This window comes from Silene latifolia, chromosome Y (genome assembly GCF_048544455.1).
Source record: "Silene latifolia isolate original U9 population chromosome Y, ASM4854445v1, whole genome shotgun sequence".
Taxonomy (NCBI): domain Eukaryota; kingdom Viridiplantae; phylum Streptophyta; class Magnoliopsida; order Caryophyllales; family Caryophyllaceae; genus Silene; species Silene latifolia.
Genome location: NC_133538.1, coordinates 260746201 through 260818289, shown reverse-complemented (window position 1 = coordinate 260818289; position 72089 = coordinate 260746201). Strand labels below are relative to the sequence as shown.

At 37.0% G+C, this 72089-nt stretch overlaps 1 protein-coding gene, 2 long non-coding RNA genes and 1 other non-coding gene across 5 annotated transcripts; 3 read left to right on the top strand and 1 right to left on the bottom strand.

Moving 5' to 3' along the window:
* Positions 1 to 30380: 30380 nt before the first annotated feature.
* LOC141633198 (uncharacterized) lies at positions 30381 to 35379 on the bottom strand. Its single transcript, XR_012538001.1, has 3 exons — positions 35292 to 35379; positions 34697 to 34913; positions 30381 to 30570 (listed from the first exon to the last, which is right to left on the bottom strand). It is a non-coding gene; the product is annotated as an uncharacterized LOC141633198 (long non-coding RNA).
* LOC141627397 (uncharacterized) lies at positions 30896 to 33019 on the top strand. 2 transcript variants are annotated; one of them, XR_012536969.1, is made up of 4 exons: positions 30896 to 30930; positions 31596 to 32142; positions 32222 to 32447; positions 32528 to 33019. It is a non-coding gene; the product is annotated as an uncharacterized LOC141627397 (long non-coding RNA). The 2 variants fall into 2 exon arrangements; XR_012536968.1 differs by lacking the exon at positions 30896 to 30930 and having other exon boundaries at positions 31509 to 32142.
* Positions 33092 to 34117, top strand: LOC141634266 (uncharacterized). Its single transcript, XM_074446492.1, has 2 exons — positions 33092 to 33457; positions 33539 to 34117. The coding sequence occupies exons 1-2, from the start codon at positions 33092 to 33094 to the stop codon at positions 34115 to 34117; spliced, it is 945 nt and encodes a 314-aa protein (XP_074302593.1).
* Positions 35380 to 46826: 11447 nt separating the features above from the next.
* LOC141635944 (small nucleolar RNA R71) lies at positions 46827 to 46930 on the top strand. The gene has a single exon (XR_012540597.1). It is a non-coding gene; the product is annotated as a small nucleolar RNA R71 (small nucleolar RNA).
* Positions 46931 to 72089: the final 25159 nt, after the last annotated feature.

Below are 72089 nucleotides of genomic sequence, written 5' to 3'. Positions count from 1 at the left end.
AACTACCATTATTTTGCATTAAAATAAGCAACATTTACTATCTTGTAAGGTGAACGTTAATCAACATATCAACCTTTATGAAACCAAAGATAAAATGTGCCGCTAAGGACTCTTTATAGCAACAACTTCACTTGTACAATATGTTTGACATAAACACATCAATATTGAATATAAACCTTCGCTACAAAATTCACGTCATCTCGAATTCCGGTACCAAGTAAGAGAAGTGGAGAGTACATTACTTGCTCTAAAGAAGCCTAAACTTCTAAGCCTAACTCGTCTATCTTCAGGCTTTCGGTCTCCCTATTGTGATGCCTCTCTTTCCTCATTACTTGATATTTGTAGCCATCTATCCAACAACACATCTTTGTAGCCACCTATCCAACAACACAACATGAAGGCGTCACAAATCATCAAACCAAGATAACTCGAAATAACTAATAAAGATAATTTTTTTTTTATCACGCAATCATTTAGCAAATCATATAATCTCAATTATTCATAAGCAAATAAAATAAAAAAAATTAGGCTGTAAAATGATTAACTCACATTCTTTTCCTCTCGTTGGTTATCGTGTGTTCTTTTATTACGGACAACTTGGTGCTTCCTCTTTTTCTTTTCCTCTCTCGCGCTATTGGGAAAAATAGTGAGGCGAAGAATATTTACTCAAAACTTAACCTAAAACTTGAGTATTTCACTTATTAGATCACGCGATTGACCTCACCAATGTTGTAGCCCTCATTTTCCCAAGACAACGTTTGAGTCATTTACAACAAAAAGAACTTCAAAAGCTATTCAGTTTCAGGTTCTCACCCAAAAAACTACTAACATGTAAAATTTGAACAGGGAAACTTATTCTTTGACATAAATATCTAGTTTTCACAATGCTTAACTCACAATATCTTGCACCTAACATTTTAATTTTTCAAATGACGATGTGACTTTCACTTTGGTTTTTCCATGTTCGTTTTCCATGTACTTTATGATTTACTTGGTTATTATTGCTTTCTTTATTATTAGTGAATAATCTACCGACAAGTTGTACCAGGGCTTAGACTGTTGTGAAGGAAAAACCAAAAATAAAATCTAATGTTCTTCCTAAAAAAATAGTCTTTTCAGCAAGCAAGAGGCCTATTTACCGGCTTTCTTTAATAAAAGAAAAGAAAAAAAAAGTTCCATTGTTCCTAAAATTGGATAACAAAATACTTGATTTGGGTTTTTATGTTCCCATAGTTTTGTAATGAAATGTGAGTTTTTGAGTTCCCTTGGTATGCTTGGGTGTATTTCAGCAGACAGATAATGCGAGAAACAATATTCTATTTTTGTCACCAACCTGAAATCGCAAAGGCTCCATTGACAGCTCTAACCCCGGATAAAAAGAATATAACAAAAAATGACATGTTATACAACAGAAGTAACTTTTAAAAACAAAATAAGAATGTTTAGCGCATGTTTCATGCTAAAGTATGCGATGCAACGTAAACTAACCTCCACAATTAATATACGTTTCCTGTTTAGGGCACTTCCTTGTATCCCCATACCTAAGTGGTTGTCGCAAATTGGAGCTCTGTCTCCATATAACATGAAATGAGTAGCCATTATTCATGCAATGTTACTTGAAACAAATGACACATTAACAGTATGCTTCACAATGTTCACTCACATTAAAATCGGCTTCTCATATATCTCTCCCTCTCCCCCCTCTTTTTCACTTTTGTTCACATAGTTACCCAATTCCTTTTCCTCCCTCCCTCCCATTCCATCTCCATTTCCTTCACTTCTGTTCACTTATTCATCGTTTTATCTATCTCCTTCCTCTCCTTATGTCCTTATTTGTTCACATATTATCCCTTCCCTCACTCTCACTCTCTCTCTCTCTCATCTTTCTCTCTCCCGTCCTTTTGTTCACATATTGACTCATTTCCTTTTCCTTCTCCTCCCTCTCCATATACTTCACTCACTTGTTCCTTATTCATCATTTTCCTCCCTCTCACCTTTCAACTGGTTCCATCTCTTTCTCTCTCTTTCACCACATATTCACCGATTTCCTTTTCCCCCCTCTCCAGATCCTTCACTCACTTGTTTCGTATTTCATCATTTACCTTCCTCTCACCTTTCCACTGGTTCTATCTATTTCTCTCTCTTTTGCCACATATTCACTTATTTCCTTTTACTCCATACCTATCCGTCTCCCTCCTCTTGTTCACTTATTACACCCATTTCCTTTTCCTTCCCCCTCTTCATCTCCTTCACTTATTTATCGTTTTATCTCTCTCTATTCAATTCTTTTGCTCTTCTATTCAAGTCTAACCGGTCTTCTATTCAAATCTGACTATAAAAGCATATATTATACTTCATATCTCTTATGTTGAGTAACCCCTATCCATATCTACTGTAAATTAGACCATTTAACAGGGCTTAGAGCATGAAGCATAAATTGGGTATAAAGTAAAATAGTAAAACAAACAGGACGTTTAAACACACCAAAAAGTGAAATAATTGACGGCCTCTTAGTCTTCGTGTTTTTCTTCTTTAGTTCAGCTGCATAGGCATGAGCAAATGAATTGTCAAACATCAGGAATAAAATCCAATAGACAGGTAAGAGGTTTAAGACAACAATAACTTCGCCAAGAAGTCTAGAACTTGATAATGATTCACAATTTCAAAGTGCTTAAAGTTCTTTCAGATTCCCGAAACAATATGAAGGCTTTACTAACTTTTTTTAACTTGATAATGATTCACAATTTCCGAAACAATAACCAACAACCCGACAATAAATAAACATACAAAACAAGCACAAGAAGTTACTTACTCGATATGCAGCTACTTGCAAGGTGACATGGTCTCCCCACTCTCTGCAAATGAGTTTGTGTGATGTAAATAATCAGGGATAGAATCACACTTTCCAGCATAACTAATTATATCATAATCATAAAGGGTAAAACGTAACATAAATTTTCTTTTAAAGCAGTGACGACCTTAAAGTTAGAGTATCAAGCGTTAGTTCGAGATTAAGGTCTCTAGTTGACTTGAGGCACTAGTGAAAAAGGAGGGGAAGATCCTAAAATAGAATTGTGAACTAACCTTTCTGCAGTTGTTTTACTGCTTCCATTCTGCAGGGGTTTCCTTAAGGATGCTGCTTGTGCCTTTTTTACTGTGCTGAGTTTTTTTATCCTCCACCTTGTTTCCATTTTCATAAGATATTCCGACAGTCCTTACTGCGTGTAAATTGACCAAATATGATTAGTTTTACTTCCAATAGTTTGAATCAATAATAGTACTCACCTTACCCAAATATACCAGAAAGATAGAATTACTGTAAATAATTTGTTGTTTGTGTCTACTATTTACATAACCCGCGCTTTTCATATATGAGTTGACTGTCTTTAATTTCAGAGGAAATGATAAAGCCACAATGCTAGATGTATATTCCTTTTTGCTGACATCAAGTGCAATACTTTAGGACTATGGACATATTCTTTTCAACTTATTGTTGCATATATTGAGAATGTGCGTATTTTTCAGATAACCGAAACTAAGAAACACCTTAATTCATGTTCATAAAAAGTAAGTCCAGGAAAGGTAATGTGTAGAGAACAGATCCTTAGTGATGAAGGAAAAATATATTGTGACCTTTTACTGCGGCCTGATAAAAGTTTATGTTAACTGAGGAAAGTTTCGTAATTTAGGCGCTCTAAATTGCCAAATCATCCTAAATAGAATTATCAATTTTATTCATGTTCTTATTCTATATTACAAAGAATAAAATTGAGAAATTTGAACATAAATAATCTAACATGAGGTTCATCTTAACAATCATAAAAAATCAGTTCATAATCGTCCTAATCTTAAACCACAAGTAAAATTTCAAAGAAAAAGTAAATATGCATTAATCAACTCTAATTTCAGTAAGTTAGCTTAATTTCTGCGATTGAAAAACACTCCATTTCGTAATCGCTAAAAACTAATACCACCAATATTTCAAAGCAAAGGGAGATGGGCACGAAGAATTCAAATTACAGTAATCAAACTCAATTGCAATAAATATACATTATCTCTACATGACTTCATTATCTCTCTTATGATTCAGACTAAATCTCTACTCTCACATCCTGTGTGTCTACCGAATCTGCATAGATCTGTCTCCCTCCATTTCACATTGTTCTTCCCACTTTCCTTTGTCGTCCTCTTAACCTAACTTATATTTCATCACTGAGCTTATTATCTTTATTAACCCTAACCTAACATTAAACATCCATTTACTTATCACCCAATCCTCCTCGCACTACCATCTCACTCACCGCACCCATCTCCTCTCATGTCACCACCACCGTCACCATTAAAAACAAACCTACCACTGATTGCCTGCCGTTAGTGCCAGCTCGGGTAAAGTACCTTCCCTAACCACCTCTTAGTATTTTAAAAGGCATTAATCGTATCTAGATTATGAGAGCATATGTTCAAAAGTAAATAATAAATAAAGAAAATTCAATAACAGCCTCTTCAAACTATAGTTTCTTTGATATTTTCGGGAAATTCAAGCTGCTTTTCAAAAGTGGAATGAATAAAGCAATCTTGTCCTAACCACCTCTAAGTGGTTTAACAAGCTTTAGCCTCATCCAGAGGAGCAGATCTTCAAACAAAAATAAATAAATAAAGAAAGTTCAATAACAGCTTCAAACTATAGTTTCTTTGATATTTAGCCCAACTTCAAGTTGCTTTTCAAAAGAGGAACGGATTAAGCAATAATGCCTTTGTGTTTAGCTACACTAATAGGATTTTTTCGAGTGATCCAATATATAAATTCTATCAATAACTCCATCACAATGTCTTAATAAATATCCATAATGAAACAACAAACACACTCAAAACCGTATTAATATCTGCTACAAGATAAGGAAACAAATCTAACCTTTTGTTTTAGGATGGTATAGATTTTTTGGTGCTAAATGCTGGCCGGTGGCCTACAAAGAAAGGAACGATCGTCTGTTTCCTGCCCAAGTCTTAACTTATATTATTAATCCTAACAGAAGTTGTACGAAGACGATAGTTTGCATTCAAAAATGAAAGAACGGACTGAACATGAGATAACACGAATAAAGACTGTTCATAAACTTAGAGGATAATTACCCAAACACGGACTCATACCGACCAACCGACCAATGTTTCCCACCAAAATTGATGGACCTTAATTGATGGTGTTAACTTTTTGATCCTCAAACTCGATATCACACGTTTAGACTTAACGTGTCCCAAAACAAATCAACTGAAGTTACCATTGCAAAGAGTATACATTCAGCAATATTATTGACGGTAGCTATCATGAAACATTTGTAGACTGGTGTAACTGAGAAGTCTGAAGGAAACGCCTATCTTTGAGGACCCCGCCCTCAGAATTAAACTTGAATCCATTATCCTCAATGAGCTGATTGAGGCTATCGATGGTTCTCAAGTTAGACTTTAGTTGATAAGTAGAAATCGCGACATGATTCAAAGCATAACCATTGACAAGTGTCCATGTAGCGTAGATCAAGCCACACAACATCCTGCAATAATACCGATGTTATTCCCTGGCCTGTCATTGAAATTCCGAATGCAATGGTTTTTCCCATGTTAATAGCCCCGGTGTACTGGCAAGAGCTCCATATTTGTTTCCATGACTCGACATTTTAGCGTGTTTCCTGATTATGTCCTGTGTTTACATACAGAAAACTGTAAGAAAAACATATTTAAAACTAGAAGGCAGTGAAATTTGTCGCAACAAGAAAATTGAGAGATCAGATATCTCAGCAATGAGGTATCCCTATAGCTTGTTTCTCGGTAGTCCAACAAGATCAATTAAAATAAAATTATGAATATCCTTAACAGAGCGAAAAATTCACCTGAGCTTCTGAACTCATCTGGTCTACAATGAGCTCGGAAATGAACACCTTTGGCAAAGGACCATTTACGCCACTGCCTTTCTCGAATGAAACAACAGGAGGTGAGAACCAGTATGCTTTTAATTTCTTTGCATGAAATCTGAGTTCATCCCTTCTAGTGTACCCAAAATCTTGAAAGATCTCAACCATTGAGTAAATCTCATGACCATCCACCTGCAACACAAAATCATGCGGTACTTAAACTAATTCAAGTGAGGTAAATACTCGATACTTTCTAAATTGTAATTGTCTAATAAAACAAGAAAGATTTATACCCCAAAAGTACGGAAATATACAACACCGAGTATCCGTGGCTTCTAAAAAATGACACCAATAGGTTAGTCAATCATACCATATCAAGATTTCTACTCATCAACTGAAGTCTAACTTGTCAATTTACTCCATCGTTTTTATCTCTACTGCTAATCTATTTACTCCAAGTAAACTAACTCTCCCTACCTCCTTATTTCCTCTAGCTTTTCCTAATTTATTTACTGTAGTACCTTTAATGATCTAACCTAATCCAAACACTGGTTTTTAATTCTTATTTGAGAATACTATGGAGAAATTAGTACTTTTATCACATTTAAGCTTGAATTGTGATTAATTAGTACTAACTTTAGGCCTTTTGGTGATATATGGTATGATTGACTCAGCTTGGCACGCTATAATCGCTTTTTGATGAGTAAAAACCTAATTCATACCAAAACGACACCAAAAGAGGTGTTTTATACACTCCCTTGGGGACTTTTTGTGTAAGGTGAGTAAATAAGGTGAGTAGATATGAAGATTCATCAACGTACACATTAATTAGCATAATTTCTCAACCATGAAATGTTGACAAGAGAAAGAGAGTATTTATATTTACACTTCTATTTTGAACTGAAAGAGTCTAATCATCCACAAATTATTTCGATTTGCACATTTTTCTCGTTAATGCTATAACCGAATTAGGAAAACCAAATTTTCATCAAAAATATAAAGAAAGAAAATAAACCTAGAAAGTGAATTTTATATTTATATCCTTGACTGTTAAAGATGGTAGAATTCAAAACTAACAGCTCTACCAATAGTTTGTCTAACTAATTTATGGATTAAATTAACATTCATTGGTAATGAAAAGACTGAGAGAGTACCTAAATGTTCTTGACTGAAATTCTCCAGCCATATATACGGTCTTCTCCTCATATCCACTTTCGAATCAAATTAGCAGCTAAAACAGCCCATACAAAATAGGCAAGTGCAAAATCATTTGCATCAACATGACCATGTCTGACACTTATACCAGGTCGATTTAATCCAGTTACTGGGTCCAAAAGCATGTGCTCAACCCAGCAAAGGGGTCTGTTTGAACAAACAATGATGTAAATTAGCCTGGAGACAGAATAATAAGCAGCATGAACCACAATCCAATTAACTAAGAAGAAAACAAAAAATAACTACGAGAGAAAGAATCAGATTATAGGTAACAAAAAAAAAAACAGAATCTCATAAACAGATCTAATACAATTTCTAACTAACTCAACAACTAAATTGAGCAGCCATATGATCAATCCATAAAGTTCAGAATTTTTAAATAGCCTGGAAATTTCAACTAACTTACAACCAATGTACTATGGCGAGACTGAGGAAACGATTTCAACTAACTTACAACAAATGTACTATAGCGTGACTGAGCAAACGAATGCAAATTTATATAGGAAAATAGAATAAAACAAGTATAAAATAAACAAAGATTGAAATACTGATCGAGACAAAGGAGGCATGAGAGATTTAATGAACCAATCTGCCTACTCAGTTGTACATTAATTACTCACATATGACCCATTTAATCATCTTAAAAATAGTGAAAAATTAAGAATATGCAGATTTCCAAGACAACTAATTGAACTTACATGCCCATCAATGGTTGTTTCTGAAAGGCGAACAAGGAGGAGAAGAATTCTCAAAAAGGGTGCGTTCAAATCAAGCTACCAAATACATCTACAGAAGATAATGATCCGTCACTAACAAATAATAAAACGTATTATAGTTAAAAACTGCATAAACCACCATGATTAAGAACGTGCATGATTACAGATCTTCCCCAAATCAGTGCCCAAACAAACCCTAAGCTTAAATCACACAGATTTATGCAGAGCATAGAATCATCAAATCAACGCAATCAACAAAAACATAAAAAAATAAAAAGCAATCGAATCTTAATTGAATTGTATTATCGAATAATCCAAATCACCACAATAACAAAACTTTAGCAAATATCGAATCATAATGTGATAGTATCGTTATAATCTAAATTACCAAAAAGATGTAACCGACGATGGTACAGATGTTACAGTTAGGGAATTCTGTTATGAATTCTGTTAAATAAAGAGTCAATTAAGGAAAGTTGTTAGACAAATAACAAAATTAGTTACTTGCTTAGCTGTCAAAGTAACAGAATTAGTTACTTCATTGAGCAAATACTATAAATAGGCTGTCTGTATACAATTGTCATTCATTATCAATAATAATACAATTCTCTCTCTAAATTCTTCTACCTCTCTCTCTAATTCTATTCTCTCAATTCTCTCGTCTGACACCATTGTTGGACCTTCATCACCATTAACGCAAGCTTGATACAACTGAACCAAGGTTCTTGTATCAACATATGAATAATCACAGTCAAGAAATAAAATAGAGAGAAAAGATGATTACCGGCACATAAATTAATTTAAGGGCATTCTTTGTAAGGGGCCATGGATGTGAGATTTAGGTCATCGAGGTATGGCATGAAGACTGAAGAGTGTGAGAGAAGAACAAAAGAAATTATAATCACAGAAGTTGCAAAGCGTTGTGCAAAATGCAACCAAAATGCATTTGTATGAAGGCCCACTTGCAAAACCAAGTAGCACAAGGCCTAGAGAAACAAAAGAGCTAAAAGTCCAAGTGCCTTACCAGGACCATTTAAGCTATGATAATGCTACCATCTCAGTTATCCGGGTCAATGTATATTAAATAGGCAACAAAGAAATGTACTTTAATAAATGAATTTAAAGTGATACAAGTCCAAAACCAAAACTGATAAACTGAGTACAATTGTTTCTCCAAAAATACTAATCCAAACAATGTAAACGAATGTTCATGACACAGCGGAAGACTTATAGACATCTCGTGGCGACTCAACCCAGCTATTGTTGGAGCTTGTGTCCTCCACAAATTAGTGTGATAACATTTGTAAATCTCTTACAGGTTCACAAGGGTATACTTCGTATTTTAATCAGTTGATTAACGATTACCTAATAACGGTAGGCTTGCTAGAAAGTTTGACGTTATTATCATACAGATGGCGGTGATCAACTGGTCCCTAAAGGTCACACCTATAGGATGTGTTTGAGAGATGTGGTTATGGAAATGTAATCACATTGATGCCTTATATGACTAAACAGTTAGTCAATGTGTTGATGAGACAATTATTTAATAAAGATTAAATAATATTAGTTGAGACAATTAATCAATTAAGTAAAATTGAATATAATAAGTTATATTTAATTAATGTATATAATGTTAGCTTGGACGAATTAATATGTTAATTCGTACTTAAATGTAATCGGTTATATTTAATCAACAAGATGAATGTGTCATAGTGGTAATAGTGAGGGTACTCAAACCAAGAGGTTATGGGATCGATCCTCACTAGATGACAATTTATATTTAACACATTTTATACATTTTTGGAATAACCGAAAATAAGGAAATTATACTCCTTTATTATTTCGGTATTATGGGCCGAGAATTAAGTAGAAAAATCTACCCTATTCACTAATTTTTACACGGTTAAAGGGTGAAGGAAGGGGAATTTTTCTAACCTAATTCATTTTCCCATTCTTGTCTCTCATCTAAAAAAAACACAAAAACGATAAGCCCTAATCAAATTTACTGAAATTTGGAGATCGATTCTAGCAATAAGTTAATGGCATTTCTCATATCGTCTTGGGTGCAACTAATAGGCAAATATCATTGCGATATTGTTCTTAGGCCGAATTTGCTAGGACCGAAGGTTATTTCTTAATCCTTTATGCTTTTGTTTATGCAATTTAGTTTTATGACTCGTAATCATCACTTTATAATTCGTTATAATCCTTAAAATAAAGGGATGCATACAGATAAATCCCACAAGTGGTATCAGAGCCAAGGCCACAAATTTTATTTTGATGATTTTCATAAAATTGGATGTAAACACATATTAGGGTTTCGAAAAACAAAAAAAAATTTTACACGGCTGAATTTTTTTTGCCGAATAATTTTTTTTTTGCGCCGTGTTTTTGTTCTTGTTTTTGATGCGATATTTCCATTTTGATTTTTTTTCATATTGTTGTTTTAATCAGTTGGAATGATTATATGAAGAATTGGTAAATGCTTTAATTTAATTCGGATTAAATTAAATTGTAAATGGAATCGTCATGTTGATGATATAAAAATTTGTTTTTGCTATATAGTTTTGGCATATACAGTTAATCACGTTTCATTAATTCATATGCTAATCTCGTTCTAATAGCATCTATAAACGATTTTTGTTCATCTTAATGTTTTTGTTTAGGGCATAATGCCGTATTAAAAAACTTGGGGCTGTTTTAATTTTTCAGCCGAGACACAAAAGGGAAAATAGGGTTTCTGTTATTTTGTTGTTTCGTTTTTTCCAGCCAGAATTAAAAAAAAAAAAAAAATTTACTGTTCACGTCTCGGTTACTGTTCACGTCTGGACAGTTTAAAAAAAAAATTTTGTTTTTTTGGTTTTAGCTGTAAAACCGAGAAAAGGCCTTTTATTGGGTTGTTTCGGTTTTTACCGAGATAATTTTTAAAGATTTTTTTTTTGTTTGATTTTGGCCAATTAATTATTGTGAAGCGGTTCATAATTAAAAGATACCTAATTATTTTAAAGCAGTTTAAAATATTGATGGATTAAATTCATATTACAAGTTTAATATGAATTAAGATTTAAATTAATGTGATCAATTGAGGAATTGTCACTTAATTTGATAATTTAAATAGGTGGTTTGGATAAAATTAATCTACATAATTAAAGAATTATGTCTTGTATGTTTAATTTATTTTTAGTTGATGCATTTTATTTTTGTTGAATGAATCATTGAATGAATTTATTTACTTATTTTTTGCAATCGGTTGTAATTTGTAATACTTAGTGTGGCCTTAGTCAAATTATGTTTTCGTAATGAAGGAAACATAATTTTTATGAAATTATGAGATCTTGAATCTCCTTTTTTTCCTTTAGTTTTTGGGTTTTGAAATTAGAATATAATAAATAGGTTTATTATGTAAATTTATTTATTGTAATTTTCAAAGAAGACTAAAGATGGAGATTGGAGCTCACTCCCGCTACATGGATCAAGATGGAACATCGAGACAAGCTTCTCGGGTCCAAGGATGGATTCCAAATTTGTATTTAATGTTCATTTTGATAGGATAGGCCACACTAGGACTTTTTATTGTTTTTACGTTTTTCATTCCTATTTTTTTTATTCACATGATAGTTTATGCATCATTTTCCGCCTAAAACCAAACCACCTACTACTAAAATGCATGAAAATTGACACATATAGGTTGTATGTTAGTTTTCATAGACATACAGATGTTACATGTTTATTAAGCCATCACCTTAGTTTATTCATTCACGCATGCTAGATATTAGTTCACTTAAAATGAATTAAAACGAAGTTGATGGGATCTTCCTCTAAAACGGAAATTGAGATTAGTCTTTATAAGGGCAAACAACAATGAATCCCTTCTTCGTAGGTAGGCATAATATGACCCCTTCTACGTTGGGTAAGTAGTTTGTGTTGACTTAGTTTATCTCAACATTATAGTCCGAAGAGTTTCTCGTGATTATGATGGACTAAAGATAGAATTTACAGAAATTTATCGACCAAGAATTCTAACGGTAGAATTAGCTAAAAGGTTAGCTTATCCATTTACAGATAATTGAGTCTTGGGATCATTTATATAATTCTTGAGGAAGGTCAATTGTGTAAATGTTTTGAGTCTTCACGTTATGACATTAGTTCATTAGACTTAAATTAAAATCGATGCACATGCTTATTATTTATTCTTCTTTTCGCAGTGTAGAACACGTTTATATTATCACAACAAATGGTGGAAATAACGAAATCCCAATGCCTAGTGCCACACTTGGATGCGAGTCCTGGTGAAAGTTTTTATGGACAACATGAATCGGTACACGAATCGAAAAATGATGGGTCCAACTTTGCGGATGGGAGGCGGACACTACGGAATGCCGCCATTGCTTGACGGTGAGCTCAAGTACTTAATCGAGCCAATACCGGTAAACCTAGGCCCCAATGCGGGAGTTAACGAGTCACTTGCTTATAGTGATTTCGTTATGGAAGCGGGTGCGATAAAGAACGTACTCATCTTTGCAATGGAAACCAATTTGCAGAGACGCTTCATTGCCCAAGGTGCGAACAAGATTTTCACCACACTCACTAACGAGTTCTCAAAAGCACCGAGGATCGTTACTTATGAGCATACCTGTCGCTTCTTTGATGCGAAACTCCAAAAGGGCCAACCGGTTAGCCCACACATTCTCAACATGATTGAGAATGTCGAGAAATTGGAGGCACTTGATTGTAAAATCAGTGAGAGCATAGTCATTGACCGTATGCTTCATTCTCTTCACGATGGTTTTGCCCTTTTCAGGGCGAACTACTACATGAATGACTTGAAAAAGAGTCCTTATGAGCTACACTCCCTTCTCGTACAGACCGAGAAGGATATGAAATTGAGTGGGAGCATGAAGCAGGATGTTCTCACGATTTCCAACAAGGGTAAAGGTAAGGGCAAAGCTCCAGGCAACCTAACTGTAGGTAAGCCAAAATTCAAGAAGCCAGGAAACGGTAAGAGTGGGCCCGGTGAGACTAGTGGCTCACAGGGCAAGGCAAAGAGCAAGGGCGGTGACATTGAGTGCCACCATCGTCACAAGACTGGACATTGGAGGAGGAACTGTCCCGTCTACCGTGAGGACAAAAAAGTAGGCCGCGTCGTTCCTGTTGGTATGTCATCTTATATTCATATGATTGAGATTAACCATGCAAGTTTCGGAACTTGGGTACTTGATAATGGTTGTGGTTCTCATCTGTGTAATCATTTGCAGGGCCTAAGAAACATCACACCTCTCGGAAAGGGTGATGTGGATCTGCGAGTCGGGAATGGAGCCAGAGTTGCTGCTGTCTCGAAGGGAACATATGTAATCCAACTCCCTAGTGGTTTTGAGTTATTTTTAAATAACTGTTACTATGTACCCAGTTTGTCTAAGAATATTATTTCAGTTTCCGTACTTGATAAAGACGGATTTTCATTTTTAATAAAGGATAATAGTTGTATTTTCTCTTTCAATGAAATAATTTATGGCAAAGCGGTTTCCATGAATGGAATTCACATCTTAGATCAAACCACGGAAGTATTACACATGAATAATAAGAAATTAAAGGTTGGTGACAAAGATCAAACCTATCTATGGCATTGTCGAATGGGACACATAAATGAGAAACGCGTAAAGAAACTCGTCGATAATGGGACTATTCCCGCATTCGAATTTTCTACATATGTCACGTGTGAATCATGTCTCATTGGCAAAATGACTCGAATTTCCTTCAAAGGTGTTGGAATGCGCGCTAGTGACCTATTAGGACTCATACATAATGATGTTTGTGGACCTATGTCAATTACCGCTAAAGATGGCTATAGATATTTTATCACTTTCACGGACGATTTGAGTAGATACGGATATGTCGACTTAATGAAGCATAAAATAGAGTCCTTTGAGAAATTCAAGGAATACTAGAACAGGGTTGAGAACCAACTGGGTAGAAAGGTTAAAGCACTCCGTTCAGATCGGGGTGGTGAATATCTTTTAAATGAGTTTGATCAACACCTTAAAGACTGTGGAATCGTTTTGCAGTTAACTCCACCTGGAACACCTCAATTAAATGGTGTGTCCGAACGGAGAAATCGAACCTTACTTGATATGGTTCGATCCATGATGAGTTACACGGTAGTGCTTGTTTCATTATGGGGTTTTGCTCTTTTGTCAGCTGCTCTTATACTTAACCGAAGTCCGACTAAAGCTGTCGACAAGATTCCATATAAAATATGGTAGGGAACGGTACCTAACTTGTCCTTTATTCGGGTTTGGGGCAGCGAGGCTTATGTCAAGTGGAGACACGAGGATAAGCTTGGCCCACGATCGGTCAAGACATGCTTTATAGGTTATCCAAAAGGAACATTTGGTCATTACTTCTATTCGCCTACCGAACATCGAGTTTTTGTTGCGGCTAGTGCGACGTTCTTAGAGAAAGAATTTCTCGAGAACAAGACGAGTAATAGAACTTTCGAGTTGTCGGAGATTCCAGAACCAACAACCGAGGAACAGATGGAGGAAGTTGTTCCTCCAACTGATGATACGGTTAACATTCCTGAGGAACCTAGGAGGTCGGGTAGAGTCTCTCATCCTCCGGACAGATACATTGGTATGGTCGAGGAGAATGACGTTTTAATCCTAGAGAGTAATGAACCCGATACCTATAAAGGTGCAATGGCCTGTTCCGACTCAAAGCTATGGCTCGAAGCCATGCAATCCGAGATGGACTCTATGTATGAGAATGACGTATGGGATCTAGTTGATTTATCTAATAAGGTAAAACCTCTACAGTGCAAATGGCTTTACAAAATAAAGCATTCTGTAGACGTGCAACCAGATACCTATAAGGCACGACTAGTGGCAAAAGGTTTCACTCAAGTGCACGGATTGCATTATGATGAGATTTTTGCACCTGTAGTCATGCTACGTTCCATTCGGATAATCTTAGCGATTGCCGCTTTTCATGATTATGAAATTTGGCAAATGGATGTGAAAACCGCCTTCTTAAACGGTTATTTGGAGGAAGAGTTGTACATGGTGCAACCCGAAGGTTTCATAGATCCTGAACATCCTAAGAAAGTATGCAAGCTTAAGCGTTCCATTTATGGACTTAAGCAAGCTTCTCGGAGTTGGAATCATTGTTTCGACCAGGTGATAAAAGAGTATGGTTTCACACGATCGGTCGAGGAACCATGCTTATATATCAAGTCGAGTGGGAGCAAGATTGTATTCTTGATATTGTATGTCGATGACATACTCGTGATTGGTAATGACATTCATCTCCTATCTTCGGTTAAAGAATGGTTGAAGAACCATTTCCAGATGAAAGATCTGGGTGAGGCACAACGCATATTGGGAATCCGTATCTACCGAGATAGATCACGACGGACGTTATCACTTAGTCAGGAGTCTTATTTGGATAAGATTCTTGAGAAGTTCAGCATCACCAACTCCAAGAAGGGGAACCTTCTAATGACGTCTGGGATGCGATTGAGCAAGTCTCGATCACCCAGGGGCGCTGAAGGGATTGAGCGCATGAGTCGTGTTCCTTATGCATCTGCAATAGGATCAATCATGTATGCCATGATATCCACACGTCCAGACGTGGCATATGCATTGAGTATGACGAGTCAGTACCAAAAGAATCCAGGTGAAACACACTAGATAGCTGTTAAAAATATCCTCAAGTACCTACGGAGGACTAAGGATATGGTATTGACTTATGGAGGCGATTCTAAGCTATGCGCAATCGGTTACGCAGATGCTAGCTTCCAAACGGATCGATATGATTCAAAATCTCAATCCGGGTTCGTCTTCACTCTTAATGGTGCTGCGGTCAGCTGGAAGAGTTCCAAACAGAGTGTTCTAGCAGATTCTACCACTGAATCAGAGTACTATGCCGCTTGATGGCTAAGGAAGCGATATGGATGCGTCAATTCTTACAAGGACTTACGATAGTTCCTAGTTCGAATGACCCGATCACCATCTATTGTGACAATATAGGTGCCATCTTCCAGGCTAAGGAGCCAAAGTCTAGCAACAAATCTAGACATATACATCGGAAAGCTCACCTGATCCGTGATTACGTGGAGCAAGAAGAGATAGTGCTTGACAAGATTGCGACGGATGATAACATCGCGGACCCTCTCACTAAACCGTTGAATTTTGATAAGCATGAAGGGCACGTTATTTCCATGGTAATTAAACGTGTTCCTGAGTTGTAGTAGTTGATTATGGATTTGATACATTATCTTTTTCATATACTATTTATAACTTCATCGTTTTATTATAATATTTTGTTTTTCATGTGGAATGTACTGACAACATTGAACACCACAAAGTGAACTGAATTACATTATATTTTGTTTGGTCCGTAATCGCCTTAAAGAGCTGATAACTCTGGCTATTATATTGTGCAGTCGATTGATGGTGGGTTCAACGAGCCATAAGTCAAACTCTTGACTGATCGATCACAAATGCGAGATTATAACGATACCTCGTAGGACAAATTTTTGTGACAACGTAATGGAGTCCTAAATGTTTAAAAACAGTCAGTGCCAGGTCATGGATAGGACATCCATTGTGTTCCTAGAGTCGATTCTTTTGACTATCTACTGTCTCTTGAGATTAAGGCAGTTTTTGGGTGACTTTGGTTTTTTTCTCACGGTTTGCCGTAACTGGAGGCTAAGTAGATTTTTTCTGGGTCATTTCATACTGTGCTTACATCTGCAGGATTCGAGTTGAGGAAAATATACAACCTTTATCAGGTATAGTTATTTCTCAGGGCCACTCGAGGAGTTAGTAATCAAATGCATGGCCATGCTCGAATGATGATTCGTTTATCAGTTAAGTTACTCTCTAGTCGGGGAAACCACTCTTGATAATGATCGCTTGTAAAATACGACCTTTGTGAATACGGATTTGCAAATTGTTTTACATTGAGTGGGAGAAATTTTAGGATATGAGAATCGGTTATCGCACATACACTTGTGAGGACAAGGGGGAGTTTGTTGGAGCTTGTGTCCTCCACAAATTAGTGTGATAACATTTGTAAATCTCTTACAGGTTCACAAGGGTATACTTCGTATTTTAATCAGTTGATTAACGATTACCTAATAACGGTTGACTTGCTAGAAAGTTTGACGTTATTATCATACAGATGGCGGTGATCAACTGGTCCCTAAAGGTCACACCTATAGGATGTGTTTGAGAGATGTGGTTTTGGAAATGTAATCACATTGATGCCTTATATGACTAAACAGTTAGTCAATGTGTTGATGAGACAATTATTTAATGAAGGTTAAATAATATTAGTTGAGACGAATTAACTGTCAATTCGTAAAATTGAATATAATAAGTTATATTTAATTAATGTATATAATGTTAGCTTGGACGAATTAATATGTTAATTCGTACTTAAATATAATCGGTTATATTTAATCAACAAGATGAATGTGTCATAGTGGTATTAGTGAGGGTACTCAAACCAAGAGGTTATGGGATCGATCCTCACTAGATGACAATTTATATTTAATACATTTTATATTATACTCCTTTATTATTTCGGTATTATGGGCCGAGAATTAAGTAGAAAAATCTACCCTATTCACTAATTTTTACACGGTTAAAGGGTGAAGGAAGGGAAATTTTTCTAACCTAATTCATTTTCCCATTCTTGCCTCTCATCTAAAAAAAACACAAAAACGATAAACCCTAATTAAATTTACTGAAATTTGGGGATCGATTCTAGCAACAAGTTAAGGGCATTTCTCATATCGTCTTGGGTGCAACTAATAGGCGAATATCATTGCGATATTGTTCTTAGGCCGAATTTGCTAGGACCGAAGGTTATTTCTTAATCCTTTATGCTTTTGTTTATGCAATTTAGTTTTATGACTCGTAATCATCACTTTATAATTCGTTATAATCCTTAAAATAAAGGGATGCATACAGATAAATCCCACAGCCATCCTATGCGCATCAACTTATACCTGCTCAATAACTGCTCAGCATCCCCGAATGGATCACCACAGTTTTCAAAACATCTAAACCGGGGTCAGTTACTGTTTACATAAAACAATACAACAATCCAATCTAATCAACCAATCTCCATCATAACTCCACACACCTGACTACACACTAAAATGTGTAGTCCTGCCAGAATACTCATCGCAACAAGTATTCCACACCGCCAGTGAGGGACCGCAGTCGTTCCCACCTAAGCCCCGCTCTTCTCATCCGAGCGATAAGCCAAGTTCCTAAATGTGCACATCTCCTCTGTGGCGGGTTCCACAGAGGGCGAATCAAGGGCGTGAAGCCACTCCCGCAAGTGACTCTACTCAGCCGAGGACGCACCTCACAAACCACAGACAATTATACTACCAACCACATTATACCACACAATTACCAATTACCAAATCCGATATGATATAAATCAACAACAATGATCAACCACCAACAATACAATGTAAACAATAACCGAGTTGGGAAACCCTACATGGAATAGCAACCACAAGACTGTCACATCAGCTAATCAGAAATGTTCCTCTACGAAACCTCCTCCAATAAACTGAGTGAAGACCCGGTTCATCAAATCCATAAATACTGTAGGTGCATTAGATAACCCAAACGACATCATAACATACTCATAGTGACCATACCTCGATGTAAAAGTTGTCTTCGGTATGTCCTCATCCCGAATTTTCACCTGATGGTAACCCGATCTCAAATCAATCTTAGAAAAGACTGCTGCCCCATTCAACTGATCAAACAAATCATCTATCCTTGGCAAAGGATACTTGTTCTTCACTGTAACCCTGTTCAACTCTCTATAGTCGATGCATAACCTCAAACTCCCATCTTTTTTTTTTCACAAACAGAATTGGTGATCCCCATGGTGATACACTAGGTCTAATGTATCCCTTATCAATCAAATCATCCAGTTGTTTCTTCAACACCTCCAACTCCTTAGGACCCATGCGGTATGGGGCTTTAGAGATTGGTCCCGTCCTGGTTTCAGCTCCATACTGAAATCTATCTCCCTCTTTGGTGGTAAACCTGGTATCTCTTCTGGAAAAACATCAGGAAACTCACCCACCACTGGTATCTGATCAACTGTCAAACTCACCATACTATGGTCTTTCACATGGCATAGGATCAACGGACACCCCTTTCTCAGATAGGACTTCAATGTCACCGCTGCAATCACTTTGACTTTGGATTTGACAACAAACCCACGATAAGACACACTAACTCCCTTAGGACCTCTCAAAGAGACTCTCTTTTGGTGACACTCTATTCTAGCTTTATACTTACCCAACCAATCCATGGCAACTATTATCTCAAAACCATCCATAGGAAACTCTAACAAGTCCACTGGTAGGTCAACCTGCCCAACTATCATAAACACACCCTTATATAACCTCTCACAAGATACAGACTCACTCGACAGTATGAAAACTTGCTCTTTTACAGACTAAAACTCTCTCAAACCCAAAAGCTACAATAACTCGACGAAAAAAAAGATTATGACGCCCCCGAATCAAACAAAACAAAGGTAAAGACACCATTAACAAGAAAAGTGCCCGTGATAACGTGAGCATCACCCTCAGCTGCTTTCTTCTCCATCATGAAAAGTTTGCCACTGGTCTTCTATCCACCTCCCTGGACAGTACTAGCAGAAGTAGACGATTTAGCAGCCAATCCCTGGTTGTTGTTCATCGCTGGTCTCTGATATGAATTACCGCCATTGCGGTTAGCCCCACTGTTGTTATTGTTCTGACCACCCTAGTTGTTCCATGACCAGTAGGCTGTTTACTTAGCATAACTCTGAGATGGACCCTGAGAGAAACTCCCCTGTGATGGTCTCTGAAAACCCCTGCCCACAGCACTGGTGCACTCATGTCTCTTGTGACCCATACCGCCAAAGTTAAAGCAAGATATCCCCCAGCTACTACTACCACCACCTCGGCCACGCCCAAAAGAAGCTCCACCACTGAACCCCGATCCCTAAGAGTAAGCCCTCGCCTGGTGACCCACGCCCCTCTTATAACTAGACTAACCACCACCCTCGCTCTCAGCCTTCCTCTTCTCAGAACCCCTCTCCCGATTCTCCTTAGCCATCTATGCCAACCTCTCAGCTCTCCCGGCCCGCTCATACACTTCCTTAACATCAAGTAAGGACTCCTACAGGTAGCTTCTCTATGATCTTAGGTATCAAACCCTTCTCAAACCTCAATGCTAAGTTCTCTTGACTCAGCCCCATATCCTCTGCGTACTCAGCCACTGTCATATCCGGAGCCATCTTGAAAGCATCAAACTCCTCCCTCAACTTACTACAAACATGCTCAGGTATGAACTCTCGGCGCATAACTCTCTTGAACTCACTCCAAGGTATAGCTGACAACCCCTGTTTCACATATAGGTCTAAGGCACTCTCCCTAACCTTATCCCACCACTCTCCGGCCGTATCTCTCAAGTAGAACGCAGCTTGTTCCACTCTAAAGTCCTCAGGGCAATGAACCACATTCATAATATTCTCCATCTCTCTGTGCCAATTATCAAGCAAGATTGGCGCACATGTACCCATATACTCTTATGGGTTGAAACGAGCGATGTTGATACTCATCTTGGCAAAATCCACCCAAGCCTCTTTACCCTTCACAAACTTCTTTAAAGCATTTGTAAGCGCGTCTTGGTGCTCTAGCATCTTAACTATCTCATCAATACTCATATTCTCAGCCCTAGCATACAACGCATTTCTCTTTGGTGGCATCTTGGAACTATATAAGAGAAAAGGTAAACATAAACACACATCCCGCAACTCAAACACGTATATGACCTGTGCAGAACCTACTCGATCGAGTAACACAACCTACTTGATCGAGTTGAGGCCACTCGATCGAGTTGCCCACTTACTCGATCGAGTGCCTCGACTCCAGAACCTGACCAAAAAGGATAAAAAACCTCACTCGATCGAGCCCACTGCCTACTCGATCGAGTTGACCTTGCTCGATCGAGTCCCCTTACTTACTCGATCGAGTGCCCAAAAACAGCACACTATCCAGAAACGATATACACCCCACTCGATCGAGTGACACCCACTCGATCGAGTCAGTCAACTACTCGATCGAGTGCCCCCTACTCGATCGAGTCAGTCAACTACTCGGTCGAGTGCCCCCCACTCGATCGAGTCATGCTGACTCGTATACTACCCGCATGCTTAACTCAACACTTTCCAACCAACTATGTATATATAAATCGATAAACATACGTGTATACACAACAAACAACACCCTATTTCACATATTTCTAATAAGCCACATTAGAAATCATTTATCATGCAATTCCATCATCCATACTAACACATATACTCATATTACTTATCACCTTCCACCACAACATTCTCCATCCTCCATATGCATTCATCCACCCATTCATACAACACATTTCTATATAGACATGCAACTTACATAGATAAACACATAACGATCCCAAGACGCACCCCATAGTGACCGGTTCAAAGTTGTAGGGCGAGATCATGACTTTAGGACGTCTTCCAAGTCTTTGCATTAGCTCCTAACAACTCCTACCCGGGTTCATTTTATTTTGACTCCCTAAGTTCATTGGGTTCATTAGTTACAGGTTCTAAAACTGTCGCTCTGATACCACTTTGTAACACCCCTATACTCCAAGTGCCTTACCAGGACCACTTAAGGCATGAGAATGCTACCATCTCGGTTACCCGAGGCAATGTATATCAAATAGACAATAAAGAAATGTACTTTAATAAATGAATTTAAAGTGATACAAGTCCAAAACCAAAACTGATAAAGTGAATACAACTGTTTCTCCAAAAATACTAATCCAAACAATGTAAACGAATGTTCATGACACAGCGGAAGACTTCTAGACATCTCGTGGCGACTCAACCCAGCTATTCTATGCGCATCAACTCATACCTGCTTAATAACTGCTCACCATCCCCGAATGGATCACCACAGTTTTCAAAACATTTAAACCAGGGTAAGTTATTGTTTACATAAAAAAATACAACAAAATAATACAACAATCCAATCCAATCAACCAATCTCCATAGTCCTGCCAGAATACTCATCGCAACAAGTATTCCACACCGCCAGTGGGGGATCGCAGCCGTTCCCACCTAAGCCCCGCTCATCTCATCTGAGCGATAACCCAAGTTCCTAAATGTGCACATCCCCTCTATGGCGGGTTCCACAGAGGGCGAATCAAGGGCGTGTAAACAATAACCGAGTAGGGAAATCCGATATGATATAAATCAATAACAATGATCAACCACCAACAATACAATGTAAACAATAACCGAGTAGGGAAACCCTACCTGGAATAGCAACCACAAGACCGTCACAGCAGCTAATCAGAAATGTTCCTATACGAAACCTCCTCATATAACACATATTCATATAATTATCACCTAATCAATACAATACACCCAAAACCCTCAAATCTACCCAATTAGGGTTTAAACAAACTCAACGAAACATTATAAAAATTATACAAGAAGCTTACCCTTGACACGACAATCTCAACGGGGTAAAGAACAAGACAATCCGACGATCCTGGCCCATGGGATTTGCTAATAACGTGATGAGAGAGAACTACGTAACTTCTTTTTCTTTTGAAAGGTTTTAGAAAGGTGAAAAAGTGATCAAGGAAGATGACGAAACCCTTTTATACTAATCACGCGTTATTAACAAAACCCGGCTAAAATAACCCGTAAGACTCACTTACTCGATCGAGTGACCCTTACTTGATTGAGTGCTCAACATACTCGATCGAGTACCTATCAGGTAGCCTACTGTTCCGTATAAAAACATACTTAATCGATAGAGTAAGCCTCACTCGATAGAGTACCCATAGACATAGAAAACCGTAGTATTACAAAAACGACAGTATTGGTGTCGTATTGCACTGTTCAATGAACAATGCATAGCCTTGGGGACTTTTGGTGTTACTAGTTGTTGTATCGTGCGCGTGCGCACTATACCCAAAAATATTGTGACTCGTTTAGTTTGAGAACGCGCGTGATATCCCAAGATATTGTCACTCGTTTAGTTTGATTAGTATCGCTTCATGTATGGAGTGCGATTTCCTCATAGACCGCTATTGTTGATAATTGGTTTTGTTACTTTAGTTGTCGATGTTGTCAATGGTCATTGAAGCTAGTGAGGATGATAACTTTTCTATAGAAGGGCAATATACTGACATGGCTGTCATAGTGCTGAACCACATTATATAAGACTCTTTTGTATTGGTGATGTTATTATACCACACATTTAACATTTTAACGTTATGTTCCACAATTTTGCGGTGACCACATATTTTAGCCTTATGTTAATGGTTATTAGCATACATAAAATGCTGTGACATGGCACAATCATGGAAACACAAGCATAATTGGTAGGCTAGTAAACAATTTTATTTTTCTTACAAGTGAAATGCTAGATGAAGTAAAACATGTGACCTAATATTAGATCAAGAGGCAAATTAGAGGCAATGTACCAATTCCTTAAAGTACCCACCTAATAACAGATCAAAAATCAAACTCTGACTACACACTAACAACGTTAAAATAACAACATAAATTAGATCATGCTCGAATCAAATAACAATCCAGATCAAATTTTAACCACCTCATTTAAGTTCCCAAAAATTGGTGGGAAAAATTAAACTTTAAGATGTCTGGCATTGAGTTCCTAGGTGGTGATAGCTTTTCCTTTCATTTTTTTTCTTGGATAGTTGGGAGAGAAAATACAGTGAAGAGGGATATTTCTATAGATATGAAAGATATCAACCTTTGATTCCTGGATCCTGCTTTTTTTTACAAAGAGTGACCTCAGGCAGTTAGGATGGTGAAGAGGCACATTTGCTATTGAATCACTTGCAGAAAGAACACACATAACACATGATTCTTGTCGAGAAAAATTTAAGATCTCCATAGTATTATCCTGCTACCAGCTATGAGAACACAAAAAATCAGCATATAACTATAGATAGATAAATACACAATGTCTAGGAAAAAAACTATTATTCACATAATAAACAAACAATATATGCACTAATTTCAGACTCTGTTTTTGATAAAAATTTTCTCTCTCTAAAATTTTTTCTCTAAAATTTTTTCCTCTCTCTATAACAAACTTTTTTACTCTGTTTTTTCGATGATTTCTTAGCCATTAATGGCGAGAACTAGAGGATGCATTGCTAAACTTCGGACTACCCTAGCTACTCCAGCTGCTAAGCTTCCTATTGATAGCTCTCATGGCGATGTGGATGGATTTTTGGGGGATAATTCTTCTCATTTGGGTGCGAAATCGGGAACGGTGAACGATTTGAATGTTTCCGCCATTGATGCTCGTCTTTCGGCTGGTAAACCTTCTTCCTCTCGTTTTCCTCTGATTTCTACTCCAATTGGTGATCCTCAATTGTCTCGATCAAATGCCACTGTTTCTGCTGTTAATACTCCTATTTCTTCTATTCCTATTGTGAATTCTGTTCCTAGAAATGTTCAATCTGTTCATACGACTAGTAATACTGTGGTGAATAATGTTTCTCCTTCAATTCCGGTACAATCTTCTCCAATTTCTGCTAAATTGGGGAAAAAATGGTCACATGTGGTTAAACCTCCAGTTAATGCTGGTATGAGTCTGTATTACTATCCTAATAGTGCTGATTATGATGAAATTGAGATTGAACAATCTGATTTTATTAAGGAAATGAAAATTTGGGAATTTACCCTTATGGGACATGTTATTGGTGCCAAGCCTTCTCTAACAGTGGTCCAGGAATTTGTTACTAAGTCTTGGGGCTCTATTGCTCTCCCTATAGTTCAATACTATAAGAAGGGGTGGTTTGCTTTTCGATTTGATTCTCAGGAATCCATGACTAATGTGCTTAGGCAAGGTCCTTGGATGGTAGGAGGTAATTCCCTTATTTTGAAGCCTTGGTCTCCTACTTTCTCCTCTAAAATGGAAACTGTGGCTAAGGTTCCAGTTTAGATTTTGTTTCCTGGACTTGACCCTTATCTTTGGTCTGATGTGGTTCTAAGCAAAATTGCTAGTAAGCTTGGTAAACCACTATTTGCTGATCTTGCTACTACCAAAAAAGACAAACTTTCATTGCTCGAGTCATGGTGGAAATTGATGTCTCTAAGGATTTTGTTGACCATGTTGTGATCAATACTCCTTTTTTAGGGCAAATTTCTCAAAAAATTGTGTATGAATGGGTTCCCTTTTATTGTTCTGGTTGTGGTAAGCTGGGGCATAAAAGTAGTACCTGTAAATGGCTTAAGAAAAACCAGTAAGATTCTAATCCTGGGTCTGAACTAGGTGTAGGACTTGATTCTCAGAAGAAGGAGGTCCAGGGGGAAGGGACTCATGACTCAGAATGCCATGAGCTAGGTCTGAGTCCCTCTCCTACCAGGGTTCCCCATTCTGATGAGCCTGTCCTTCACTCAGTATGTTCTGAATCTTTGGATATGAATCCTTCTGCTGATAATGTTGATTCTGCTAAATTGGACTCATCCCTGAAGGTCCATTTTCAGGAAATCAATATAGTTCCTGTTTCTAATGCTTATCAGGTACTGGAGCCTGGTGAGATAAATGATGACATAGTGCTCCCTTTTTTACCTGCTGAACTAGGTGGTACTTCTGACTTGTCTCAGGATGGGGTTGATACTCAGGTTGAGACTTCAGGCTCAGGATGTTTCACACTAGGCCAAAATATTTCTCCTGCTAAGTCAATACCTCCTGATATCAGGTCTGATGTGCACTCAGGATGTTCTAAAAGTGGTTCCAAAGTTCCTAGTGTGTCCTCCATTCCTCTTTCTCTATGAAGATTTCTTCTTGGAATAGAAGAGGTTTCAACTGTCCTATCAAACATAGTGAGGTCAAGGATTTTCTTGGGAACAATAATCTTGGTATTCTAGCCTTCTTGAAACTAGAGTTAAGCATAATAATGCCTCCAGAATTATTCAGGCTAAATTCAAGGATTGGATTACTGTTTGCAATTATAGTAAACATTATAATGGGAGAATTTGGGTGTTTTTTAACCCAAAGACAACTGCTATTCTGAATAAAGTTGTTGAAGCTCAGTTCATTCATTTCAAAGTTCATCATTTTGAATCTAATTTAGTCCTCTTTATTAGTATGGTCTATGGTAGTAATAATGCAACTGTTAGAGAGAAGCTTTGGGATGGCTTGTATAGCATTTCCACTGATGATCCTTGGATTGTGCTTGGGAATTTTAATGTGGTCAGGGATCCCTCTGAAAAGCTTAGCAATAATCCTCCTATTTTGACTGAAATGACTTCATTTAATCAATGCCTTTCTTCTTGCCATCTTGAGGATATTACTAGTACTGGTTGTGATTTAACTTGGACAAATAAGCAAGAGCCCTCTTCTAGAGTTTGGTCCAAACTGGATAGGGTCTTAGTCAATCCTGGCTGGATCTCTTCTTTACCAAATTCTTTTGCTCATTTTTCTGAATCTGGTCTTTCTGACCATTCACCTGTCATTGTCTATATTTCTGATGATAGGAAGATCAAGAAGAGATTTAGTTTTTTGAATGGTTGGATTAATCACCATGATTATATTAAAACTATTGCTGAGGCTTGGAAGATTGATAAAAAAGGCAGTCCTATCTTTTGTCTTTTTGAAAAACTTAAGTCTGTTAAGCATGCTCTCTCTCTGCTTCACAAATCAGACTTCACTAGCATTTCTGCTAGAGTTAAGGAGGCTAAGAATGGCCTGACTGACTGTCAAGCTAATTTGGCCAAAGATCCTTTCTCTGCTGAACTTATTTATGAGGAGAAAGCTAAAATTCAGGAATATAGCAAACTCAAGACTGCTGAACTTAGCATCTTGGCTCAAAGAGCTAAGATTAAACACATTCAGGAGGATGATAGTAGTTCTAAGTATTTTTTTGCTAGAATCTCTGCAAGAAAGCATCAGCAGCAGCTTGGTGCCATCAAAGATATGTCTGGACAACTCCATTTTGAGCCTGATAACGTCAATAAAGCATTCCAGGATTACTATATGAGTTTATTGGGTCATGAATCACCTGTTCTCCCTCTTAATGATGCTGACTTAGCTGAAGGTGCTTCCATTCCCCTGCTGATAGCATTGCGCTTGATGCTCCCATTTCTTTAAAGGAAGTCAAGGATGCAGTCTTTAGTATAGATAGTAATAGCAGTCCAGGTATGGACGGTTTTTCTGCTGGTTTTTTTAAATCTACTTGGGCCATTGTAGGGTTGGATTTGTGTAAAGCAGTTCATAGCTTCTTCAAAACTAGCTTTATGCCTAAGCAAGCCAACTCAACTATCCTTTCCCTTATTCCTAAAAAGGATATTCCTAGTTCTGTTCTGGATTACAGAACCATTTCTTGCTGTATAGTGTTTTATAAAATCATCAGCAAGATCCTTGCCAACAGACTTCAGAAGGTCCTTCCTTCTCTTGTTGGAAATGAGCAAGCTGCATTTATCAAAAATAGAAACATATTTGAAAACATAATGCTTTCTCAGGCATTAGTCAAAGGTTACAGCAGGAAAAATGTTTCTCCCCGTTGCTTGACTAAAGTTGATATTAGAAAAGCATTTGACTCTTTGCAATGGTCTTTTATCTCTAATACTTTGCTACAAAAAAGGTTTCCTCCAAAGTTTAGAGGATGGATCATGGGATGTATCTCTAGTCCCTGGTTTTCTCTGAAGATTAATGGGGATCTTACTGGTTTCTTTCAAGGTAGGAGTGGCATTAGACAAGGTGATCCCTTGTCTCCCTATCTTTTTATCCTTGGTATGGAAATTCTCTCTCGTTATCTCAGAAGAGTTTGTGACCATCATCAGGTTTCTTATCATCCTAAGTGCAGTAAGATCAAGCTTATCCATCTTATTTTTGCAGATGATTTAATGATTTTCATTAGAGGAGATGTTCCTTCTGTTTCTGCTATTTCTGATTCTCTTCAAAAGTTTGCTCTCCTTTCTGGTTTACATGCTAACACTGAGAAAACTAGCATCTATTTTGGAGGTGTATCTGAACCAGTCAAAGAGCTTATCCTTAGTTCTACTGGTTTTTCTGAGGGAGCTTTTCCCTTCAGGTATTTAGGTCTCCCCTTGCATACTTCCAGACTAACCAGTGACATGTTTGACACTATCATCATCAAAATTCAGCAAGCTATGGCTCACTGGTCAAACTGTTTCCTGTCATATGCTGGTAAATTGAAGCTAATCAACTCTATTGTTTTTGGCCTTGAGAATTTTTGGTGTTCTACTGTTCTTCTTCCTAGAACTGTGATTTCCCATATAAATAAACTTTGTAAGGATTTCTTCTGGGGTATCCCAATGGATTCCAGAAGGATAGTCTTTAAAAGCTGGCACCATATTTCTTCCCCTTGGTCTTCTGGTGGCTTTAACATCAAAGATTTGGCAGCTTGGAATTATTCTCTCTTGATCAAATGGATCTATTCTATTTCTGCTTCTGATCAGGGGTTATGGAGTAGCTGGGTTCAGCATTATATTCTAAAGCATGAGGACATTTGGCATATTTCTTCCAAAGTTCATTACCCATCCAGTTTCAAGAGTATTGTAGCAACTAGAGACAAATTGGTTGAGCTCTCTGGTTCTATTTCTGCTGCTCAACATCTCATTCAAGGTTGGATGTTTGGTTCAAAATTATCATTACGGCAGGTATATGGTTATTTCAGGAATGCTCCTGTTGCTGGTTCTTGGACCAAAGGTCTCTTGCACTCTCAAATTATTCCTGGACATAGAATTGTTTGCTCTATGGTTGTTCAGAACCAACTAGCTACTATTGATAATCTCAAGCTTAGGGGTATGCAATTTGTCAACAGATGCTCCCTTTGTGAACATGAAGAGGAGTCTCAAGATCATCTGTTCTTTAGATGTTCCTTTTCTGCTTCTGTTTGGCATCAGGTTCTAGCCTGGATGGGTCATATGAGGACGGGTCTTTCCCTTCAAGATGAGCTGATTTTTCCTCTCAAAGGAGCTAGGGACTGGCAGATAGCCTAGTTTCATGTGTCTCTTACTACCTCGGTACATCAGATTTGGACTGAGCGAAATATCAGAATCTTTCAAGGTCACTCTCGTACTGTACTTGGGCTTGTCAGGAGAATCAAGTTTTTTGTCATTGTACGATTGCTCATGTGGAAGCATCACCCCCAGTATAGACTCATAGAGGATAGTTTGTGTAATTAACATTGTATAGGTGTTGTTTTTTTCTAGTGGATAGCTTTTGCAAATCCTTATTGTAATTTCTTTCTTAATGATATGAAATGATAATTTTTTGCAAAAAAAAATAATATATGCACTAATTTATTAATATATAAGATATAGTAGTACTGAGTATGTAGATTTAGCAAGAGCTAGTATTTAGTTGGTAAAGTCATTGAGATGTGGTACTCATAGCCTAGGTTTACACCTGGTCAACATTGACATCAAGCAAATATAGGACAATGACATAGAATTGATACACGACCACATGATAGTCACAAACTCACAATTATTCGCCTTGAGAAACAGAAGCCTATAACAATCAGAGGGAGGGGGGAACATGTACAAAAATGTTGTGGATATTAGCCTAAACATTGTACTGCATTAAGAAGTTAGAATATACCTCCTATGCATTCACCTTCATCACATAAAGTATGAAATTTGCATCGACGTAATGTGGAGATCATTTTACATGACAATAAAATATGAGGCAGTAACTAAGTAGTTAACCACAGTTACTAATAAAGTAATCCTGGATTAGTATATATAAGAAAACACCATATCTATGTGATGACAGTAATTTCTTACTACATAAAATGTATGAAATATTTGCTTCTGTAAAAAATAACTAAAGAAGGGTGATGCATTTGTTCAGATTCCTCTGTTTGAAAATCTATCCATGGAAAATCTAAATCCTAAATAGATTTGGATCTAACGTTGCTTTATATATAGTCCTAAAACCAATTTAAAAGAGAGAAATTACAAGATTGTTTGTCAAAAAGACTGTATACAAAGAGCAATAAGCTTTTTCACATTCAATGTCTCGATTCCATTTCTAATTTCTAAGACAGCATAATCTTAGAACTCTGTAAAATTATCTATGTATTGGTTCTTGGACTACCTAAATCCAAAATCTACAGGATGGTGATCTACTCTTATCTACTCTTAGGCCTTGTTTGGATACCAAAATAAGAGGGAAAGGGAGGGAAGGGGGAAGGAGGGAACGGAAAGGAGGGAAGGGGAGGGGAGGGGGAATGGCGTGGGTGTTTGAATACAATTTCCTCCAAATCCTTCCTATTGTGGAGAGATTTTGACTTGCCTTGAAGGAGGGAAAATGGATCCTTTCAAATCCCCTTTTCTTCATTTCCATCCACCCTTACTTGCTATCCAAACAAGGGATTTTAAATCCCCTACTCTCCCTCCCTTCCTTTTTCCTCCAAATCTCTCCATCCAAACATACTTTTAAAGACAGATCAATTGCACGAATATCACCTAAATGGGAAGGCTAAATCACAATCCCTTAGACTAAAGCTCTCTACCAATAGATTTTAGTTGAGTTTCTTACTCCATCTACATTATAAGAATTCACCAACTAATGTCCTTGTTTCTGTGCATATGATATGAAATTCTTGAATTACTCACATGTAAATTAATACTATTAATAATAGAAACTTAGGGTGCGTTTGGTTGCCTTTTTAAAATACAGGAATTTCAAGTTCCTAGGAATTGAGTTTTTACATACTTGTATGGTTGACAAAATTTTCAAATAATGGAGGAAGTGGGTGTTCCACCGGAAAAACAAATTCCCACATTATGTGGGAACTCAATGACCAACCCCTCCCACGGTCATTCACAATTCCTGGATTGACTGACTTGTTTATTTACCATTTTACCCCTAATTCTTTAAAATATTTACATATTTAACAGCCATTGAGGTTTTATAAAATTAGCTTTTGCCGTCTTCTATTTTCATTTGCTATCTACCAAACTCTCATTCCTTGAAACAACTTCTGGAGCAATCTCAATTTTTGGTATGTATTTTCTATCTTTCCTTAGTTTATCATTTATGCATTTTTTTTTCATTTTCAAAATTGATTTCAGTGTGATGTAAGCAATGAACCATGTCCACTTGACTTTTACAGAGAACAAATTGTTCTGGGTGATTCTTTATAAAACTTTGATGATTTTTATATTGTTGATTTGAAAGCTGCTGTTTGAGACATAAATAACGGTTAATCCATTATTACTAGTTTACTCCCCTCCGTCTTAATCATTTGTTTACCTTTAATTAAAATTCTATTCACAAAGCTAGTTAAATACATGATTGATACGGAGGGAGTAACATTGATGGATTTTGTGTTAGTAGTTTTAAGTGTCTACTTAGAAAAATTGGTTGGTTCTTATAATGAATGTTACGATTTTTGTAATGGGTTGGAGAATGATAGTGAGTTTGTGATTATTAGAATTTTTTTGTTACTTGTTACTCTCTTGAGGTGATGTACTGCATAATACAAGTGTTTATTTACTTAGAAAAATTTGGTCATGTAATGCTCAATACAAGATACAAGTATTTAGGATGCTTTCCTTTCAACTATACTTTACATTTGGATTTTACTTCTTGTTTGGTGATTATCATGTTCATCTTAAGAGGTTGTTTGAGTAATTAACTATTTTTTGTATGTGTATTTCACGCAAGTTATCAATGGCGCGCTTACCTTTGAGTAAACGGAAGAAGATTGTTACTACATGTATTGCCATATATAGGCAAATGATTTTGATGGTTATGGAGATCATTGTGGAGCTTCTATGTCTTCTTGCTAGCTTGAACATTACTATTCCGAAACCAATAACTTATGTTTTTGACAACTCTATTGATGAAAGATTCCAAGCTAGACTTCTTAATCTTAGATCTATGATTCAAGGGAGTGATGTAGCATGTTTAGACAACTTAAGGATGGATAGAGCTTGTTTTAATAGGTTGTGTGAGATGCTTAGAGATGTTGGTATGTTAGAAGGAAATAGAAATACAAGTTTGGAAGAAATGGTTGCACTTTTTCTTTTCATACTTTCCCATGATACAAAAAATAGACGAACCCAATTATATTTCAGAAGGAGTGGCGAGACTGTTTCTAGACACTTTAGATCAGTTTTGCGTGCTCTTCTTAAATGTCATCATCTTTTGCTCAAAAAACCTCAACTTTGTCACGGATAATTGCCAAGATGAAAGGTGGAATTGGTTTAAGGTAATTTAACATCTAAAGAATATATTGTCTATTAATATTTATAAAAAAAAATAGATTTATTAACAATAGATGTGTATAGAATTGTTTAGGTGCTTTGGACGGAACACATATTAAGGTTCGTGTCGGAGAAGAGGATAAAGTTAGGTTTAGAACTAGAAAAGGGGAGCTTACCACAAATGTTCTCGGAGTTTGCACTCGAGATATGCAATTTGTTTATTTGTTACCCGGATGGGAAGGTTCAGCTCATGATAATAGAGTTCTTCGTGATGCACTTTCTAGACACCATCCTTTAAGAGTTCCCCAAGGTAAAAACATCTAATAATCATTATTTTTTTATATATACTAACTAAACTCGTATATTAAAAGTCTACTTTGCTAATTTTAGGGTATTATTACTTATGTGATGCTGGCTATATGAACTGTGAGGGTTTTTTAACACCATTTAGAGGTCAAAGATACCATTTGAGTGTTTGGAAGACGGGTGCTCAACCAACATGTGCAGAGGAGTTTTTTAACATGAAGCACGCTCAATCAAGAAACGTTATAGAGAGATGTTTTGGATTGCTTAAAATGAGATGGGGTATTCTAAGGAGCACTACTTGGTATTCTAGGAGAACAGTGAGCAAAATCATTTTTGGCTGTGCACTTTTACATAATTTTATTCGAACGCATATGAGCGTAGATCCCTTGGAGGCTTTTGTTCAAGATGGTGATGAAAGCAACGATGATTGTATTGATACTATGGAGACTAGTAGTGCATGAAATGAATTTAGAAAGGATCTAGCTACTAAAATGTATGATAGTTGGTTGCAAACAAGATGATGTTTGTTGTATTTAAACATGTGCTATTTTGAATATCGGATTGAATGTTTCTAATATATATCATGTTTCTTTCTCACATTGATATAATAATTATTTTTTGTCTTTGAATCATGATTATGATGTATAGATGTCTCAACCCCAGCAAAAAGGTAAGGAAGTTGCATCTTCTACTAGAATTTGCTCAAGATGGACAATTGAAGAGGATCGTGCCCTTGTAAGTGCAATGCAAGATCTTCTTGATCTCGGTGGATGGAAAGATGACAACGGCCAATTCAAAAACGGTGCTTATGCTAAAATTGAAACTTTTATGGAACAAAAATTACCTGGATCTGGGAAGAAAGCCAAACCTCACATTGAATCTAGAGTGAAGACTCTAAGGAAGCATTATGATGCAATTGTGGAAATGTTAAGTCCACAAGCAAGTGGTTTCGGATGGAATGATGAACATAAATTTGTTACATGTGATCTGTTAGTTTGGGAAACTTGGGTAAAGGTAATTTTCACTTATTTATCATGAATTTTTCTTTGAGATATTAATATTTGTCCGATGATTATTTCGTTTTATATATAATAGAGTCATAAAAATGCGGCGGGATTAAGAAACAAGCCATTTCCGCTATTTGACGAGTTAGGAAAAATATATGGAAAAGATAGGGCTATTGGAAGAGAGGGTGATAGTATACAAGATGCATTAGGAGACATGGATGGTGATGAAAGAGGTGAAGAAGAAGAAGAGGAACAAGTTGTTACACCTGACACACAGGGAGTACCTTCTGCTTCCCAAAATAGTCAAGCTGAGCCTTCGCTGTCAAAAGTGACCTCAAGTAGCAAGACCAAGCGGGCTAGAACAGAGACAATCGAAGCATTGAGACAATTTTCCACCACACTAGATAAAATGAGTGATGTGATGGAAGTTGCTGGAGAACACATGGGAAAGTTGGCTAATTGTTTCAAGCATGAGTCTGAGTCTGCTGAGCGAAGAATGCAAGTAACTTCAGAGATAATGAAGATGGAAGGGTTAACGCGTGCTGAAGTTCTTTTTGCGTCCAAACAAATAGCTACAAACCCTCTTGACGTTGATTTTTTCTTGACCTTCCGAAGATTTCAAATATACTTATGTGCAAGGTTTGTTAATCCCCACCAAACAAATTGATTTTATGACACAAGTCCTTATTAGCCGTAGGATTTGGTCGATCATCAATAATTATTGGAATTATCTTTGAAGATTATTAGCCACGTTTTTTTGTTGAACTCGGAGATACTTTCGATTTAATTTGTACTTTTGGTTATCATTTTTTTATGCTTCAAGTCAACACGAATTATTTCTCTAGTTGAATGTCATTTTTTTTTCAACATCAGATTATTGTGGCAAGGACATAAAATGAAATAGCTTCATTATTGTCTCAACATTAAGCTAACCCATGTGATTATAATGGTACAAGTAGGCATACAAGCATGTAATGGTATATTGGTTATTTGGATAATCGGCCAACATAAAACCAAACAAAAAGCAAGGAAAGGTAAGGGTATAATGGTATTTGCAGACAAAAATCGTGGGAATTGAGTTAATACAACCAAACGAGTTACAGGAACTTAATTCATGGGATTTGTGAATTCCTAGATGACAACCAAACACTTTTATGCTAATTCACATGAATTACATGTAGGAAGTTAATTCATGTGATTAGCAACTTCCCACATGAATCTAATTCCCATATGAACCAAACAACACCTTACATTATATGCAATGTGCCTTCTATTTTATCAACATTAGCCCAACATTGGCAAGCAGTTGAGCACAGAAACTTCGGGTGAGAGCGGTTAATCAGTTGCAGCTTTGGAGACGCATTACTGAGACCTCTTCCTCTAAATGTCACTACATTGTCGATATCTCCTAGAGCTGTTCCATTTTCTACTTTTTTCTTGTCCATACTTCGACTGAATTCCACCTAAATTTGTACCACAATTTACACTTTTCAATTAAAATCTTTCTAAATGAAACCCAACCAAAATGTAACAAGAGAAACTCACTCAAAAGTCAAAACACAATCATCAATCATTACTCATACCTATACAAAATCTATCTAATTACTTGAGTAGGTCTCCATTTACACATAAATAATGAAGGCTCAGATCACCAAAAAGAAGAAAAAATTTACGGTTTACTAAAACAGTCAAATAGATGGGGAGTATGAAATTACAGAAAGTAAGTTAGATTTAGTAGAGAAGTTGGATGTGTAAAATACTAAAGCCCAATAGGCCTACACTACTGCAATCACCTTAAAATAACAAGTAACTCATCACGACGTCACCACATGAGTACACACCTACAAACTGAGAAAACATAGTGTTTAGAAAATCAATAGAGATTGAACAATTCCGAGTAGCACTTCCAATTCATTTCCTTATTTCCCCGTTGAGTCAGCACGACGTGGCCTAGCCATTACAAAAGGAATTTTCTACGGTGATAACAAACAAACTGTTTAAGTCACCTTCCTCCCTCTCTCCCTCTTCATCTCCTTCTCCTTCTACTGCTCTGATAATCTATACTGTAAAGTTTATAGGTAATACCAAAAGGCATACTGGCAGGGTAACGATGATAAACTAATTAATCATATAATGGATCAGTGAAAAAGCTTTTTTTTTTCAAGAGTTGTGAGACCACATTACAAGTAAAAAAATATCATCTATAAGAAAAATAGTGATAAGCTTATTTTCATATTCAATTATGACCGTATGGATGAGAATAAAGCATTCAGACAAATTTTCGTAAACCCTTATTTCCAATTCATTTCACATGGTTCTTTCTTACCATCTGTGTTAGATTTTTGTAAAACCTGTGTAATGTATGATTATTTTTCAAATATTGTGTTTATCATTCCTCAAAGCATACATTAACAGTGAATTAAACTTGCAATTAAACATCAAAATGGAATAATAAATGCACACATATCAGGCAAAGTGAAGCTAAAAAGGCTAGGAGGAAACTCACGACCAACAAAGGGCGAAAACACAAAAAAGAAGATCAATGAAAATACTTATTCCACCTTTGATGCAGCTATGAGTAATTAATCATAGGCACAAGCACAGCACCCTTCGCCTTCGTGGCTAAAAGAGGACACTATTCATAATGAACAGTAGGCAAAAAACACTCTTGGTTTCTCTAAAACGTTGGGTTAGGTTTTTTATTTTTATTTTCTTGATACTACAGGATACTACAATTGTCTCCTTTAATTTATTCTTCTATCACTCTCTCCATGTCAGGCCTCCCTGTCCCCTCTCTGCTTCCCCTTCCTCTATTATGTTTCCTCATTACCTCTTCCCTGATTTCCTCCCTATCACCCTTCTGTCGACATTGTCTATAACCCAAAAAGCTACCCCAGTAGGCATCAGCTCAAAAGGCTCCAACTAAAGGCATGATATATAGCAAGTCTGACCAATTGTTTACGTTCTTAGATACGGTAGCATTGCCTTAAAGCAGATGGTCAATGACATAGTTCACGATATTCACACTTATTCCATAGTAGGCCAACCTCTCATAGCATTCATTTTCTGATAAAACAATACTACACTCAAGAAGTTAGGTAAGAAAGAAATATACAACCATGAACGGCAACTGCGATATAGTGAAGCTCATCGATGGTTAATATTATTGTTTTTCACAAAAAAATTGGTTGCTAAACATTCAGCCTCAATAGCAACTTCAAACTTCTACTGCCTACATTTGTTCATCATTATCATATTGACCCCTAGCTCACTCATATACAAAAATTAACTGACAATAACATGTCAGAAGCATACTCAACCTTGAATTACCAAACCCGACCTTGAATGCAAGGATCATTGAAATTATTTGATCCAACCCAAATGACCTGTTTAACCGGTTCCAAGGAAAGTTATTGAGAGGCGGTACTCATAACTTAGGTTTGAAACTCGTCAGCATCAAAACTACCCTTGTAGTATCCTTAACACCAAACAAGAAAAATAATGCACCCAAGAAAGGAAAGCATTCATGTGTATGGTTTACCTTATCATAAGGTTTAGATGCTGCTTGGTCGTATTTATTTGAAAATGCTGCTACAACTCCATATGATGTATCCTCTGACTACAGTTTTCAAGTTTAGAAAGAAGAAACGTTAAACAAAAGTCTAAAAAAAGTATTATATGTCAAAATATGAATCATTTATGAGAGAAACACAATATAAAAAAAGAGTAAAAAAATACCAGGCTGTCCATTTTATCTTCCACTTCAGGAAATACATTCATACGGCCATCGTCTCTAAAACTGTCAACTCACGAGCTGATCTAGTGTAGAGGCTTATATATATTCATCCTTCTTGACACGACCAAATGGGTCGATGGGGTATTCTTGTTTGTTTAACAAGAAAAACGAAAAAAATCGCCTCTAAAACCAAAATCACGTTCATCAAAGCTGCAAATTATGTCATAACCATGGAAAACCCACTAAGCACTATAATCCACTTTAATTGGTGATCATTGATTCTCATCTTAAAGAATAAGGTCCTTTTAGAATAAGCCATTTCATTTGCGACCCTACAAATCCACCTCAAAATAAGAAAGAATCCATCTTCCGGCCCTAACAATTTCATTCTGATGCGTGTATTTTATATAAGGTTTTTACCTCATTTTTACACGCATTTCCTTGTTATTTATGTGGCATCCAGCTACAAATGCCCCCGAATAGTCTACTTTGGTTTGTCTTGTATTAATTGCAAGTACGAACCAGAAAGGAGTGAAATCAAGCCTGAACTTGTCCTAATCGCATGCATTTTGGAGAACGAGGAATCGGAGCTTAGAATCTGTCACTTAGAGATGCGTGAAGTGGCCTCGGAAGGTGTCAAGGAGTTCCCTGTGCTTATATAGCTTGATCGATCCATTTTGCTACTCATAATGGTCGATCGAATGCTTTATCCTCCAGGAATCACTTGATAGAGCTCTGCCTTTACTCGATCGAGATAGCCATCCTCTGAAGTCTTCGATCGAGCATCCTGTTTTACTCGATCGAACAGATTGTCGAGATTTCTCCTCGATCGAGTGGTTTAATTCTACTCGATCGAGAGCCTAGGAGTTTTATGTGGGTTTTGAGTTTATTTCGAGATTTCTCTTTTGTAATTATGAAAAATAAGTATGACGGCAGTCATAATACCTCTCTCTCTCTCTCTCTCTCTCTCTCTCTCTCTCTCTCTCTCTCTCTCTCTCTCTCTCTCTCTCTCTCTCTCTCTCTCTCTCTCTCTCTCTCTTCTTCGACTTCTCCGCCCCTGCTCTCCCTTAGGATTGGAAACTTGGAACTTATTTCTCCTTTACTTTTCCTTGTAATCGGTGCTCCCTATTCTTAATTAATTAATTGTTCTTATCTTATTGCTTTTGTTCTCTCAATCTCTATTATTTATACTCTCCTTTTAGATCATCAATTATGCTTAATTTCTATAGTTTATTTGTTGTTATTGTTCATTCAATAGTCATGCATGGCTAATTCCCTTTCCTAAGACATAGGGGAGCCATGATTTTAAGGGAATTATGAATAGGTGACAGGCTAGTCGTGTACCTACCAAAAATAACAAACTGGCACTAACTAATATAGCTAGGGAAGTCGGGTCGATCTCCACAGGGAGGCAAGATATCTGTTAAGGTCCGTCTATTTGGTCACAAATGGGGGGTTTGAATTTTGATTTATAAACTAAAAAAGGCTTAAAGGTAAGGAAAGAGCAATAAAAGATAGAAAATATAATAGAGATGATCAAACGAGAGAGAACATGTCAGGATTTCGGTTCACCATGGTAGTCCAGCGACTCAAGTGCAAATAGCCTAGATAATCTACTGTGAAACGGATACAGGAAAGATCCTTCCGGTCCAGTTTCTATCCTAGATTTCCACTAACTTAACTTCCGTCCTCGTCAGGGTAGTCTACTATTCATAGCAGGTCTATTTAGCCCAATCTTCCGATCCAGGAGTAAATTTAACCAGATTTAAAGTAACTTAGAAGCGTGCACTCAACTAAGTCGGTATTATAATTAAATTGCCATGGGTACAGATTCTCACAAATAAATCATCTAGCCTATTCGCTACATCGTCACAATCCTACCATGGATTCCCTAATCCCAACATGAAAGGATTTAGCTACTCATATTACTAATGTTGTCAATAATAATAATAGTGAATGAACTAATTGAAGGCATGATAAGAAAACAATAATATTGCATAAACAAGATTAGGGCAGAAATTAATCAAGAGAGAAACAAGGAATTAAAGTAATAAATAACAAGATTAAGATTAAAAGGAGAAGAGAGATTACAATCTCAAGCGATTCCGGCGTAAAGATCAAATCCACAAAGCAATAGATTAAGGGAAGAAAGTTACAGTCGAAAGTTTAAGGCAAAGATTAAGAGAGTTCTTAGAGATGAATCAAGCGTAAGTAGCGTAAAACAGCGTACTTAATAACCTAATTATTCAATGCTTAAATAGGAAAATTAAGTCCATTACGAAATAACATAACACGGGTTAATTAAGCCCGTCTAAAATCCAAAACCTCTCGATCGAGTGATATAAAACCACTCGATCGAGGTCTTCAGTAGCTAATCCACTTGATCTAGTAAAAAGATCACTCGATTGAGGAAACCCACTAAACATCATTTCGATCGAGCACAGCAAACCACTCGATCGAACTCTTCAGCTTCCCAAACCACTCGATCGACCAAATAAACCATTCGATCGAGTGTTCTTCCTCCAAGTCAGCTTCGAAATCATCTTTGACTGCTTCGTTGACCATCCCTTCATGCGCTTCAACGCAATACTCTCGCTCTAACATTCCCGTCTCCTCAAAATGCATGCAAAATAGGACGAATAGAGCACGGTTTCACCATTTTCGGATTCATTTATGAAAAACAGACAAAACAAACCAGAGTAACCAATTCGGGGCATATTGCAATACAAAACAGTACAAAAGTGCATAGAAATACGTGCAAAATAAGACTAAAAAGGCTATATAAAATGCACGTATCAAATCTCCCCAAACCGAACCTTTACTCGTCCTTGAGTAAACTAAATGCAAACTAATGGAACGGAAATGAAAACTCAGAGCTAGCTATAACTTGTCTACTTGAACCAATTTAATGCAACAGAAATCAACAGTCATAGCAGTCAATACGCAAACGAATTATAAGATGTCCATAAATAAAGCTGACCTATCGACCTTGTAAGACCAACAAAATCGGACTCTCACGTGGTCACTCTTCTCTCATGAAGCAAAGGGTGAATTATATATGTATAAGAGAGAAGGAGAAACAATCACTCACCTAAACTGCGACCTACATAACATGCATGCAACAAAAATAAAAGACGATTTAAGTACTATGCACACATTCCAACCAACAATGTCCGTCACAGCCGAGGGCTTACAAATAGTATAGGAATAATGAGGTTCAAGTAAGAAAAATCAAAATAAATTATGGAAATGTGGAGGTAAAAGCGCCAAGCTAGTTCCAAAATAGGACCATATGAAACCATCCGAATCTCAACTGACTGAAAATAAAGGACAAGTGCCCTTCATTTGGCACACAACTCACTAACCATATACACTATCTTCTCAAAAATATAAGAATAAGAACAGAGGAGCGAGACGGTCACAAAATTCCCTTTTTTAATACGGTCTCAATTATCCAAACAACACAAATCAATTTTTTCTAACTTTTCTTTCTTTTTCTTCTTCTTTCTCACGTGAATTCCAACTTTTTTTCATTTTTCATTTTTTTTCTTTCATTCACGTTTTTCTTTTTTTTTTTTTTTCTTTTTCATGTTTCTTTTTTCATTTTCTTCCTTTCTCATTCCTCAACCAGCTCCAATAATACGCACGGGCCAAACTCTCAAATGGATCAACACACCACAAAAGACACACTAAACTAGTTTGACTGGACAGACTTAGTTTGGATGTAGCTAATAGGTCAAAAAGGCTAAATTTTGCTTAAGTGGAGCTAAATGGGTGAAAAAATGTAAGAAAGGGAAATTTGCAAGCACCTCCCTGCATGTGACACCGATGACAAACCCGAATGTATACAATTGACAAGAAATCGAATGTCATAAATGTGCAAAAAGATGAACATGTTATGCAACGAGTACTACTCTCAATTCCTATGTAAATCGGTCATGAATGTCACCAGTTATATGGCTCTAAAACTCAGAATTTATAGAGTAGGTTGCCAATTTATCAGGTCAAGTTTACACGGTCTGCTAAATTTGAACAAAAACTCGTAGATTTTGCGTAAGACACAGCTAGTAACTGTTAATAAAAGTGCAAGGCTTAAGTAAAAATGACAAGTTACAGTGCAATATCATCACGGAAATCAACCGTTCCGACTCAACCTATATGCAAAAATAAACGTGAATATTTTTTTATTTTCTGAAATTTTCCAATTTTTTTTGGATTTTTATGATTTTTTTTTTAAAAATAAATAAAAACAATGCAAGCTGAAAAATAAAAACGTGAATGCAAAACAAATGCAAATGCAGACTCAAAGGATGCATTACCCTCCCCAAAACAAAACGGACAACGCCCTCATTGTCCTCCAGCATACACCAGCAGATATATACGGGGAACGGGAAAATACAGCTAATAAATGAATGAAAAATAATAAATAAAAAAAAGAGACAAAAGAAATAAAAGAACAAGAATGTACATACAAAACACAAACTTCCCCAAACCAGCCGGAAAACTGGGGAAGTGAGTAGACCAGTAGCTACTCGTCAGCCTTGTCCGTCACTCCTCCACCGTGTAGTCCAGGTCTCTCGCCTGCTCTGTTCTCCTCGCCTCCTCAGCCTAAGTACACGCCTCCGCCTCAGCTGTGCCCTTCTCCTCGTCACTGTCTGGCTATGGGTACCCCTCAGCTGGGTACCGGTAAAAAGATGGGTGTGGCTAACCCTCAGGAAATGGACGTCATCGCCTCATGTGATACTCGTATAGAGGGAACAAAGTAAGAGCTATGTCCCGCTCTATACGAGCCTGCCTGCTAAGAAGCTCAAGCAACAAACTGTCACGACGCCCTTGGTCAAGGACCGCGGACGCCTCAAAGGGTGGAGGAGGTACAAAATTATCCGGGTAAATCGGCTGTGTCTGGTCGGGTGCAGGAGTAGGACTAGGAGTAGGGATCGGGGTAGGAATGGCCGTGGAAGTCTGGCCACCCGCAGAAGGTGTGGATCCCTCTTCGGTCTCATATCTCTTCCGCTTCCTAGAAGCGAACATAGTAGGAGGTGGTTGAAGTGGGAGGTGATACATGGGTAGAGGTGGAGGTAACCTGCCCCGAACAGTGGGCAGGGGAACAAGACGGGGTAGAGTGGTGCAAGGAAGGGTCTCAGACAAGGAACCAAAAATCTTCCAAGTCTGGTGGTCGAAAGCAAGCCAAAACATGGACAGCATAGTAGGAATGCCGAGGTACCTATCAGTGTCTAGGTATGGTAAGTCACGAGGGAAGACGGGGAAGAGAGAACGGGCAAGAAAAGTGGCTATGCCACTTCAAACAATGGTGCCCGTGGTCTTCTCCCCCACAGAGTGAAAGTACTGGGCGGTCAGGTAGGCAATGTTAAGGACGAAGGGTCCCTCACTGTTAATGTTCATGTACCCGCCCAGAATAAAAAGCTCAATGTTGTTCACATTGTTTGGTTCTTTACGACCAAAAATAGTACTACCCATCAGATGCAGGAAGTATCGGGCAGGGGGAAGGTGGACCTGAGCGAGCTTTCGCTCCTCGTAAGTAGTCTGTGCCAAGGTCCTCCACAACATGTGGATGACCTTCCTAGGGGCAGCAGTAGGACCCATAAAAGAAATTACTAGCCTAGTACCAAACTCCTCTAAAGTCCAGGAAAAAGTCCGGTTAAATATCCGGAAAGACACGAAAGCACAAGTCCGGTCAGTGTCGTGAGCGCCCGAAGAGAAGGTAAAGGAGCTGAAAAACTCATGGGTCAGCTCCTTGAAGGACAAGGCACTCATGGTGACTAGTCCAGACATCCCCGTACCCCGCAAAATCTCACAAACTGGCTCGTAAATACCAAGCCTATAAGGTGACTGACGGCACTAAAACTTGGTAGACAGAAAATCACAGCTAGCTAAAGCAAAGAATCGAGTGCGATGCATAACATTAACAAAGATTACCCCAGGATAGTCGGGGTGCGAGTCAAGTGAATCATCCACGCGGATGGTGACACGGCCAGCAGAGCGGCCAGCAGAGGGTGTAGCTCGTCCGCGACCCCGCCCTCTATTACCTGAAGAAGAAGCCCGTCCAGTAGCTGGACGAGGTACTAGAGCGTCCCTGTAGGCAGCTGTGACAGCTGGTGACCACGCAGCAGGGGTGGTCACCGTACCTGAGGTGCTAGCTGTGGCTGCTGTAGTAGAGGCAGCAGAAACCGACACAGAAGAAAAACTGGCAACAGTGCTAGCTAAAACAGAGGATGCGACTGACATGGAAGAGGAAGCGAAACTAGCACTAGTGCTAGCAGCAGTAACAACAGTACCAGCAGTAGTAACAAGTAACATGGGGGTAGTAGCAGCGGTACTAACAGGCATGGTGACGGTGGTGGCAGCAGGGACCACCGTCTCAGCAGAGGATGGAACTACAGTCGAACTAGACGAAGGCATAGAACTACTGTCCATCCTAATCAAGTAAGCAATGGGGGAAACAATTAACTAAACCAAATAAACACAAAATCCCTCAATTTCAGTCGAAATTTTCGACTTTATCATAAACCCTAAACCCCTAATTGCTCAAATATAATCTAAATAATCAACAAATTAACAAATGAGTAAAAAGGGAACTTACTTGATCAATAAACCCACAAGATAAGCAAGAAAAATCGACTAAATACGATGCAAAATGGCGAATTTTTGATCGAAAACCGCAAACCCTAATTACCAAATTTAACCACAACAAAGACGAAAATCAAGGGGAAAATAAGGGGTAAATGTCGAATTAATGGCAAGGAACAAATTGTGGGTAATGGATTTGGTGTTTGGGCAATAAAAATGGAGGAATTTTGGGGTGTTTTATTGCAAAGGATCCGGAGATGAACAAATGAATAAGAATTGAAAATAATGAAAAATAAGAAGTTTAAAGGTTACTTCCTGCGTGTGATATGCAGTTTCACTCGATCGAGTGATTTTTAATAACTCGATCGAGAAGTCTAACCTCCATTTCGCTCGATCGAGTAAATTTTTACTCGATCGAGAACTTCCCGTTTTAGCCATTTCGATCGAATAAATGAAAACTACTCGATCGAACCCTTTCCTGTGCATTCCTCTCGATCGAGTATAAAAAGTACTCGATCGAGTTCTTTTCTTCTTGTAATTCATCCAAGTGCGTCATTATCTCCCCAAACCTGCATAAAAAAACTCACAAACATATCCCGAACATACCAAATCACAAAAATAACAGTCTATAGTCTTTCTAACTAAGCTAAAAATAGTCTAAATTCTAACAGTCCTAAAAATGCAATAAAGAAATTCAACGGAAATTTAAAATTAATTTTTACAATTTGTTACACGGGGCATTCCCCGCTCAATTCCCAAAACAATTCAGTAGCCCAACGGAGGGCTTCTGACCGGAGGAGGTCCCTTCAGCATCCTTGTCCGTCCTCTTCGTTCTCCATGAGCTTGAATTTGAACCTTAGGGGGGGAATAGTTAACGTCCACGTATGCACGAACTTTTCTTGTCCCTTTATCTTTTCCTTCAGCTTTGACGTTATGATCCCCTTTTTGATTGACTTTAATCGCAAAACGACCTTTGACAGCTCCTGCATCTATTCCATCTGTACCTGCAGCAAGGAAAACAGATGAACGTTCTTCCTTTTCGCTCTCAGTCTGAGGCGGAGGGGTCACAATTGCAGCACAAAATTCCACATTTTCAGTTGGAGTGTCAATATGGGAGTCAGTAGAGGAAAGGACATTGCAAGGTTGAGCTTGCATGGGAGCCCTACTAGACTTAGATTGATGGAAAATCAATTCCTCATCTCCTACCTCTTTCACTGCGCGAGCAGTGAATAAAAATGGTCTCCCTAAAATAATAGGGGTATGAGTGTCCTCGGGTATGTCAAGCACTATAAAGTCAACGAGAATAAAGAATCTCCCGATTTTGACAGGTATGTCCTCTATTACTCCTAACGGTCGTGATATACTACGGTCGGCCATCTGTACGGTCATTTTTGTGCAATTAAATTTAGTCAAACCAAGTCTCTTAGCAAGAGGCAAAGGTAAGATGCTCACGCTAGCGCCAACATCGCATAGTGCGTTATCAATCAAATGGGTACCTATGTGACATGGAATCGAGAAACTACCCGGGTCTGACTGTTTAGGTGGCAACTTATTTTGAACTAGGGCAGTCCCTACCTAAGTTAAAGCTACCGTCTCATGATCATTGATGTGCCTCTTACGTGATAAAATTTCTTTCATAAACTTTAAATAAGAGGGTACCTGTGTCAGCAACTCGGCGAATGGAACAGTAACCTATAAGCTTTACAGGAGCTCGGCAAATTTACCGAACTGTTGCTTGGCTTTCGTGCTCTGTAATCGCCTGGGGAAGGGCACGGTAATAGGAATCTCGAGCCCTTTGTTTCTCTCTTCCAACGTCTCAGCAGGTTCAAGCTCTTTTTCACTTGATTGAGACTTTTTGCCTCTCGATCGAGTCTTTCCAAGTGAAATTTCACACGATCGAGCAATAGCAGGCTCTCGATCGAGTTTCTCAATAGCAACAGTATTCGATCGAGGCAAATTTCCACTTGATCGAACAGTTTCTTCAAATTTTTCACTCGATCGAGTGATTTGCACCTCTCGATCGATCGCATGATTATCCAGTTCACTCGATCGAGTAGAATTTCCCTTCGATCGAGTGATATCAGCTTCTTTTCAACTCGATCGACCCCCTGAAACTAGTCGATCGAGTATATTCTTCGTGGTAAGCATATTTTCAGCGACAACTGACTGTTCGTCCTCCATAATAGCGTCTTTCGGGTCTGAAATGTCCTCTAAAGTTGACAATTTTGGTCCTTCATAAGAACGACCACTTCTCAAATTAATCAAGTTTACCGTCTCGTGTGGATTCTTCTCAGATTGGGACAACAAATGACCCGGTTTCCTCGTGGACTGATTGGCGGCGAGTTGAGCAACTTGAGTTTCAAGTGACTTGATGGATGCTTCTTTCTGTTGGTCACTTAGTTGCCATTGCTTTGTCAACGACTGAAGCATCGTCTTTAACTCAGCTAGCTCACTTACCCCACTTGAAGATGATGCTCCTTGATTCGGTGGAGGAAAAGAAGGAGGCTTTTGGAAGCCTTGTTGAGCCTTGTGAGGAGGGATATATGGCTACTGCTGTTGTGGTGGAGGAGTAGGATTAAGAACATTTTGACTTGTCCACCTCAAATTAGGATGGACTGCCCCTTGATTGTTGTAATAAGAACCTCCTCCTTGCCTATATTGCTGAAAATCAAGGACTTGTTCTTTCTCAGTTAGACAGTCAATAGCAGTACGACCGTCATCGCTTCCACACCTCTCACAAATGACAGTTTCCTGCCTAGTCAAAAGATGAACCGTATGTTGATCTCCAGCAGATTTCAGCTCCAATCTATCAAACCGAGCATTCATAGCTTCCAGCTGAGCCACGACTGCCTTATCAACCGAATGGACCATTCGAATACCCTCCTGTGGGTTCCCATATTCAGCACAATGGGTCGCCATCTCCTCAATAATGCCCCATCCCTTATCATCATCAATGTTCTTCTGAAATCTTCCGTTGGATGAGGCGTCAAGTATAGCTCTATGGTCATCGTACAACCCATTGTAGAACAGGTTGCACAAAAACCACTAATCAAAACCATGGTGAGGAAGAGAGCTCACCAACTTCGAACCGATACCAAGCTTCATAGAAAGTCTCATCAGGTGCATGCTTGAAACTAGTAATCTTACCCCTCAGCTGATTAGTGCGTCGTGAAGGGAAGTATCTTTTGTAGAAGGCAAGTGCGAGAGTCTCCAAGTTAGTGATACCAGCAGCTGTCCGGTCAAGATCAGCCAGCCACTCACGGGCTGAGTCAGTCAAAGAAAAAGGAAAAAGTACTTGCTTTATCTTGTCTTGTGTTACTCCCTTTGTAGCTGGAATAGTAGAGCAATAGTCGGTAAAGACTTCCATATTCTTTCGCGGATCTTCACCCGCCACACCTCGGTACAGATTTCTTTCCACCAGATTTATGTAAGACGGACAGATATAGAAAGTGTTACCGTCCTCCGTTTGGAGGTTAAAACCCTTAGGAATCAAGGATGCTTTGGGATCCGAGTGACTTGCAATGTTAGGCATCTTTACTGGCTTGTTGACAGAAATGAGATTGTCTTCTTCAAAAGACTGGTCTTCTGCAAATAAAAAAGTGTTGTAGCTCGGGCTCAAAGGTACTCAAGTCTTCCTTTCGACGTTCTTTTTGCAGACGGAGTCTATGTCGAAATAGTCTTTCTGGCTCAGAATCAGCAGGAACTAACTCCGACATGTTTGACCTGGGCATACACAACACTGAAAGAGATAAATGAGAATTGTCTCAAGGAATAGAAATTCCATGAGAAGGATAAAAATAAACGAAAACAAAAACAGATATGGCTATTGTCTCCCTGGCAACGGCGCCAAAATTTGACAGGCTAGTCGTGTACTTACCAAAAATAACCAACTGGCACTAACTAATATAGCTAGGGAAGTCGGGTCGATCTCCATAGGGAAGCAAGATATCTGTTAAGATCCGTCTATTTGGTCACAAATGGGGGGTTTGAATTTTGGTTTATAAACTAATAAAGGCTTAAAGGTAAGGAAAGAGCAATAAAAGATAGAAAATATAATAGAGATGATCAAATGAGAGAGAACATGTCAGGATTTCGGTTCACCATGGTGGTCCAACGACTCAACTGCAAATAACCTACATAATCTACTGTGAGATGGATACAGGAAAGGTCCTTCCGGTTCACTTTCTATCCTAGATTTCCCCTAACTTAACTTTCGTCCTCGTCAGGGTAGTCTACTGTTCATAGCAGGTCTATTTAGTCCAATCTTCCGATCCAGGAGTAAATTTAATCAGATTAAAAGTAACTTAGAAGCGTGCACTCAACTAAGTCGGTATTATAATTAAATTGCCATGGGTACAGATTCTCACAAATAAATCATCTAGCCTATTCGCTACATCGTCACAATCCTACCATGGATTCCCTAATCCCAACATGAAAGGATTTAGCTACTCATATTACTAACGTTGTCAATAATAATAATAGTGAATGAACTAATTGAAGGCATGATAAGAAAACAATAATATTGCATAAACAAGATTAGGGCAGAAATTAATCAAGAGAGAAATAAGGAATTAAAGCAATAAATAACAAGATTAAGGTTAAAAGGAGAAGAGATATTACAATCTCAAGCGATTCCAGCGTAAAGATCAAATCCACTAATCAAAAGATTAAGGGAAGAAAGTTACAGTCGAAAGTTTAAGGGAAAGATTAAGAGAGTTCTTAGAGATGAATCAAGCGTAAGTAGCGTAAAACAGCGTACTTAATAACCTAATTATTCAATGCTTAAATAGGGAAATTAAGTCCATCACGAAATAATATAACACGGGTTAATTAAGCCCGTCTAAAATCCAAAACCTCTCGATCGAGTGATATAAAACAACTCGATCGAGGTATTCACCAGCTAATCCTCTCGATCGAGTAAAAAGGTTACTCGATCGTGGAAACCCAATAAACAGCATTACGATCGAGCACAGCAAACCACTCGATCGAACTCTTCAGCTTCCCAAACCACTCGATCGACCAAATAAACCATTCGATCGAGTGTTCTTCCTCTAAGTCAGCTTCGAAATCATCTTTGACTGCTTCGTTGACCATCCCTTCATGCGCTTCAAGGCAATACTCTCGCTCTAACACTCCCGTCTCCTCAAAATGCATGCAAAATAGGACGAATAGAGCACGGTTTCACCACTTTCAGATTCATTTCTGCAAAATAGACAAAACAAACCAAAGTCGCCAATTCGGGGCATATTGCAATACAAAATAGTACAAAAGTGCATAGAAATACGTGCAAATTAAGAATAAAAAGGCTATATAAAATGCACGTATCAATAGGTGATTAGAACTTGATGCGAGTTAGATCTATGTTGTTAATCGCTGCATATAATTGTTCTTGTCTACTTGAGTCGATGCAATTAGATAATTAACCTCGGTACACCTTGACCTGGATCAGAAGATTGGAAAAGGTAAGACCTGCAGTGAACATTAGGGCATTCTAATGAGGGCGGAAGCTAAGTTGGAACTGTTTTAGGGCGAATAGCGGACCGAAAGGACCTTTTTACTACCTTGTAGATCGAATTTGCATTGACATAAGACCCTAGACTACATTTCTTAAGAATCATGGTGAATCGACCGTCTTAGCTGTTTCCTCTCTCTGCTTGGTTGTTATCAACTTTCTTCTTTGCTTTTGTCTACTCTATTCTCTCTTTTGACCTCTATAGATCATAACTAATCTTCAAAACCCCCAGCAGGCATTTTCCCATCTCCCTGTGGAGATCGACCCTACTTCTGCTAGCTTCTGTTAATAGTTTTAGGTATTTATTTTTGATACTAAACGATGGTATCAAACTTTGGCGCCGTTGCGAGGGAGGTGGCGTAATTTTATTGCTTATTTTAAGTCTGTCTCTCGTCTCAAGGAATTTATTCCTTGAGACTGATCTCATATTTTTCTAGTGATTTATTAGTATTGCAGGAAATCTGTTCTAGAAGAGAACATTGTCGTACCTGCCCTTCTGTAGACTGTAGACTCTACTTGCTGAGATGCCTAACATTGCCAGTCACTCAAAACCTACGGTGGATTCTTTGCCTAAAGGTTTCTTGCTTCCTACTACAGATGCGGGCACCTTTGGGATCCATCCATCTTATATACAGTTAGTTGAGAGAAATCTCTTCAGAAGGATACCTGGCGATGATCCATGTAAGCATATAGAGTTGTTTACAGAATACTGTTCCACCATTCCTTTAGCTGCTGGGGTGACACAGGATAGGGTCAAGGGAGTTCTTTTTCCCTTTTCTTTAACTGATGACGCCCGGGAATGGTTGAAGATGATAAAGGATGACACCTTATTGAAGAAATGGCCATTCACGTAGCTGAATATGGAAATCCCAGAGGAGGTAGGCAAGTAAATGAATCTTTGGTAGCTGAGGTGGAAAGTTCCAGTGAAAGGTTAGACAATTCGGAGATTTTACAAACTTCAGGTGTGCATGAACAAGTTTATGCCATAACTGAGCAAGAGGTAATTTATGGTAGATGCGGTACAAAGGGACACGACCCTATTACTTGTATGGCGGATGTGGAGTGAGTCCGTACTTATCGATAATTCAAGCAAGGAGTACCGTTCTCTAAACTATATGAAAAATTGACCATGACAAGTGCCTCTAGTCCTTCTAAACCAATGCCATAACAAGTTGATTCACCCTCTACAATTGGAGAACTTCCAGAGCTGAAGTCCTTGGTGTTGAATTTAACACTTCAGCTTTAAAGGAAGTCTGACAAAGACGACAACGCTATAAAAGAGCTGCAAGACCAAGTTGAGCGTCTTACCTCCGCACAAAGTCAAGTGAATCACCCACCTCAATGTGACCCGATCAATGCCATAAATCTCCGAAGCGGTCTTACCTATGATGGATCGAAAATGCCGGAAGATGATGCTGTAACTGCTGATGAGATCCCGGAAATTGTTTTAGAGGAGTTAAGTAACGATGTCCCTGCTGAGCATCATCAAGTGCCTCGATCGAATGCCACCTCTTCTCGATCGAGTGATATTCCCTCCAAAGGTACTCGATCGAATACTCCCACTATTCGATCGAGAGAAGCTCAAACTGTCGAATTCGATCGAGGAGGTTATTCTTCTCGATCGAGTAATTTGCCGAACAACAATGTTCGATCGAGTGATTCAGGCCCTCGATCGAAATGTGCTGAATTTGATGAACTCGATCGATAGGTATGCATTCCTAGATCGAGCACTTTTCCTGAAGAAACTATTCGATCGAGTGGAACCAATACTCGATCGAATGCTTGTGCCAGCGGAAGTTCTGTTTCAAAGCCTAATTTCTCTACTGTGTCGTCTTCCTCTGCTGCGGAGATGTCACGTTCTGACAAAGGTAAAGAGAAGGTCGCAGGCCCGCTTATTGCTACCAGGGTTCCTTAGCTGGGACGTCTGAAAGATGCTAAGTTCGAGCGATAGTACAGTAAGTTCGTGGACGTGGTCAAGAACCTTCAGGTAACCGTCCCCTTTACTGAACTTATTACCCAGGTACCTACTTACGCAAAAATCATGAAAGACATTTTGACGCTTAAGAGAGAGCTTATTGAATTTGAGACTGTTGCTTTTCTGGAAGGGTCTAGAAATTTACTTCTCAATAAAGCTCCACCAAAAATGAAAGACCCGGGTAGTTTCTCTATTACCTGTACCATAGGGAACAAAGTGATAGATAAGGCTCTATATGATTTAGAAGCCAGTGTCAGTGTCATGCCTTTTTCCGTCTACAAGAAACTTAATATGGGTCACCTTAAAATGACTAATATCACTTTACAGATGGCTGATAGATCTATTAGACGACCCTTGGGTATCTTAGAGGACGTGCCTCTCAAATTGGGAAAGTTCTTTATACCAGTGGACTTTATTGTTTTAGACATAGCTGAGGATACCCAGACCCCAATTATATTAGGAAGACCATTCTTATGTACAGTTGGGGCCACTATTGATGTCAAACAAGGGCGTTTGACTCTTGCACTGGGGGATGATGCGATCACTTTTAGTTTACCTGGTACGCTTCCTCGGCCAATGATAAAGGATACTTGCTATTCAGTTGATATTGTTGACGAGTCTGTTTATGAATTCTGGTCGGATTTCTTTATAAAGGATCCACTAGAAGCTTTGATGCTTTTAGATGAGTGTGCAGATAACCCAGAGAACAATGAAGCTGTGTTGGATTTGCTTGAAGCTGCATTACATGAGCGTGAACTCACCGACGCTGAGGGAGAGAGAGTGGAACAAATGATAAATACTCTTTGCGCCATAGAGGTAAAGGTACCTGAGCGTAAGCCTCTTCCTTCTCATCTTAAATATATACAGAGCAATATCCAGTCATTGTTAGCGCTAAATTGGATGATGATCAGCTGACCGCTTTGTTAGCTGTTCTTAATAAAAACAGGAGAGCCCTGGGTTATTCATTGGATGACATTAAGGGCATCAGTCCTGATATTTGTATGCACAGAATCGAGCTTGAGGAAGATCACAAGCCTTGCAGACAGGGTCAACGCCGACTGAATTAGAAGATGCAGGATGTTGTGATGGTTGAGGTAATGAAGCTGCTCGATGCAGGTATTATCTATTCGGTTGGTCATTCTAAGTGGGTGAGTCCAGTTCAGGTAGTTCCTAATAAAGGAGGGACTACTGTGGTCAAGAAGGATAAGAACAAATTGATACCTACTAGAGTAGTGACTGGTTGGCGGATGTGCATAGACTACAGACAGCTAAATGCCGCCACGAAGAAAGATCACTTTCCCCTTCTTTTCATTGATCAGATGGTAGAAAGGTTAGCTTCTCATAAGTTTTTCTGTTATCTAGATGGATACTCAGGGTTCTTTCAGATCCCTATTCATCCAGACGATCAGGAAAAGACTACTTTTACTTGTCCTCAGGGTGTTTTTGCTTATCGTAGGATGCCTTTTGGTTTATGTAATGCCCCTTCCACCTTTAAAAGGTGCATGATGGAGATATTTTATGAGTATATAGAGTCTATTATGGAAGTCTGTATGGACGATTTTAGTGTCTATGGAAGTGAATTTGCGAATTGTCTGTCTAACCTTGATAAAGTGTTACAGCGCTGCATTGAGGTTAATCTTGTGCTTAATTTGGAGAAGTGCCACTTTATGGTCAACAAGGGAGTTGTCTTAGGGCACTTAGTTTCTGACAGGGGCATGGAGGTTGATAAAGCAAAGGTGAAGTGATTCAGCAATTGCCTCCTCCTGTTAATGTTAAAGGAGTGAGGAGCTTCCTTGGTCATGCCGGTTTTTATCGTCGGTTCAAAGGATTTTTCAAAAATGCTAAACCACTTACAAAGCTGTTGCTTAAGGATGCCCCCTTTGCATTTACTGATGAGTGTCTTTCTGCTTTTAACAGGTTGAAGGAGGCCTTGATTTCAGCACCGATTATACAGCCTCCGAATTGGGACTTGCCGTTTGAGATTATGTGCGATGCTAGTGATTATGCACTAGGAGCGGTGTTAGGCCAGCAGAAAGACAAAGCCTTAAATGCAATATACTATGCAAGCCGAACTATGGATGAGGCTCAAGTGAAGTACACCACTACTGAGAAGGAGCTGTTAGCTGTGGTTTATGCGCTGGAGAAATTTCGTTCTTATCTGATATGGTTAGAGGTTACTGTTTTTACTGACCATGCAGCATTGAGACACCTTCTTGCTAAGAAGGAAGCTAAACCACGGCTGTTGAGATGGATACTTCTTCTCCAGGTGTTTGATTTACAGATCAAAGATAAGAAGGGTGCAGAGAACGTAGTAGCTGATCATCTGTCGCGATTATCGCAGCAGGAGGGAGAGGATTCTTTACCTATTGATGACTGTTTTCCCGATGATTCCTTATTTGCTGTTTTGTCTTCTAATACTAACCATGACCCATGGTATGCAGATCTGGCTAACTATGTTATTAGTGGCGAGCTGCCACCCGACCTCTCTTATCAGCAGCAGAAGCGTTTTCTCTATAACGTTAAGCAGTACTTCTGGGATGATCCTTATTTATTTAAGGAATGTGCAGAGGGTCCCTATAAACGGTGTATTCCGCAGTGGGAGACCAGAGCAATCTTAGAGGGCTGTCATTCATCCTCTTATGGTGGTCACCACGGTCCGTCGCGCACCGCTAAGGTACTTCAATCTGGTTTTTACTGGCCTACTTTATTTGTCGATGCTAAAGTGTTTGTTTCAGCTTGTGATGCTTGCCAACGCTCTGGGAATATTTCTAAGAGACATGAGATGCCACAAAATGGCATTCTAGAGGTCGAGGTTTTTGATGTCTGGGGCATTGATTTCCAAGGACCCTTCCCGTCTAGCAAAGGTAACAGGTATATTTTGGTAGCCGTAGATTATGTGTCTAAGTGGGTGGAAGCGATTGCTTCACCTAATTGTGATGCCAAGACCGTGATTAAGATGTTCAAAAAGATTATTTTCCCCGATTTGGTGTCCCTAGGGTCGTCATTAGTGATGGGGGAATGCATTTTAAAGAAAAGAAACTTACTTCTATTTTGTCTAAAGTCGGTGTCCAACACCGGCGCGGTTTCGGGTATCATCCCCAGACTCGTGGGCAAGTTGAGGTCTCTAATAAGGATATCAAAAAGATTTTGGCTAAGGTAGTTTCTAAATCACGGAAGGATTGAAGTCTAAAACTGGATGACACATTATGGGCTTATCGTACTGCCTTTAAAACACTGATTGGTGCATCACCATATCGGTTGGTTTATGGAAAGTCATGTCATTTACCTGTTGAGTTAGAGTGTAAGGCATGGTAGGCTATTCGTGAACTAAACTTTGATCCTAAGTTGTGTGGTCAGAACCGTTTATTATAGCTAGATGAACAGGAGGAGTTTAGGCTAAATGCCTATGATAGCTCACGCATCTACAAAGAGAAGACGAAGAGATGGCACGACAAACGGATCATACCTCGAGAATTTCATGTCGGGCAGAAGGTGTTGTTGTTCAATGCCCGATTGAGCTTGTTTCTTGGTAAGCTGAAGTCCAGGTGGAGTGGCCCTTATACGGTGACTGGTGTCACCAAATTTGGGACCGTTGAACTAGAAAGTTCCGAGGGTAATAGGTTCAAAGTCAATGGCCAATATATGAAGCATTACCATGAAGCAAACGATGCGGATGGCAGAGTTAAAGTTCTGTACTTCGACAATCCTGATGCGCCAGCTAATTGAAGTCAAAAGGTCGTGCGGGACCTCTTAAACCTGCGCTTTCCAGGAGGCAACCCAGCCTGTTTTTGTTGTAATTTTGTTTAAACTTGTTGCTTTAGTTTTTTTGTGCTTAGACTCTAGTTTTACGAACAATCGCTGAACATATACGTTCTTTTGTTAGTCTCGTGGTCCCTTTTGCTGAGTTTTGTAGGTTTCTCGTGCAAACAGTTCGATCGAGAGGTTTTCTTGCTCGATCGAACACTTATGTTGCTCCTTCCACTCGATCGAACACTTGCTTCCTTCGATCGTGTGCCTGCAAAATACATCTTTTTGATCGAGAACTTCTTCTCTTCTATCGAGAGCTTCTGACACCTGTTTTACTCGATCGAACTCTTCTACCTATTCGATCGAGTCCTGGTGCTATATCTCACATGCTGCGATGATATTGGGCCACTTATAACCTCCCATGTTCATGGTCGGTTTGGGGAGGTCCCTACTTCACGTCGTCTTGTAAGTATTCCGCCCTCCGTTCTCCTTTTCTTTTCAGTTTGCATTTCCTTCCCTGTTGTTTGGTACAATGAGAGCATTATACGGTTTGGTTTGGGGTGGTATGCATCCATATCTGTGTCTGCATGTTGTTTTGTTGCATTTCAGTTTGCACGTTTATTTATTTTCGCATGCATTGCTGTTTTTAATTCAAAAATTCCATAAAAACTCAAAAAAATTCACGTCTATTTTTGCATTTAGGTTGAGTCGGAACGTTGAACTTTTATGCTACTTTGAGTCCTTTTTACCCTTACCTTACACATTCTTAACATTCTGTTGGCATGGTAATGTGCATAATCTACGAGTTTTTGTTTAAAATTTATCTGAACGAATAGACTTGACTCTTATATTGGCAAGCTACATTTATATTCTAAGGTTTAGAGCTTGATAAACTGGTGACATTCATGACCAGTTTCATATAGGATGTGAGTAGTACTCTCTATAAGGCATGTAACATCAAATTGCATAAACATGAATTCGGTCTACTTAGTACCTGTATGCATTCGGGTCTGTGGTTGGTGACACATGTTAGGAGCGGTAATTCCCTTTATTTCATTCTACCCAGGAGCTCCAGATAGCCAAATTGCCCATTTTGTCCCATACAGCTACAATCTATAATTTTGCCTACCCTGGCCGAGCTAGTAATAGTAGCTTTTGAGAATGTTCCTTTGCAATATGGTTATATCTGGTTGTGAAGTTGGTGGAATTGTCGAAGGGAATGCAAAATATGAAAAGAAGAAAATAGAAAAAGTTGTGAAAAAATTGAAAAGTGATAATTGAAAAAAAGAAAGATTATGAAAAAATCATGAGCCGAAAATATTATGTTGTGATCTCCGCTCCCATGCTATATTTGTACCTTATGGGGAGTTGACGATATTGTGGTGGTTAGTGAGTTTGTGTTCTACAAATTGGCACTGTTTTGCATTGATTATATTGAGTATGAAGTCGGGAAGTTTCAAAATTTGGATTTGTTGTTTCTAGCTTGGCTATTAACCCCATATCTCCAAATTCATTTTTGCCCCTTCTTACCTATTACCTCACTTACTCAAATATAAGTCCTCGACATGTGTCTTGGTCATGCACTTGCTTATTACCGCTTTGTTAGTTTGAGACATTGATTTAACTCGTATGCACTTGCTTATTACCGCTTTGTTAGTTGTTGCATTAAATTGGTTTGGGTGGATAATTTGTAGCTGATGAATTGCTCCAGTTCCGTTAGTTGTCTTTACTTGCACTCATAGTTTGCTTGGGGACAAGGAAAGGTTTGGTTTGGGGAGATTTGATGCGTGTATTATATATAAGGTTTTTACCTCATTTTTACACGCATTTCCTTGTTATTTATGTGGCATCCAGCTTCAAATGCCCCCGAATAGTCTACTTTGGTTTGTCTTATATTAATTGCAGGTACGAACTAGAAATGAGCGAAATCAGGCCTGAACTTGTCCTAATCGCATGCATTTTGGAGAACGAGGAATCGGAGCTTGGAATCTATCACTTAGAGATGCGTGAAGTGGCCTCGGAAAGTGTCAAGGAGTCCACCTGTGCTTATATAGCTCGATCGATCCATTTTGCTACTCATAATGGTCGATCGAATGCTTTATCCTCCAGGAATCACTCGATAGAGCTCTGCCTTTACTCGATCGAGATAGCTATCCTCTGAAGTCTTCGATCGAGCATCCTGTTTTACTCGATCGAATAGATTGTCAAGATTTCTCCTCGATCGAGTGGTTTAATTCTACTCGATCGAGAGCCTAGGTGTTTTATGCGGGTTTTGAGTTTATTTTGAGATTTCTCTTTTGTAATTATGAAAAGTAAGTATGACGACAGTCATAATACCCTTCTCTCTCTCTCTCTCTCTCTCTCTCTCTCTCTCTCTCTCTCTCTCTCTCTCTCTCTCTCTCTCTCTCTCTCTCTCTTCTCTTCCTCTCTTCTTCGACTTCTCTGCCCTTGCTCTCCCTTAGGATTGGAAACTTGGAACTTATTTCTCCTTTACTTTTCCTTGTAATCGATACTCTCTATTATTAATTAATTAATTGTTCTTATCTTATTGCTTTTGTTCTCTCAAACTCTATTGTTTCTACTCTCTTTTTAGATCATCAATTATACTTAATTTCTATAGTTTATGTGTTGTTATTGTTCATTCAATAGTCATGCATAGCTAATTCCATTTGCTAAGACATAGGGGAGCCATGATTTTAAAGAAATTATGAATAGGTGATTAGAACTTGATGCGAATTAGATCTATGTTGTTAATCACTGCATATAATTGTTCTTGTCTACTTGAGTCGACGCAATTAGATAATTAACCTCGGTACACCTTGACCTGGATTGGAAGATTAGAAAAGGTAAGACTTGCAGTGAACATTAGGGCTTTCTAATGAGGGCGGAAGCTAAGTTGGAACTGTTTTAGGGCGAATAGCGGACCGGAAGGACCTTTTCACTACCCTGTAGATCGAATTTGCATTGACCTAAGACCTGAGACTACATTTCTTAAGAATCATGGTGAACCAACCGTCTTAGCTGTTTTCTCTCTCGGCTTGGTTGTTATCAACTTTCTTCTTTTCTTTTCTCTACTCTATTCTCTATTTTGAACTCTATAGATAAGAACAAATATTCAAAACCCCCAAGAAATAGTTACTCAGACGGACTTAGTTTAGCAGGCATTTTCTCATCTCCCTGTGGAGGTTGACCCTACTTCCGCTAGCTTCTGTTAGTAGTTTTAGGTTTTTATTTTTGATACTAAACGACGGTATCACATTCCATTTCTCACATGTATTCCATTATATCTGGTCAGACTTCAAAATGATTTCACAAGCATTAACCTTTAATTGATAAACCAAATTAAAGATGATGAAGATAACTGCAACACATAAAACTGAAGATCACATAAACAAAATCACACAAGCGCAAGCAAACAACATAATCGACCTGGAAATGAATTAGACTCAGTGTATTAACAACTTCAAGGATTCAATTACCTTCGAATTGAATCCTATCTTGCATGAATACATGAAGCATCTTATAACTTTTCAAGTGACCAACCTCTGTAATATTACCCCTGAAAACAACTAATCACTAATTGACCTTCTAACTTCCCAAGTGATCAAGCTCTACACTTGCCATGTTAATCAACTAATTAAACCGACAAATCAATTTCCTAAGTTCCCAAGTGATCAAGCACTAAAATTCCCATTATAAGCAACTAATTAAAGCAATTAAGCAATCTTCTAACATCCCAACTGACTGAGAAGTAATAATTCTGAATTAAGTCAACTAACTAAATCAATTAGGGGGTGTTTGGTTCACCCAATATAGGTATGAGGTATGGGTTTGGGATGAACCAAACTCATACCATATATTTGTTTGACGAAAATGAAGGTTTCATACCCATACCTCAAACTCATGAAGTATGAGTTTCTCATACCCAGGAAGGGGGGTGGGTATGAGATTGATACTCATGGTATCAAATTAGAAATATTAAAAAGTGATAAAAACAATTGTAAAAAATCTTTTTATATATTTATTTGATTAAAATTTATCTATATGATTTAATAGTATAAAAAATATTATTAAAATATTGTATTTTGAAGATTTTTTAGCTTTGATTGATTTTTAACCCCATACCCCCAAAATTGAACCAAACACAAGGTATGAGGTATCAAGTTCCAACTCGATACCACCCAGGTATGATTCCCGATAACAAACCTATACCCACGCGTGAACCAAACACCCCCTTAATCAATTTACTAACTTTTCAAGCGATTAATTACTATAATTATCAACATTTATTTACTTTAATTCCGTTATGTGAACATGCAATCAACGTAAAGCAGTGCCTTAGAGACCGAGACTGTTATGTAAGTGAAAGGTCGGACACCATAGGTCAAGACACAAGATAGAAGTATACCGAGTATAAGTAGTAAAGAAAGGGCGGGTTAATAAGATGATACCTGACCGGACACGATTTTGCAATTGATGGCGCTAAAATCAATATCAGGAAAAGAACATGACTTTTAGCGAGCATTCACAATCTCATTCCCAAATTTTTTGCCAGTTCCTACACTACAATAGTATAATATGGCCCCTGCATACAACAAACCACCAAATTCAACTGAGATCTTATTTGAGTCTATATCTCGCTGTACAAGGAACCACAAACAAAATAAAAGCGGTCCAAAAAAATAATCGAATAGTATTTAGCAGCAGTTATTCAACATAAGTAGAATGAGTGAATAATTAATGAAACCACAAAGTTCTTAATGAACCAAGCTGCCTAATCAACTGTGCATTAAGCATTCACATATGAATGCATTTAATCAACTTATTTGATGAACTCATTTAAACAACAGGTTTTTCCTTTCTGCACCAGCATGCGCGAACGTCACGAAAACGACATTCATAACCGATATAAGTAATGCTAAAAGAAACAGGGGCTCTGAAACATCATAACCTTGTGACGGTCGTAAGGAACGACGGATATCTAAAGCAATCAAATAACATTTAGTTATATGACCGTGAACATTTAAAGCAATCAAATCCAGCAAAATTACTCGGTTTCTGTATAATTCATGGAATTAAACAAATCGAACGATAAAGTACCTCATCTTCTTGTTGTGTATGCCACCTTTGTGAAAATCCTCTTGTTGTTCTTTTATTACTTCCCTGCTCTTAACAGTAACCTGAAACGATGACATCAAACGTAAACCCTAAATTAATTGATCATCACCATCAAACTCAGACAAAGAACAACCTATAGTAATAAAAATTAGGAAATAAATCGGTGAAAAGGAGAACCTAATTTTAAATTGACATTAAACTTGAATCGAATCAGAAAAAAGGGCGAAGTAATTGAGTGAATAAACGATGACGGTGATTGAGATAGTTAGATAATAGCAGAAGAAAGGAGAAAGGAGATAGCAGAAGAAAGAATAATATGCGTTTAAATGAATAACAAAAGGAAAGAAAGGTGAAATTGTAGAAGAAGAAGAAGAAGAAGAAGAAGAAGAAAGGAGAGAGCAGAAGAAAGAAAAAAAGGAGAAAGGAGAATGTGTGGCTTTGAATGAATAACAAAAGGAGGGCAAAACGACGTAAGAAGGTGCGTTTAAAACTGTTCATATGAACAGTACACTCCTTTAGGGACTTTTAGTGTAACTAGTTGTTGTATCGCGCGCGGTGCGCGCGATACCCCAAGATATTGTGACTTGTTTATTTGGATTAGTATCGATTCATGCATTGGGTACGGTTTGCTCGTGAACCATTATAGATATAGTTGATTATTAGTCATGTTTCTTTTGGTTGATCAGGTTGTCAATGGTCATTGGAGCTAGAAAGGACGATAACTGTTCTATAAGGGCATTTTTGTGTTTGCATATTATACAATTGATGTCTTCGGTGAGTAGGTTCAATGGTTACTTTGCTTTCATTTTAGCACATACAATAAATTTACATCACCGTAGTGTTATTACTTGAGCGTAGAGAGGTCACAAAAATCACTACAAACAAACATGTGTTCTAGGAACCGTCTTAAGTGTGTGATAATTCGTTGAATAACAAAGCTCTATTCGTCTAGTTGAGTGATTTCCTTGAAACCAAATAACATTCTTAGCTAATTTACAAGACTATATGGAGACATGTAATTGTATTAACGTAAAGTTCTAAACAAAGATAGTTATTTTGAAGCGAATCGTTAGTTTTTTAACGTAATTATAAAGACTCTAATACTAAATTTACATAGTTGGAGATTGGAGATTTTCTGATTCCCTAGGTTGAATCAGGCAAGAAATACCAGCACCTACATATGTGTCGTTGAATTATGGAGACACTAAACACAAGCACCATTATTTTGCGTACAAATAAGCAACATTTACCGACTTGCAAGGGGAATGTTAACATATCAATCTCTACGAAACTAAAGATGAAGTATGCCGCTTAGGACTCTTTATAGCAACAACTTCACTTTGTACAATATGTTTGACAGAAACTCGGAGATATTGAATTTAAGCCTTCGCTATAAAATTCACGTCATCTCGAATTCCTGTTACTTGCAACAGACTAAGTGGAGACTAAATTACTTGCTCTAAAGAAGCCTAAACTTCTAAGCCTAGCTCATCTATTTTTAGGCTTTAGGCTTTCGGCCTCCCCATTTTGTTGCCTCCTCTTTCCTCTTTACTTGGTCTTTGTAGTCACCTGCCCAACAACACTAACATGAAGGCGTCAGAAACATCACACCAAGATAACTTGAAATAACTAATAAAGATCCTTCTTATCACGCAATCATTTAGCATATCATATAATCTCAATTCTTCATGAGAAAATAAAAATTAGGCTGTAAAATGATGAACTCGCTATCTTCTCCTCTCGTTGGCTATTGTGTGTGTTCTTTTATTGCAGACAATTTGCTTCTTGCCTCTCTTTCTTCCCCCCTCCAACGCTATTGGGAAAAATAGTGAGGTGAAGAATATTTACTCAAAACTTAATCTAAAGCTTGAGTATTTCACTTATTGGATCAAGTGATTGACCTCACCAATGTTGTAGTCCCCATTTTCCCCGAGACAGCCACCTTAAAAAGTTTGAGTCGTTTACCAAAAAAAGGACTTCAAACATTATTTAGCTTCAGGTCCTCACCAAAAAGACTACAAACATGTCAAATTTGAACTGACAACTTATTCGTTGACATAAATGTCTAGTTTTCACCGTGTTAACTCCTAATAACTTGTTCCGTATTTCATCATTTCCTTCCTCTCACCTTTCCACTGGTTCTATCTTTCTTACACCACATATTCACTTATTTCCTTTTCCTCCATACCTATCTGTCTCCCACACTTTTGTTCAGACCCCCCTCTCCCTCTTGTTCACTTATTACACCCATTTTATTTTCCTTCCCCCTTTCCATCTCCTATGCTTATTTATCGTTTGATCTCTCTATATTCAAGTCTAGTCTAACTGTAAAAGTATATATTGTACTTCGTATCTCTTATGTTGAGTAACTCCAAAGTTTCCATATCTACTGTAAATTTCATGTCAAGACGATTTAACATGACTCCACAATCATAAGAGCATGAGCATGAAAATTGGGCAGAGTAAAAGAGTAAAACAAACACAACTTTAGCAAATAAGACGTTTAAACATACCGAAAAGTGGTTTAATTGACGCCTCTTAGTCTTCCTGATCTTCTTCTTTAGTTCAGTTGCATAGGCATGAGGAGAAGAATTGCGAAACTTCAGTCATGAAATCCAACAGACAGGTAGGCAAAGGTTTAAGACAACAATAACTTCGCCTAGAACTTGATAATGATTCACAATTTCAAAGTGCTTAAAGTTCTTTCAGATTCTCGAACCAATGTGAAAGCTTTACTAACTTTTTTTAACTTGATAATGATTCGCAATTTCCGAAACAATAACCTTGGGCTTTACTAAATTTTTTAAACTTGATGATTCACAATTTCCGAAAGAACCAATATCACAGGACGACATTTCTGGCCAAGTAAGGCAGGATATGTTGTTTACAAACATCTTTATGGATATGCTGAAATAAATACTACTCCCTCCTACACGCTGAAATTACCCCTTTTCCTTTCGCGTCCAATTTCAATAGAATTGGCCCATATCTTAATTTGGCATTTTTTTTATTTAAAATGTCTTTATTGCCCTAGCAGAGTTGCAGTTAAAATACGAAACGGGTTCATTTAGATCACCATACTCACATGAGAAGGTTGTGAGGTAAGCAAAATGATTTATATCCGGGTGGAATCTTCTCTACTGATGCTAGTGAGCTGAGATCCAACTCCACCACATCAATTTTAGCAGCTGGTATTTCTTCAAGTATTATCTCTTTAACCATAGTGTCAGCAGTGGCATTCCCCACCACCATAACAACAGGAACACCGCGCATAACAAGAATACCTGCTGTTTCCATTCTAATACAGATTTATGCACTTGAAATTATAGACATGAAACCTTAAATGCTAGAGACTAACATCACCAAGTTAAGAGTTACAACATAGTACTCATATCAAAACACATACTGAAATTAGAATCAAACTCCGTAAAACATGGAGTTGACAGCTGACTACTAACAGACATGACAAGCAACTCACTGAGATTGAGAAAAGGCCATGTCTATATTTGGTGCTATAATGTCGAGTCATTTGGAATACAGGTCAATTTTAAGTCATTGATTGGCCGGGATATGTGATCACTTGGCTCTATTTCGAGTATTTTTTTGTTCTTTTATATACAGAGATCAGATTTAACTCTAAATAAGTATGTGAGGTCGTTCTGGGTCATCGTCGAGTAGTTTCAGGTCGAGTCAATTTAGTTCAGACTAAGACAGTTTTGTCGGATGTACCACTGAATACATATGCAAAGGGGTGGAGCTAGAGGGCTAGAAGGGGCAAGGGCGCTTCTCGGACTCAATCTCCTCCTCTAAACTCATTATAAGGTAAGATCGATAAATCCTCCTATCAACGACAGTATAACCTACCTCCTCCCTATAAACCTTGTAGATTAAACTGCACAACAAACTTCCAATTTTCAAACGCGTTGCTACAACTCTGCAAGTATCAAGCCGGTTTTCATGAAAGGAATGTCTAGGTGAACAAAAGACAATGACAGTTACTCTCGAAACCAACATGCAAAGACAATTGCAATTGAAGCTCACATATTACTTAGGTTCAGTGTAAAAACTAAAAGAAATAACAAACTAACATGAATAATGTCACCTCACTTGTATTCTTAAAGATCCGAGTATCACATCTTTTCCAATCAGCTTCATGTAGTGCAAACTTTAATAAGCCGTGTAGCGCATCCCTGCAATTGAAGACGTCAAATATGAGTCACAGATATGATGACCAGAAAGTCAGACTTGAGAAGAAAAGGCAAAACTCCATAAGGCTTGGATAGATAAAGGATACATCAAACCAAATACATCCCCGGATCTCCCCTTAATGTTTGTTCTAAGCTCTAATTTAAAACTATTTGCTATTCTCCAACCACCTTTACAATCACAAGATTGTAAGTTAAATGAAGTAAAACCCGCTCAATGTGTACATCATCTTACAGAACAAACTAAACTTGACTTAAGACATGTAGTTAGCAAAGAATTACATCAGAAACATATAGAAACAACCGTTTAACTCCATAAACATAGTCGTTTTTCATCACAGACCACACTCCTGAAATCTCACAAGTACATTGATAAAGCACCAAAACATTAAATTTTTCACAAATTCTGTACATTTTTTGTGCTTCAGTAACATTTGAATTCTAACCTACTTTACCAAACCATGATATTGAACTTACACAATCCAAGTTTTGGTCAGTTCAACTAAATATATTTGTAGACACGATTATAAGGCAAAAATCCTATACCGAACAAAGTTTATCACCAAGAAAATATATTTTTAATCTAAGCCAACATAAAATTACCACAGTATACAATAATAATCATCAATTACTTAACAACTAAAATTTTAAGCACAAAATTAAGAGCATAAACCCAACACATGTATTATACATAAACCCTAACAATTCATCCTAGAGGATTAGATACATTAGTAACTTTAGAAGTATGGCATTTGTTCCCATCAAGTTCCTTGCATTTTCTTCGCTTCCAACTATATATAAAAAAGGCAATCAATCATCTGATACAATCAGATAAGAAAGCAAAAACCAAGGCTGTATTGCTATCACACAAGTACTCCTAAGTCCTAATAAGCGACCGTATAAAAAATAAGTAGCTCAGATTGCACTTTAATATCTAGGTAAAGTGTCTTAGATTAAATTACTCTTAGGACTGACAAACAATAAATTACCTGGTCATGAGGAGCTTTTTGAACTAAAGATCCTTCCCGCAATACCCCATACTGGGCTGCTTCTGCCTAAAACAAATACAAAATGTCACTTGAATGAGTAAGAGCTATTCACATACGTGAAAGAAATATTTGACCATTAGCAAAACAACCACTACAAACCACAATATTTTGTTCTCCGTACAGGCCATAATCCTATGAGATTTAACACAGATAGAATCAAATATCTTGAACACGACACCTACATTACTCGAATGTCTATTCAAAGCCAAATTAAGGAATACAGATGATTTCAATAAAAGTTGTAAACAACATCCAAAAAATCACTTTTTCTATTTAGCTATTAAGATTCATAGTTCATGCGTCCCTGGAGATAGACAGTTAATGGTGGATATGTAGTGGATTCTTTAGTCCTTGTCGATGCTGAATCATGGATTGGGATAGATAATTGACAACGAAACAGTTAATACGGATAAATAATAGTACAGAGGAAGCATCAAATGGAAGTGTGAAATGCACCAAATGAAAAAGAGAAATCGCCTTTTTTTCCTTGTTAGTTGTAAGGTTAGACTGTTATTTTGAATAGATATAAGTGAATATGAATAAACTGGCCTAAACTTTACCAAAACAAAGCTAAAATCAATAACTATTGGATGGCTAACCATCTTTCACTCGTTTGAGCCCCAACATTATTAGTACTAGATAGTATCCCGCGCTTCGCGCGACCTGTTTTAAAATTTAGTTATTATAATTGAAGAAAAATAACATAATTTATATATGACCTTTAATATTTTTACTTATAAATAAAAATAAACTAATTTTTCTCAAATTTAATTTTTTTAGGTTTATTTTCAATATTTTAAAATAAAATACATACAATTTTAACTAAAACTAATAAGTGATAATTTATTATGCTGATCAACGTTTTATAAATTATTTTGTGACTAATTCAAATATCATATTAATTAAAATAAAATTTATTCGAATAATGCAACAATCAACATTAAGTTCTCAAATTATATCATTTCACAATACGTTAGGTTCCAAATCAATCAATATTTGTTCAAAATGATGTGAATAAAATTTTATGTAATTTTTAATTTTTTTTATGTATAGCGTGTGATATTTATTTGGGGATGTAGCAAATTACCCCCATAACTTATGTACTATATGCAATTTAACCCTCTAAGTTTCACTTGTACCAAATTACCCCTATAAGTTTTCAAAAATGTGCAATTAAGCCCAAATCAATTTTTTTACCATTTTTTTTAACTAAAATCTATTATTTTCTATTATAAAAATCATTTTAAATATATCTATTAAAAATTAAATAAAATACTTACATATTCAACAAAAAATGTAAACCAAATTTAAGATAAAAAAAATTGGACATGTAACTTTTCATTGTAATTTCACTAAAGAATAAAAATTCTCATATTATGAATACTTTTTCACGAAAAAAAAATATTTAAACATGCTTTCTAATAATTAGGAATTTTAGGATTAATATTTGATCAATATTTTTGACTTTTAATAATAGTAATTATATTTAATTTAGTAAATTTCAATACTAAAAATAAGAAATGTGGCAAATTACACATTAAGAGAAACTTATGGGGCCTATTTGCTACATTTATAAGTTAAGGGGTTTAATTGCACATCGTATCAAACTTATTGAGGTGATTTGCTATATTTCCCGATATCCTCTTATGTATCACACATATAGAGTTCAAACTCAACTTATTCAAATGTTTTGATTGTGTTTTGCATCTGTTATATGTCAAACATCTTATATATATATATATATATATATATATATATATATATATATATATATATATATATATATATATATATATATATATATATATATATATATATATAATCAAGTTACAACGTGTGGATGCGCCACGTGTCCCATACAGCCTTAATGACAAGCATTTATTACAGCTAATCATTTAATGTGAACATAATAAATGCAGTATAAATCTCAGTAAATATTAATTATAATTTAATAAATTTTATTATAAATTTACATTAAATAATTACGTTTATTTGATTCTAAATTTATTAAAAAAATATTTTGACAAAAATTCTAAATTGTAAATAAAAACGTTCATTGCGAAAAATGCTTTCAATCGAGTATAATTTTCATTATATTTATTAATATTTTGAGAAAGTTATAAAACTTCGACCATCAAATTTATTAAAAAAAAATATATTTGGAAGAGTCAGTGTATTTATTAAAAACAAAACTTTAAAAAAACAACTAAGATATGGGATTTTGAGAGGTTTAAATACTGTGATAACGAGTATGTATGTACACAGTGATCACGAGTAAGTTTGAATAATTAAAAGAAAAGCAATGATTATTAAGTAAAATAATATTATATAGGGTTTTTCTACATGTTATCCCGAGTTTCTTCGCATTCTACGTGGTACCCCTATATTTTTGAAAATATAAGTAGTATCCCTAAATTTATTAAAATGTTCTAAAAGTACCCAATCTACAAAAAATCACGTTTTTAATATGTTAGATTTTGTGTAAAAAATATGTTTACAATCGAGTAGACGATATTTATGTTAATGACATGAAAAATCATTTCCAAAAAATCAATTAAAAATTTAAAAATTAAACATTTTAAAAAGGCGGATTAGAGCATTTTGGGTATTTTAAAATGTTTTTTTTATCATGTTTAGGGGTACCACTGATATTTTTGAAAAACGAGGGGTATCACACAGAATTCGTATTAATAAAAGGGTATCATGTAGAAAAACCCTATTATATAAACAACATGAAAAAGTAGAATACACATTATATTTTCCTTTAATATCTTCAGTTAAGTATGTATACGTCAAGAATAAAACATTGATTATGACTAACTATATATTACTTTTAGTTAAATATTTTATATGTTATCTTATAAAATTATATTTGAGAAAGTTCAACCTATTTTATTTACGGTAAACTCTTGAACATCACTATATATAGTTGTTAAAAAAAGAAAAGTTGCAAATTTCTTATAGATATGTTTAACACATAGCACATGTAACACACAATTAAAACATTTGAATAAGTTTAGTTTGAGCCCTATATGTTTGATACATAAATATCAAACGTTATACATACAAAATTAAAAATTACATAAAATTATATTCACATCATTTTGAACAAATATTTTAACTGATTTGGAACATAACGTATCGTGAAATGATATAATTTGATAACATAATGTCGAGTGTTGCATTATTCGAATAACTTTTATTTTAATTAATGTGATATTTGATTAGTTACAATTTTTTTTTTTACAAAGCGTTGATCATGCGTAATTAACTATAACTTATTAGTTTTAATTAAAAAATATGTATTTTATTTTAAACATTGAAGTTAAACCTAAAAAAAAGTAAAAAAAAAAACTAATTTATTTTTATTTATAGGTAAAAATATTAAAGGTCATATATAAATTATATTATTTTTCTTCAATTATAAAAATAAAATTTTAAAACAGGCCGCGCGAAGCGCGGGATACTACGTAGTATCTATTAAAATTGCACCTTCTGTATTTTTAAACAACTATATATAAATGATGTTTAAGAGTTTACCTATAAATAAAATAGGTTAAACTTTCTCAAATAATATTTTTTGAGGTTTAACTTCAAAGTATTTAAAATATAACATATAAAATATTTAACTAAAAGTAATAGTTATCTAGTCATAATCAATATTTATACTTGACGTATACGTATTTTAATTGAAGATATTAAAGAAAAATGTAACGTTTTTTTTCTACTTTTTTATGTCTTTTATAATACTATAATATTTAATAATCATTACTTTTGTTTTGTTTATTCCAATGCATTCGTGATCACTGTGTACATACATACTCGTACACATACTCCGTATCACACTATTTAAACCTATCAAAATCTCAGATGTATTAATTTCTCGCAATATAATTTTTTCATTCCCATATAAAAACTTACCTTTAGTAGTTTTCTTTAAGTTATGTTTTTAAGAAGTACAATGACTCTTCCAAATATATTTTTGTTAGGATTTAATGGTCTAAGTTTTATAACTTTATCAAAATGTCTTTTTACGTAAATATAAAATATTATGAGACACTCACTTTAATCATCTCTACAAATCAAAATATTTCAATAAATATAATGAAAATTATACTCAATTTGAAGCATTTTTCGCAATAAACGTAATTATTTACATTTTAGGATTTTTATCAAAATAATTTTTTAATAAATTTAGAATCAAATCACCGTAATTATTTAATGTAATTTTATAATAAAATTTATTAAGTCAGTAATTAATATTTTGCCGAGATTTATACAAAGCATTTATTATGTTTATATTTAATGTTCAAATTAAATTAATACTTGTATTTAAAGTCAGGTTGACATGTGGCGCATCCACAACGCTTCAACCAGATTATATATATATATATATATATATATATATATATATATATATATATATATATATATATATATATATATATATATATATATATATATATATATAAGATTACTTATGTGTCCTATTATCATATTTACGACGATGTCATGGTCAAAAGGAGTGAAGGAAATTTCTTCCATAAAAGATGAATGAACAACAGAGTTGAACTTAATGGTAATGTAATTGTACATGAAAAGAACTGCAAGAAGCCGACAGTAGCACGACGACATGAAAATATATAATATTCAAACACTAACAGGAAATCTTTACTCAGAAATCCAAGGACCAACTCATCGTATCCTAATCAATAGCTTGTTCCATTTTCTTTTCCCCCTTAGATTTCTAGCTGAAGTCTAGCCACCAACTTATATGTTTCCAGAGGCCAAATGAAAGATTCTCGTAAGTACGTCTAACCAGCAACTAAAGCACAATGCAGAATATAAAATAAACATGGCATGAAGTTAATGATCAGAAAGAATTCAAGCATAAGATATCCCTTCATAAAGACATAAAGTAAATAACTATTTCCACCACTGGGCCTTGACCCGATAAAAGTAAAGATAAAAAGATTTGATTATAGCAACAGCTTAAGTCGAATGTCATCACAAGTCGGATTTGAGGCCAAATACAAGTTAGAAGTGATTTATTTAGTACTCCCTCCGTCCCAACTATTTGTTTACCTATTCCACAGTTAGTATGAGGACTCCCGAGTAGGGTGACCTTTTTTATATGGTCGCTGATTAGGAGTACTTATTTTCATAAAACCCGATACAACATTCAAAACACGAGTAATTCTAAGAGATTCTCTATAATTCATACATTTGATAGATAGCTCAATCCAGATGTACGGAACAAATCTTACAATAATTACTACCAAATCAATTTTATGGTGAGTTTACTATCCTAGAACCAGATTGTGGACTTGAAGCTCCTTTATAATTTAATTGTTCACATTGATTTGTTAAGTCCATAATCCAGAAATCAAGTCATGTAGAGAAAAAACACATGGTGTTCAACATCTACACTATTAACAATATCGATAGTAAGCATGGAATATTGGGAAGAGCATCAAATTAAACGGCATTACATGGCACTTTAACAACAAAAAGCTAACCGATCAAAGGTAATGCATGTCTTACTTTGTTGTGATGGAAGATCTGCTGCTTTGAAGACGTAAATTCATCATCGGCAACAATCAATTACATTTGAATATGTAAATTCACCACCTGCAATAATCAATCACATGTAGTTGATGAAGGTTACTCAATGATACAATATCCAAATGAAAACAGTTACAACTCTCAAAACTGATCCAAAATCAAACCCTAACCACAATCTAAGCTCAATAAGATCAAGGTCAAACAAGATAAATAAACAAAGATCAAACAATGAGGAGTAACCTTTCGAGTCGACTCGACGCCTGGTGCTGAGTCCATCATTGACATTAAAATTTGCAGAAAAACCAGAGAAAGGATAGAAAACAAAGGTGTGGCTGTGGAGAAAGCCCAGAGAAAGGGAAAAGAGACGAAGTTGAAAATTACAGATTTGCAGAAAATGGGGCATGATTTTCTAGGTGTTGAGAGAGAAAAGGAAAGACAGAGAGAAAGGTAGGGATTGTGTGGGCGGGGAATATCGATGAGGGGAACAAAAAGTGAAGAAAAAAAATTAGGAAAAAAAAAAGTGAAAACGCAAAAACGACGTCGTCTAGTAGTGTTCATTTGAACAGTAAACTTGGTAAGGGAAATTTATAATAAGGTGGGTAGATAAATAATAATAATAATAAATAATAAAAGGTGGGTAGATAGACTAGTTGTTCCTCCGCGCGCGATGCGCACGGAGCTCCAAGGCCCATCTCCGTCTTTTTTAAATTATAAAGCTAGAGCATCATTCGGAAAGGATTATTGTATAATATTTTCTTAAACAACAACTGTCTTTAGTATAATCCAAGGCGATATCAGAAAATGATGTGAGCTTTCGAGTGCTCCTAAATTTAGGATTCCCAAATAATAAAAAGTTTGCGTATGAGCTCCAAATGTAGTGCAAGAAAAATGTTGTGCAAGACAAAATGCAGTGCTTGCTCTTTTAAAAAACTCGTCATATCGATCGAGTGCTACACAAATGTATAACAAATTTCTCCCACTCTAACAATCAATATCAGTGACATGAAATTTCTACTTTCAGTTTGAAAATATCTATTCGATAGATTTTATAGTTATAACTGATAAGCATAAGCTTTGCTACTCATATAGAGTCTAGATTTCAACTACAATTGAAAGTGGCAGGACATCATAGATCACCACTTTT

Excerpts from the sequence above, each read along its gene's own strand:
- LOC141634266 (XM_074446492.1), top strand. The coding sequence starts at position 33,092 with ATGTCTCAACCCCAGCAAAAAGGTAAGGAAGTTGCATCTTCTACTAGA. Across the intron at positions 33,458-33,538 it reads TTTGGGAAACTTGGGTAAAG|AGTCATAAAAATGCGGCGGG; the intron begins GTAATTTTCACT and ends TATATATAATAG.